Source organism: Bufo bufo, chromosome 3, assembly GCF_905171765.1.
Source record: "Bufo bufo chromosome 3, aBufBuf1.1, whole genome shotgun sequence".
Taxonomy (NCBI): Eukaryota; Metazoa; Chordata; class Amphibia; order Anura; family Bufonidae; genus Bufo; species Bufo bufo.
Window position 1 is genome coordinate 378655703 of NC_053391.1, and position 72089 is coordinate 378727791.

Consider the following 72089-nt stretch of genomic DNA (forward strand, 5'->3'; position numbering starts at 1 on the left):
GAATGGAAAGATATCTGACCTAACTGCATGGGTTCCTCTCCTAGGCCAGAATAACAAGCAATATCTCCCTGGGCAGCTGGTGGAACAAAACCACACGCGGGAGGAATCCCCTGCACAGAGGGACCCATACACCTCTCTCTGATACGTCTATCCAAAGGTATCGCCAAAGACATTGCATTTTCCAAAGTATCTGGGTATTCATGAAAAGTTAGAGCATCCTTCAACCTTTCAGATAACCCCTGACAAAACTGGCTACGTAACGAAGGGTCGTTCCACCCCGACTCAGTAGCCCACCTCCTAAACTCTGTGCAGTAAACCTCAGCAGTATGTTTACCCTGTAGTAAGTTACGTAATTTTTACTCTGCCATTGAAACTCGATCTGGGTCATCGTAAATCAATCCCAGGGCTTTAAAAAATTCCTCCACCGACCGGAGAGATAGAGAACTGGGCGGCAGGGAAAAAGCCCAGGATTGCGCGTCCCCTTTCAGCAAAGACATGACGATACCCACCCTCTGATCCTCATTACCTGATGAAAATGGGCACAATCAAAAGTACAACTTACATGATTCCTTGAAACGGAAAAAATCATCAGTACCCTCTGCAAATTTCTCCGGAAGAGCAACTTTAGGCTTCCCAACAATTTGACCTGTACCTGAAGCCAACACCCTCTGACACTGTGTGACCGTACTACGTAGATCCGCAACCTCCAGGGACAAACCCTGCATGCGGTCAACCAGTGCATCAATTGACGCCATCACATAAACACCGAGAAATGGCGGTCACAGTATGGCGGATTATAATGTCACGGCGGACGTGCACAGTTAAACAGATAACACACCAACCAGGCTCTGGACGAGAGACAGGGGAAGGGTCACCTCCTAATTTATCCCTGACCTCTTTCCCTGCAATGCTCAGCCCACAGACAAACCTTGATGGTAGATTTGCTGTGTCCACCAGCCTATACTAACAGAACCCTGAACTCCCTGAGATGGTGAAGTGGGGAGAAAGGAGCAGCCAGCTCGCACAGAACCTGGATGGGTAAGATGACATAAACAACCAAACAAGAAAAGACACTTATCTGCTGAGAGCAGGAACAAACAGCCAACCTTCCCTCCAAACTTCCCAGACAATAATGAACAGTATAATCCGCTCAGGGCACTGAGCAGAGGAGCTATTTAAACTAATAACTCCAGTGCACCTGATGAGGGGCGGATCCAGCACGACTCCAAAACAAACACTAAACTCGTGCTGCAATCCTGGCCGACCTCCGCACATCGTCAGAGTGGGGCATGACACACTCTGTCTGCACCATTAATAATAGGGGGCACTCTGTCTGCACCATTAATAATAGGGGGCACTCTGTCTGCACCATTAATAATAGGGGGCACTCTGTCTGCACCATTAATAATAGGGGGCACTCTGTCTGCACCATTAATAATAGGGGGCACTCTGTCTGCACTATTATTAATGGGGGCACTCTGCCTGCACTATTATTAATGGGGGCACTCTGCACCATTAATAATAGGGGGCACTCTGTCTGCACCATTAATAATAGGGGGCACTCTGTCTGCACCATTAATAATAGGGGGCACTCTGTCTGCACCATTAATAATAGGGGGCACTCTGTCTGCACCATTAATAATAGGGGGCACTCTGTCTGCACTATTATTAATGGGGGCACTCTGTCTGCACCATTAATAATAGGGGGCACTCTGTCTGCACCATTAATAATAGGGGGCACTCTGTCTGCACTGCTATTAATAGGGGGCACTCTGTCTGCACTGCTATTAATAGGGGGCACTCTGTCTGCATTATTCATAATAGGGGGCACTCTGTCTGCATTATTCATAATAGGGGGCACTCTGTCTGCACTGCTATTAATAGGGGCACTCTGTCTGTACTATTCATAATATGGGGCACTCTGTCTGCACTATTAATAATAGGGGGCACTCTGCACTATTAATAATAGGGGGCACGCTGCACTATTAATAATAGGGGGCACTCTGTCTGCACTATTAATAATAGGGGGCACTCTGTCTGTACTATTAATAATAGGGGGCACTCTGCACTATTAATAATAGGGGGCACTCTGCACTATTAATAATAGGGGGCACTCTGTCTGCACTATTAATAATAGGGGGCACTCTGTCTGCACTATTAATAATAGGGGGCACTCTGTCTGCACTGCTATTAATAGGGGCACTCTGTCTGTACTATTCATAATAGGGGGGAATCTGTCTGCACTATTAATAATACGGGGCACTCTGCACTATTAATAATAGGGGGCACTCTGTCTGCACTGCTATTAATAGGGGGCACTCTGTCTGCACTGCTATTAATAGGGGCACTCTGTCTGTACTATTCATAATAGGGGGCACTCTGTCTGCACTGCTATTAATAGGGGCACTCTGTCTGCACTATTAATAATAGTGGGCACTCTGTCTGCACTGCTATTAATAGGGGCACTCTGTCTATACTATTCATAATAGGGGGCACTCTGTCTGCATTCCCCTCATGTAGGGCATCACTCCAATCATGTAGGGTATCACTCCCCTCATGTAGGGCATCACTCCCTTCACCACACATCACTCCCCTCATGTAGGGTATCGCTCCCCTCATGTAGGGTATCGCTCCCCTCATGGAGGGCATCACTCCCCTCATGAAGGGTATCGCTCCCCTCATGTAGGGCATCACTCCCCTCATGTAGGGCACCACTCACTTCACCACACATCACTCTCCTCATGTAGGGCATCACTACCTTCCCCAAACATTACTCCCCTCATGTAGAGCATCACTCCCATCATCACACATCATTCCCCTCATGTAGAGCATCACTCCATTTACCACACATCTTCTCTCCCCTCATGTACGGTATCGCTCCCCTCATGTAGTGCATCACTCCCATCACCATACATCAGTCCCATCATGTAGAGCATCACTCCCTGCATGTAGGGTATCGCTCCCCTCATGTAGGGCTTCACTGCCTTCACAACACATCACTCCCCTCATGCAAAGCATCACTCCCTTCACCACACATCAGTCCCCTCATGTAGGTGATCCCTCCCCTCATGTAGTATATCACTCCCCCCATGTAGGGCATCATTCCCTTAGCAACACATCACTTCCCTCATGCAAGGCATCACTCCCTTCTCCACAGATCACTACCCTCACGTAGGGCATCACTCCCCTCATGTAGGGTATCACTCCCCTCATGTAGGGTATCGCTCCTCTCATGTAGGGCATCACTCCCCTCATGTAGGGTATCACTCCCCTCATGTAGGGTATCACTCCCCTCATGTAGGGTATCACTCTCCTAATGTAGAGCATCACTCCCCTCATGTAGGGTATCGCTCCTCTCATGTAGGGCATCACTCTCCTCATGTAGAGCATCACTCTCCTCATGTAGGGTATCACTCTCCTCATGTAGGGTATCGCTCCTCTCATGTAGGGCATCACTCCCCTCATGTAGGGTATCACTCTTCTCATGTAGGGTATCCCTCTCCTCATGTAGGGCATCACTCTCCTCATGTAGAGTATCACTCCCCTCATGTAGGGTATCACTCTCCTCATGTAGGGCATCACTCCCTTCATGTAGGGCATCACTCCCCTCATGTAGGGTATCGCTCCCCTCATGTAGGGTATCGCTCCCCTCATGAAGGGCATCGCTCCCCTCATGTAGGGCATCACTCCCCTCATGTAGGGTATCATCCTTCTCATGCAGGGCATCACTCCCTTCTCCACACATCACCCCCCTCATGTAGAGCATCACTCCCTTCACCACACATCATTCCCCTTAATGTAGAGCATCACTCCCCTCATGTAGGGTATCACTCCCCTCATGTAGGGTATCGCTCCCCTCATGTAGGGTATCGCTCCCCTCATGTAGGGTATCGCTCCCCTCATGTAGGGTATCACTGCCTTCACCACACATCAGTCCCGTCATGCAGAGCATCACTCCCTTCACCACACATCAGTCCCCTCATGCAGGGGATCACTCCCCTCATGTAGGTTATCGCTCGACTCATGTAGAGCATCACTCCCTTAACCACACATCACTCCCCTCATTTAGGGCATCACTCCCCTCACGTAGGGCATCATTCCCTTCATCACACATCACTCCCCTCATGTAGAGCATCACTCCCTTCACCACACATCAGTCCCCTCATTTAGGGCATCACTCCCTTCATCATACATCACTCCCCTCATGTAGGGCATCACTCCCTTCACCACACATCACTCGCCTCATTTAGGGCATCACTCCCCTCACGTAGGGCATCATTCCCTTCATCACACATCACTCCCCTCATGTAGGGCATCACTCCCTTCACCACACATCAGTCCCCTCATTTAGGGCATCACTCCCTTCACCACACATCAGTCCCCTCATGTAGGGCATCACTCCCTTCACCACACATCAGTCCCCTCATTTAGGGCATCACTCCCTTCATCACACATCACTCCCCTCATGTAGGGCATCACTCCCTTCACCACACATCAGTCCCATCATTTATGGCATCATTTCCTTCCCACACATCACTCCCCTCATGTACAGATAACTGTGAATAGAGTATCATATGTTGGTGGCTTATTATACATAAATCGACAAACAAATTCCAAAAATTCTTTCCCACACATTACACCTCATGAACATCACCTCTCTCCAATCCCAATACTTTGTCAGTCAGTCCTTCCCATAACCTACCTGAGCCATACTTTATACACCGTATTTCCCACACATGAGTATACTTGCCATAGGCTCAGGTTATGTCCTGTGTACAGTCACTGCTACTTTTTTACACGACCTCCTCTGCTGCAGCCTGTCAGGAATCCAGCAGGTGGCGCTGCCGCCAGCACTGATGCCTCTTGTAGTGAAGAGACTGTCTGGTATAAGTGCGGCGCCGGCGGATGACATATCCTCTCACGTGTGCCCAGTAAACACATGTCTGCTCTGTCCAGTGAGGAAAAGTTAAAGGCGGCAGGTATTTTGGGCTTGGGGCGCAGTAGTAAAGGGTGTGATTAGCAGTGTATGTGCCCGATCCTCTATTGTTCAGTGCTGTGTACTGCACGGTGTGAATAACGCCCCAGTGTAGGTACTATGTTTTTGAAAGCCGTTCAAATCGCAGTGATAGATTTCCTGGGGGATAGCATCATAGAAATCTGGGAAAGTAGATGCCAGTTTAGGGGGTGGCATCAGCTTAAAGGGATGCCCTAAGATATACATATATGTTTTTGAAACAACAGGGAACTTTCTAAATCTACTTTCTTAAACTCCTCCTGTTCCAACCCCGCTGCTCCGGCCTCCCTGTTGGCCATTTGTTTCTCTGCAGTGGTGACATGCCTGTATACCTCATCTGACCACTGCAGCCAATCATTGGCCTCAGTGGTATTGTGCATTATACCGGTGATTGGCTGCATTGGTTACATGTTACATTGTAAAGCTTGTCATCCCTGCAGCTGAAATGTTGTGTCATGGCTGGAGCGACAGTGATGGACACTCCCTTACCCCTTATCATATGGCCAGACCGGGTGCCTAAGTGGCCGGTCATCTACACACATAACTGCTACAGCCCAATCAGTGGCCTCAGCAGTGACATGCACAGACAAGTATTTTTTCTTTTTTAACTTGGGGAACTGGAATAATAAAAAAAAAAAGCCGGTATACCGGTATTTCCTTTAGTGAATCTTTTACGTTCCCCTCCATCGCTGCAGCCATGATGTAATGTTTTGGCTGTCAGACAACCCCTTTAAGTATGCCAGGTTGTAAACTTTTCCTTTGCATTGTTTTGCCCTGGAGTATATCAACATTGTAGAATACATCTTGTGTCATTATTTAGAGATAATGTGTGAAATGGAGAACCTGACTGGTAAATACTTGAATTCCCCATAAAATGACAATTCTAAAGTATTTCTTGGGTGATATAAAAAATATTGCTAAGATAACGATATTAAAGGGTTTGTCCGGCTGAACCCGAACATACACCCTTTTTCACCCAGGCAGCCGCTCTGATATGAGCATCGGAGCATTTCCTGGTCCGATGCTCTCTCTTTCCCTGGGCTGCGCAGGGCAAGGGCTATTTCATTAGATACGGCGACACACTGGGTATCTGCTAGGCAGAGGCTTCCACCTTGCAGGGAGCCTGGTGACATCACCAGCACTAATGGATGGGCTTTAGCACTGCCCTAGGCTGTAAAGCACTTAAGACCACCCATTAGTGCCGGTGACGTTACCTGCAACACTGCTAGGCGGAAGCAAACAGCCCTTGGCCTGTGCGATACAACGCAGGGCAAGGGAGAGCATCGGAGCATGAAATGATGGGCTGAGTGGGTTCAGCTCTGGACCCGGACAACGTCTCTAACTTTTAAATGATGCGCCGATGGTCACATCAGACTGGCTGCTTGGGTAAAAAAGGGTATAAACCCCTTTTAATAAATTTATCACGAAAACAATATATATTGCGATAAATACCCTTTTAGATGAAAAAAATCAGCTGGGGCCACAAAGAGACTTTATACTGTACGGGGGCCACAAGGAGATTTTATACTGTATGGGGGCCAAAGGAGACCTTCTACTATAGGGGAGCAATTGACGCCGCTGCTACAGTGATCTGTTCCCCTTGTGTCAGGTCAATTGATCATGTGACGTAAGGGAAGCAGGTCACCACCAATTGACAACAGTGGTTTCAAAGTGGATGTTTATAGACGGGCACCCGAGAGAGGCAGTTGAGGCTGGGGACCGAAGGTGCTAGGATCCAGCACTGGGGATCAGGTAAGTATACTTCCCTTTGCAGGTCTGATCAGGAGGAGGGGGTCGAGTAAATCCTGCATATAATATACAACAAGCAGGGGAGCCCAGGCAGCTATACCCAGCGGACACATGAACCGAACACATAACTGTAGGCTGTAGAGATCAGGACATGGGGCTGTGTGGTCACATGCCTGCTTACATCGCTTTCCCCTTTCCCCAACATCTTTCTGTGCAAAATACATAACAATAATATGGCTTTAATATGGCAACAATGAGTCTTTCCACTTGCAACTCTTTAGCAGTGACTTACCATCTGACTAGGTCGCCGTGTACGCGAGGTGCGACTTTCCAGTGGTCTCACTGATGCTGGGTGTTTTATTTTACGCCTAAGCCTTGTATAGGAGAGGGAGGCAGAAGCGGGCCTGACATCACTTATATACCACAGTTATTAAGAAACTATCATATTGTTAAATCACCGTTTCCTGATACTGTGGTATATCACCAATACCAGTGTATTGCCCAACACTAGGTGTTCCTATTACTCCTTCTAAAAATGTCAGAATATATAGACAGCTGAGTGTCACGCTAATGCTGTCCAATAAGTGCTGTCTGTATAGGGACACACACATTTGACAGGAGAATGGTAACACCCCGTTGTCAATTTATTCAAAGATTTCTAGGAATAATAACGGGAACAGCACACCGTTATTAGAAAACATGTTCCAGATTAGTTTTTTTCCACGTGAAATAAAAGTATTTACTAAAATAGACATTTTAGAAGTAGTCCTAATCCTATACCTGATCTAGACCCAGTGGGGGCAGCTACAATGGCCACTGAAGTCTCAATCTGTGGCTCCTTTCATAATAAGTCAATAGTGGATACTATCAGGTGTCAATTTTGACATTTCTTCTGACCAAGAACCCTGCTCTCAGTGCCACAGTCCAGATACCAGTATGCAGGCTCGGAGTGGCCCACATGGGTACAGGGGAATCCCTGTATGTGTGTGTGTGTGTGTATATATATATATATATATATATATATGTGTACAGCACCTCAACCAGCCTATGTTCATATACAAAAACTTGTTAGATTATTTATTATATTTCAATGTATCCGTACGGTGGGCCCCCAAAATACATTTTACTTGTGGGCCCTAGGTACCCCAGTCCGACACTGCCAGTATGTATTTAAATCAAAGCATTGACAGGTGTCTTGATTAGGGTCAGGGTATGGCAGAGCACACATCCTCTTTTTGTATTGGTAAGAGAGGTGATAACGTGAAAAAAGTTCCTGTTTCCCACCTGGGGTCAATGGAAAACTCTATACTTGCATCATTCCCCCTCCCTCTCCACACTTGCAGAACCAGAAGGAAAAAGCAGTGAAATGGTGAATTATCTTGTGTGCCTTTAGTGATAACTTCTTTCTTTACAGATATGAAGGAAGACGTTGGAAGAATTTTGGTTCAGTTTAAGAATGAAAGCGGAGAGCTTCTTGGCACTTCGTTCGATGTGCCTGTGGACATTACACCTGATAAGTTACAGCTGGTCTGTAATGCCCTTATACAGGAGGTAATGCCAACCACATATACCTAGGCTGAACGTGTTACTGACATGAGCAAGCTATGTCGTCAGTTTCCTCCAGTGACAGACATCTGGGGCAGCCCCCATACATATTAGCTTGTCAGCAGGTCCTGCAGAAATCGGTGAGCTAGACCACCATTTATCTTATATGGTCATACACAGTACATTGTAATCCACAAATCCACTGAATTGAATGGGACCTATTGAGAATCTAATGTCTGGCGTCTTTCGAGAGGATAAAAATTTGTCTTTAGTCATAGATACCTTTTAATGTCTAAAGGCCTCTTAAAACTGCCAGAACATCGGGCAGATTATTGCTAACTAGCGTTCATACGAATGCTTGTTACTGATAATCTGCCCTAGGATATGATAGGATCTTGGTTTGGTCACCTAAATCATTGTTTGCCAGCAACAGATCATGCTGTCTAAACAGCACTCTGCTGCCCATAAACTTTGATTCTGTATGGGGGATGATCAGTGGCATTAGCGATCACTCCTCCCCATACTGTGGAGGTGGTCTGCTTCACTGACTAGCAGGTGATTGCTGGGAAGGAACGCTTCCTTCCAGACAATCGTCTCTTCAAATGAAAAGTGTCTTAGGCTATTTTCACACTTGCGGCAGTGTGATCCGGCAAGCAGTTCCGTCGTCAGAACTGCCCGCCGATCTAGATGTGACTGAAAGCATTTGTGAGACGCATCCAGATGCAGATCCGTCTCACAAATGCATTGCAAGAACGGATCCGTCTCTCCGCTTGTCATGCAGACAGACAGATCTTTCTTGTATCTTTTTTCACATTTTTACTGGTTTGCGCATGCACAGACCGGAAGGACGGATCCAGCATTCCGGTATTTTGAATGCCGGATCCGGCACTAATACATTCCGGCAAGTATTCAGTTTTTTTTTCACCGGAGATAAAACCGTAGCATGCTGATTTGCCTGATCAGTCAAAATGACTGAACTGAAGACATACTGATGCATCCTGAACGGATTACTCTCCATTCAGAATGCATAGGGGTATACCTGATCAGTTCTTTTCCGGTATAGAACCTCTAGGAAGGAACTCTTTGCCGGAAAAGAAAAACGCTAGTGTGAAAGTACTCTTAGGCTACTTTCACACTAGCGTTTTTCTTTTCCGGTGCTGATTTCCGTCCTAGGGGCTCAAATCCGGAAAATAACTGATCAGTTTTATCCTAATGCATTCTGAATAGAGAGCAATCCGTTCAGGATGCATCAGGATGTCTTCAGTTCAGTCTTTTTGACTGATCAGGCTTTTCAGAAGACCGTAGCATGTTGTATTTTTACCTCCGGCCAAAATTCCAGAACACTTTGACTGAACGCCTTTTCCCATTGACTTGCATTAACGCCGTATCCGGCGCCGTGTGTTCCGTCAAACCGGATCCGGCTTTTGCATGTTAAACCCGAAAAATGTGAAAAAAATGTTAACGTCCATAAATGGCGGATCCGTTTTTTTCTAATGCATTTTTTCATTGTGATCAAAATCAGTTTTCACACGTTTTTCCGGATCCGGCGGGCAGTTCCGGTGACGGAATTGAACGCCGGATTCAAACAACGCTAGTGTGAAAATAGCCTTAACTGTAAAGATGATGCTGTCTTTCAAGACTAATTATGTAACACGTAATCGTGTCACATTTATTCACAAAAGCACATAGGTATAATGCATCAAATAACACACGTGAAGCAGAACCTCTCAATATACAGGTGCATCTCAATAAATAAGAATATCATTTAAAAGTTAATTCAAAAAGTTAAACTCCTATATTAAATAGATTAATTACACACCGAGTGATATATTTCAAGCGTTTATTTCTATCAGTGCAGATGATTATGGCTTACAGCTAATGAAAACCCAAAAGGCAGAAAATTAGAATATTGTGAAAAAGTTCAATATAATAGATTCATGATGTCACACTCTAATCAGCTAATCAACACAAAACACCTGCAATGGTTTCCTAAGCCTTGGTCAGTAGGCTGCACAATCATGGGGATGACTGCTGACTTGACAGTTCTCCAGAAGACAGTCATTGACACCCGCAAAAGGTAGTTGCCAAAGAAGTTGGTTAAAAGTGTGGTAGAAAAAATGCACACAAGGAACAGGGATAACCACAGCCTTGAAATGATTGTCAAGAAAAGGCCACTCAAGAATTTGGGGGGGATTCAAAAGCAGTGGACTGCGGCTGGAGCCAGTGTTTCAAGAGCCACCACACACAACTGTTGCATTCCTTGTGTCATGCTACTCGTGACTTAGAGACATCAGAAGCATCTTTCCCGGGCTAAGAACAAAAAAAAAGGACTGTTACTCAATGGTCCAAAGTCCTGTTTTTAGATGAAAGTAAATTTTGCTTTTCATTTGGAAATCCAGGTCCCATTTTTTTTGAGGAAGAGTGGAGAAGCACACAGTCCAAGTTGCTGAGGTCTAATGTGAATTTTCTACAGTCAGTGATGGTTTGGGGAGCCACGTCATCTGCTGATGTTGGTCTACTGTGTTATATCAAGTCCAAAGTCAGTCCAGCTGTCTTCAAGCACTTTAGGCCTCCCTCTGCTGAAAAGCTTTATGGAGATGCTGATTTCATTTTCCAGTAGGACTTGGAACCTGCCCACAATGCCAAAAGTACCAATACCTGGTTTATTAACTACGGTATCACTGTGCTTAATTGACCAGTAATCTCGCCTGACCTAAACCCCATAGAGAATCTATGGGGTATTGTCAAGAGGAAGGTGAGACACCAGACCCAACAATGCAGTTGAGCTGAAGGCCATTATCAAAGCAACCTGGGCTTCTATAACACCTCAGCAGTGCCACAGGCGGATCGCCTCCATGCCACATTGATGCAGTAATTCATACAAAAAGAGCCCGACCAAGTATTGAGTGCATATACTGTACATACTTCTCAGAAGGCCAACATTTCTGTATTAAGTCATTTTTTTATTGGTCTTTATATTCTAATTTTCTGAGATACTTACTTACTTTTCATTAGCCGTAAGCCATAATCGGCAACATTAAAATAAATAAACTCTTGAAATAGATCACCCCCTGTGTATAATAAATCTGTAGAATACTCGTTTCACTTTTTGAATTGAATTTCTGAAAGAAATTAACTTTTCTATATTTTCTATTACATTTCTTATTTGAGATGTTCCTGTAAGCACAGAAGTAAATAGTTGTAGCAGTAAATACTGGTTGCCGTTTTCTTTTTTAAATCCGATATCTCTTTATTATTAGTTTTCAGTCTTTACTTTTAACATCAACATGACATTTTTTGTAGACAGAAGACATGTACATTATCAGTCATATACAATATACTCAGTACAAAACACATGACTACAAAAGACATGGCATAAATCTACGTACAAACTCATGTAGCATAGACATCTTTAATGTGATCACAAAACCACCCATTAACAAATAATCCCATATCCCCACCCCCCACCCAGACCCTACAAGAGCAGGACACATTTATAACAGCCTTCCTTCATCGCCACTCCTGGGGTGTCGGCACCGCAATACTCATTAGTAAACCAACCTCCAGCATTCGTTTCCAATCACCTATATGTCCATAGAGCATCACCATCCAGCGTCCATCTTCACATACAGCCATACCTCAATTCCATGTAAATCAGTCACCTGCCGGTTTCAGTATACACACAACACACATACTACCATGGTTGCCGTTTTCTAGATAAGGAGTGTGAAAAGTTTATTGTCCTCCATGGTTATGATACCCCCACAAGTTCTGAGGGACACACACCCTAAAGGGTCGATTGATCGACCGGGTCTGATCTCTCAGGCCCATGCTTCCTTGCTTGAATAGAGCAGCGGTCACGCACACGTGCTGCCGCTCCATTTTGCTCTGTGGGATGAGCGGTGTACGTAATGCCAGCAGTTGCATAGCAAATGAATAGCACAAGTGAACGCTGGTCTAAAAGTGATAGATTTTACTTTACATTTCGATAAGCCAAACTTCTGCCTTCGTGTCATTTCTGAACTATGATTGATATTTTTATGTTAAGGAAGAGGCGGTACCACTAGCATTTTTTGTCCATGATGTGGAGATTGTGACGTCTTTAGAAAAAACCCTGGAAAAACAGACAGTCGAAACTGAAAAAGTGTTGGACATAATCTACCAGCCGCAAGCTGTCTTCAAGGTCCGAGCAGTCACGCGCTGCACCAGTTCTTTAGAGGGACATACTGAAGCTGTTATCTCGGTAGCTTTCAGCCCCACTGGAAAGTAAGTATAGCTGCAAATATATTAATGTCATTGGAACCTTCCTCCTCAGCCAGGAAAAATATTTAGTAAGAATAAACTGTGTGTAATTGTAGGCACTTGGCCAGCGGATCAGGAGATACCACTGTTCGTTTCTGGGATCTCAGCACAGAGACACCGCACTTTACATCCAAAGGTAAACTGAAGGAAAGAAATATATTCTTATGCCATATGATAGTGGGGTGGGTTCATGTGTAAGTTGTATTTAATATATCAAACAAAAATTATTTTAAGACATAACTTTTAATAGAGATAAGATTAAAAAAAAAATGCCCTGTATATACCAAGGCGGATGAAATTAAATAAACAAAGGCAAAGATATGGCCTAACTACCACTGAGCATGTGACATCCACTGGATAGTTCCAGTAATGGAATGTCTAAGTAGCTTAGATAAGGGCAATACGTAGGGCGATACCAGTGACAGAAATGAGAGGCCTGGGGCAATAATATTAGTGCAGGGAAGAAATAGAGGAAAAACTCTCCCTGTACAAGCCCTAACTATGCCACTGCCCAGGTGCAATCCCTGATGGTGGGATTTCCCTGTCCTCGTACCCGCCCCAAATGACCCTAGGGGGCCCTGAACAAAGAGTTCCCCTCAAAAGATTGTAGATAGAGAAGATAGTGACAAAATATCCCTTGATAAAAATTTGTTGATAATCATATCCCAACGCGTTTCCCCCTTACTGGGTTACTTAGGGGGTTGATCGTAGTTGAGTACATATAAATCATATCTGTAAGATACTTCATCCTGGGATAATGGCTGATAACATTCCATAAAAGATAATACAAAAAAGGCAGACCTTATGATAGAAGCTGAGTACACCAAAAGGAGCCGATTACATCACAGATTCCCCACTGTTATAGGGAAGAAATGCCACAAGTGATGTTCCCCCTTCAAGTGCTGACTGCCTCCTGCCAAGTCATCGATGTATTTAAAGGGAACCTGTCATCAGGATTTTGTATATAGAGCTGAGGACATGGGTTGCTAGATGGACGCTAGCACATCCGCAATACCCAGTCCCCATAGCTCTGTGTGCTTTTATTGCCAAGAAAACGATTTCCGGAGCCCAGCCACGCCCACTGTGAAGGAGCCCAGCACCGCCCCGCATACTCCGAATCTCCTCCTTGCTCCCCGACGTCACAAAGCTAGAGCGCTGTAATCTTGTGATGTGTGAGCTAGCGCATGCGCAGTGTTGGCTTAGTGTTCCTTAAGAGAGAATTGTGATAGCACACTCACACTTGGTTTAAATTGAAAGGTATTTATTGTTGTTGGTTAAAATATTTAATTTAATAAAAATGTAAGAGGAAAATGATGGTAGAAATCTCAAAAAATTGCAGATAATAGAGTGAGATGACAACTCGTGATGTTGTTTAGGATGAGGTCTAATTGGACTGCTTTATGTAATAAAATGGGCAATAATAAACGAGATCAGGGTATTTCTGACAAGGATGATGTTCTAATGTTCAAAAGTTTCTTTCAATATATTCTAGAGTCCGTGAAAATGTGGTCACATAAATGATGGTGCTGCGTAGATTCAATTTTGTAGAGTAGTGGTAATCTTTAAAAGATGTGCAATATCTTCTCATATAAAATCCAATGGAATAAAGATAAAAATGTCCGTGCAAAACTGTTGTGAAAAAATGCTGCTCAATTGAGTAAAGGGGTGTTGTGCACAACAAAAATATAAAATAGCAAACAAGTGCTCATTAAAAAAAAATTGAAAATATAAAACATAACATGTATGTCACATAGATAGTGTTCATGTGTTGGAACACTTTGGGGTTAACTGCTATTATAGCCGTATAAGTTATGTGTCTTATGTTTATCGGATTCTCCAGGTCATAGGATGCTCGTCTTTTTAAAGAGAGCGACTCTCCTGGTAAATTGCTGGTTCGCTCAAATTTGCATGTAGGCTTTCCGAATAATCTTAGTGGATATTGCCTATATCGTTATAAAAGTACATTCCATAAAATGCATATGAGCAATTAAGGGTGCGTTGTACTTTACCCCTCTTCGGCTTATTGCAGTGTCTTCTATTCTGCAAGGACCAGCGTGGCGTCCCACGTGATCGCTTGCCTTACCATGTGATGCTGCACGTGATGGTGATGCGGCTTGACGTCACACGGGTCCTGGTTGTTGATTGGCCAATCCTGTTTAGCTGTAGGAAGATTTGAAAATCTGTCGCGGTAGCGAATATTTTCATCAAACAATCTTCACTTTAAAGTCGGATCCTTTGAAGTCCTCACTGTTTCCTCAGACCAGACGCGTTTCGAGACACTTTCTGGTCTATTCCTCAGTGGTCAATTACTGGTATGTCCGGAGCCAGTGAGGCTTTATGTGCGGTTTTCTTTTAGGGGTGTTACCCTAGTTCTGTTGGGTTGATTCGGAATCCTGGACTGGATTTCGTTGGCAGCTGAATTGTCATTTATTGACATTGTTTATTGTCGCCATAGTGTTCCTTCCCTGTGCTGGCATCAGCCTCAGGGAACGAACTGCGCATGCGCTAGCTTGTGCATTGCGAGATTACGGTGCTATAGCTTTGTGACGTCGGGGAACAAGGAGGAGATTCGGAGGATGCAGGGGGTTGCTGGGCTCCTTCGCAGTGGGCGTGGCTGGGCTCAGAGTCAGAGAACGCTGGACTCATCGCTCAAGCATGGAGGAGACCGGACTCATCTAAGGTGTATTTACATATCTATAAAATCGTTTTTTTTAATACAATAAAAGCACAGAGCGCTATGGGGACTGGGTATTGTGGATGTGCTAATGGCAATCTAGCAGTACATGTCCTCAGGTCTATACCCAAAATCCAGATGACAGGTTCCCTTTAATATAACTTATAATAATACGTTATACATGAAGAAATTGACAATAGCTATGTATCCGAAGTACTGAGGAATATATAAATCTTACTAATATAAGTGTCTGTATATGAAGTTTTCTAATATTCAAAGAAATTCTATCCTCAACAACTAGCCACATTTCCTGCAGAGATTCACAGTTGCAAGAGTTTCTCAGAGCATTGTGACAGATGATACAGTATCAGACAAGACAGTCCAGTTACTGAAGGACAGGTTTCAAATTTTCACTAGTTAAGAGAATCACCAAATGTAAATATTTGGCTTTCGGGTGAAATTTATGGAAAACTTAAAAAGTTCACTCTACAGTGATATTATATAATGAGTAGGACATTTAAAGGGATTCTGTCACCAGATTTAACCCTATTAAGTTAGATTAAGTTAGCTGAAATCTAACTTTTATAATGATGCTAATTAGCCTCTAGGAGCAGGGAAGGGGGGGGGGGGGTTGTTCCTGCTCCTAGAGGCTCCGTTCTCCCACCTTTTGTCGCCTCCCCCCAAGTCCTGATTGATAGGGCCAGGCAGCGCTTGCATCTGTCTGTCAGCCCTGTGCTCTGGTGAAATCTCGCGCCGTTCAGTATTCGGCGCAGGCACGGTGAGGAAGCTTAATAGTGTTAAATCTGGTGACAGAAACCCTTTAAGTAGAAGCATGTAATGGTGAGCTCAATCCTCATCTCAAACAATTTATTGAAACAAAAGTCAACAACAGTGGTAGGTATAGTAGGTATACCCCACAAAAATGTCACAATAACTTGTCATGTGGCCTCGAGCATCAATTACAGCTTGACAAAGACGTCTCGTGCTGTTCACAAGTCAACTTACTGTCTGCTGAGGCATGCCATCCCACTCTTCTTAAAGGGTGGCCCTCAGGTCAATGAGGTTCTGAGGTACAGAGTTACGAGCATCTACACGGCGACTCAGCTGATCCCGTAGGTCTTCAATGGGATTCAGGTCTTGAGAAAGTGCAGGCCACTCCATTTAAGGTACCGCAGCCGTTCCCTAATGATGTGACCTCGATGAGCTGGCGCATTGTCATCCATGAAGGTAAAATTAGGCCTGTGTTGTTCATGCAGAGGCACAATGACCGGATTATGTTACTGTACCATTCACAAAGTGTAGGGCAGTTCTGTATTGACTAGACATACCTGCCCACACTGTTACACCACAACCACCACTAAAGGCTCGTCTGGTGACAACAGTGGCTGATGCGTAGCGCTCTCCTTGACGTCTCCAACATCATTGGCGGCCATCATTTCTGCTCAGCGTCCCTCGTCCAGCGTAGATGCTCCCTGCCCATGCATGACGCCTGTGGTCAGGTAGCCTTGCAGGTCATCTAGCATGCAGACCATGCTGATGTAAACGGTTTCCAATGGCCTGATGTGACACTTTGATGCCTCTCACCTCCCTTAAATGTGCCTGGAGTTGTGTGGCATTCATAATCCGATACCACAGGGCATTGTTCACGATGAAGCATTCATCAGTGTGGGACATGGCCAAAGGATGTCCACTTCTATGCCTTTCTGTGACTCTTTTATTCTCTCTGTATCTCTGTTCCATACTGCTGATGACACTCAGTGGCCACTTCCGTCTGAGAACATCCTACTTGAAGCCTCGTAGTGTTGATCAATTGTTGGGTGTCTTCTTGGTCTCATGATGTCAAAATGTGAACAGCATGATGAGGAGGACTGTTTAAATACCAATTCTAATTGAGCCAGGAAATTTGTTGGGCGATTCATGGATCAAACACCTGTTTTGAATTTTGCCATTGAACATTTGGACATGTGCATTTAAAAATTAAGAGAAGGTCACATTAAGTTCAGCTGTAAAGGTTAGAGTGCATTTTAGGTTCATTCTGAAATTTCACCCACAAGCCAAATATCCCTAACCTTCTGTGAGTAGTGTATATATTGCCTGCACAACTCATGTCCTAACCAGTTGCGGCATTGTGGCATTAACAAATGTATGTACATTATGGTGTGTTTATATATACAGGGTGTGTGTATGTATGTATATATGTGTGTGAGATATAGATAGAGATATATAGAGATATATATATATATATATATATATATAACACCTTTTTATGTAACACTGGATTTATCAGCTATATCTGCTCTTGAGTGAAGGCTGTAGCATCCATCCAGAAATCCTCTACCGCCATCACTCAAGGGCACTTAAGCGTTGGGGAACACTAAGAGGGCACTTGCCGTTTTACCACTTGTATGGTTAAAACATCTCCTTGGTGATGCAGATATTAGGAACATCCACAAAGGTATGTTTAAACAACTCTCCAAGTCTCCTTCCTAGTGCTATCAACCAGTTTCCAAGGTCAGAATTTGTAACTGAATTCCTTTAAAGATCAACTCTGGCTATGAAGTGCAATATGTTTCAGGACTTGCCATTAGCTGTCAGTTTTTATTTTCATCCTTTTTAGGAAGTACTGCTTGTTGGGGAAAAATGTTGAGCCAGACAAAAACTTTACAAAACTTCTCGTATGTAGTGTGAAGCCTGTAAAGCTTCCAGTGTATGTAACAGGAGCTATAAGGGAAACCTTCATGCTACATATGAAATCCTAGGAGATCTGCATCTGGACTGCCCAGTGCAAAAGAAACCCCAGCTAAGGGTATTTTCACACTTGCGGCAGGACGGATCCGACAGGCTGTTCACCATGTGTTGCTTGCTGTTCTTGTATTTTTTGTAATGGGGACATGTTTTGTTTGTTACAGGGCATACACACTGGGTGCTAAGCATTGCTTGGTCCCCAGATGGGAAGAAGCTGGCATCCGGCTGTAAGAATAGCCAGGTATGTTTCTTCTGTTGTATGTTGAAGTTCAATGTGTTTTAAAATGGCTTTAGACCTCAATGGCCATTTCCCTCCTGCCGTGATCCATAGTGATGTCTCGTAAACGTGCAAACAGGGAAACAAGCGAGAGCACACAGACCAATGACATGGAAACCATACAAGAACTATGAGATGAGTACCTATGCTCAGCTGTTTGAGGACAGAATGGAAACCAGATCTGAGCGCTGCAGCCTCCTTGCAGCTTTCCAAACATAGCACCATCCATTTGATTATGGCTGTGCTTGCTATTACAGCACAGCCCTTTTCACTTCAATGGGACTGAGCTGCGCCTAAGCCTTGTGACCAAATGTATATGACGTCACATGGTCTAGGAAGAAGCCTAAGCTCGTTCGGGGCACCGTGGCCTCTTCGAATCTCTGGTGGTGGTGCCTGGAGTTGGACCACCACCATTCTGATATTGATGACCTGTCCTGGGGATAGGCAATCAATATGTAAACTGGAGCAAAATTCTTGCTCCATAAGCACCCCAAACTTAGGGTTTGTGAGACACTGCAGATTTAAATTCGACACCACATGTCTATTTACATGTGAAGTCCACATGGATTTTCTTACTTAGCATGTGGGTGGGATTTGGGAAAGTCTCATCCAGTTTGCTGGTACTTTAATATGCAGTAGAATTTCTTTCCAAATCTTGCTAGAAAATCTGCAATGTATCTGCCCCCCTGTGAACAGTCTCTAAATTTTGTTATTGAACATTTTCAAAGATGTACTTGTCGGACTTGACTTGGTGCCTGTCCTCCCTCTATATGCTATAACCAGGTCTTATGAGTTACTCTTGGCTATCAGTTAAACAGAGCTATCAGTGACCACAGCTATTTTGTCTATCACATAACATGGTTATCGCAACCAGAAGCATCACTTCCAGTATCTAGCTGTGGTCACTTTTACTTGATCATTTTAATATAACTTATACCTAGTGTTGGGCGAGCATGCCCGGCCGAACACCATTTTCACTTGAGCGTCGCGATGCTCGGCACATCGTGGTGTTCAGCCGAACACCATGTGTGCTCGAGCGCGATACTCGAGTCTCCTTCCCTCACGTTTGTTGGCTGTGTTAGAGACCCAAAAGTCCTTTCGAGGACTATTGTTTTATCTGGCTGCAATATATATTAGCGCAACCTGCGCTAAATTGCGTGCAATTGTTCGGCCGCTGCTGACAGTAATACAACCTCTGCTACATCCTAAATAATTGTGACATTCATCGCAATTGTTTGGCGACATTTACCTGCGCTACATCTCCTGTATAACGTTTGCGCATCCTAAATATCAGTGACATTCAGTTTAATATATTTGCGCATACACGTACAAAACCTGCGCTAGTGTACATGTGACATACTTGCAAGCATATTTACAATTTAATATGCTCAAGGCGAGCAGTAAGGGACAGGGAAGTGGCCCTGGGAGCAGTAAACTGTGCCTGCTGCCAGAGCACAAGAAACACACTCATCCACGATACCTAGCTTTATGTCCCAGTTTGCAGGGCGGCGCAGGACACCACTCTCGAAGTCACACGCCAGTGCGACCAGGTGGTTGGTTGGATTGCAGCAGATAATGCTTCCAGTCAGTTAAGCACCACCCTGTCTTCCACAAAGTCCAGTCTCAGTAGCCAAGAGTCTGGTCAACAGAATATTCACCCTGATTCTCCTTCCTCCCACCATGGAGAGTTTTGGCAAACAAGTGATCCCACACTCGGATATTCCGAGGAGCTCTTTTCATCGCCATTCCTTGATTTGGCCCTCTCGCCAAGCCCGCTTGAAGAGGGACATGAGGAGATCTTGTGCACTGATTTCCAAACTCTTGAGCATCCACAGTCACAAGAAGATGACGGTAGGAACGGCAATTAGTGTTTCACGAGGTGGATGATGATGATGATGAGACACAGTTGCCAATAAGTCAACCGCTATTAGTGTCTCAAGAGGTTGAGGATCATGATGAGACACAGTTGTCAATAAGTGAGGTTCTTGTTAGGTCAAAAAGTCAGGAGGATGACCAGAGTGAGAAAGTGGAAGAGGAGGTGGTGGACAATGAAATCACTGACCCAACCTGGGAAGGTGGCAAGCCGAGCGAGGACAGCAGTACAGAGGGGGAGGGATCCGCAGCACCGCAACAGGCTGAAAGAGGCACTGGGGTGGAAAAAGGGTGAAGGCGGGCCACACCAAACAGGCCCACAACTGTTTCCCGGAGCACCCCCTTGCAGCAATCTCCCTTGCCAAGGGGTAGGTGTTCCGCAGTCTGGCGCTTTCTTGAGGAAAGTGCGGACGATAAAAGAATTGTCATTTGCAACCTGTGCCGTACCAAAATGAGCAGGGGTGTGAACACTAGCAACCTTGCCACCACCAGCATGATCCGCCACATGGCATCAAAGCACCCTAATAGGTGGGCTGAATGCCTGGGTCCACAATCGGTGTCTGCGGGTCACACCACTTCCTCCTCGTCCCCTGTGTTACGTGCTGGCCAGTCCCCAGTGTTACGTGCTGGCCAATCCCCTGTCCAAGACGCAGGCCGGATGCCTCCCGCCCTGCACCTGGACCTTCGCAAGCACCATCATCTATCCCATCCACTTCTCTGTCCCAGCGCAGTGTACAGATGTCCATACCCCAGGCCTTTGAACGAAAGCGCAAATACCCAGCCACCCACCCACAGGCCATAGCACTAAATGCGCATCTTTCCAAATTGCTGGCATGGAAATGTTGTCATTTAGGCTTGTGGAGACTGAGGCTTTCCGCAGCCTGATGGCGGTGGCCGTCCCTCGTTACTAAGTCCCCAGCCGCCACTATTTTTCTTGGTGTGCCGTCCCTGCCTTACACCAGCATGTGTCCAGTAACATCACCCGTGCCCTGACCAACGCAGTTATTGGGAAGGTCCACTTAACTACTGACACATGGATAAGTGCTTTTGGCCAGGGACGCTACATTTCCCTGATGGCACACTGGGTGAATGTTGTGGAGGCCGGGAGCGAGTCGTACTCTGGGATGGCACAGGTGCTACCGACGCCAAGGATTGCGGGCACTACTTCTATCAGGATTTCCGCCACCACCTACATTAGTGCTGCAACCCCCCCCCCTACCCCCCTTCCCTTCTCCTCCTCCACTTCAACCTCTGAATTCTCATCTTGCAGCACCATTCAGCCATCAGTCAGTAGCTGGAAGCAGTGTAGCACTGCAGTGGGGAAGCGGCAACAGGCCGTGCTGAAACAAATTTGCTTAGGTGACAAACAGCACACCGCCGCAGAGCTGTGGCAGGGTACAAGGAACCAGACTGAGCTGTGGCTCTCTCCACTCAACCTACAACCAGGCATGGTTGTGTCTGATAATGGCCGTATGGAGTATGGAGTGATAATGGCGGCTTTGGAGTTCGGCAAGCTCACATACATGCCATGCCTATCCCACGTGTTCAACTTAGTGGTTCAGCGGTTTCTCAAAACCTACCCCAATTTGCCTGAGCTACTGGTGAAGGTGCGCCGCGTGTGTTCCCATTTCCGAAAGTCATCTACAGCTGCCGCCAGTCTGGCAACGCTTGCAATTGCCAGCTCACCGACTAATGTGCGATGTGAGCACGCGCTGGAACTCCACGTTCTACATGTTGGCCAGGATTTGTGAGCAGCAGAGGGAAGTAGTGGAATACCAGCTGCAACATGGTCGTTGCCTTTCCAGTCAGCTTCCCCTCTTCACAAGCGACGAGTGGGCATGGATGTCTGACCTCTGTGAGGTTTAACGCAACTTTGAGGAATCAACACTGATGGTGAGCGGCAATGCCGCTATTATCAGCGTAACCATCTTACTCACTTCTGTGTTTACTCAAACGCTCGCTGCTCACAATGAAGGCGGACGCTTTGCACGTGGAAGAGGTGGAAATGGGGGAAGACATTACACAGGGTGATAGCCAGACCATCCTCCGTTCGTCTTCTCAGCGCAAATTGGATGATGAGGAGGAGCAGGAGACGGTTGCCTCCGCTACAGAGGGTAGTACCCATAGCAGGTTTATTCCATCTGTTCAGCGTGGATGGGCCGAAAAGGAGGAAGAGGATGATGAGATTGGGAGTCATCCTCCTGATGAGGACTGCGAAGTCTTGTCTGTTGGGACTCTTGCACACAAGATTGACTTTGTTATGATGCCTTTCCCGTGACCCTCGCGTTATACACATTTTGTCCAACACAGATTACTGGTTGTTCACCCTTCTCGACCTCGGCTACAAAGAGAACTTCTCATCTCTCATTCCTGTGGTGGAGAGGACTAGCAAAATGGTGCAATACAAGAAGGTCCTTATGGAAAAATTGCTCCATAAATTTCCAGCTGACAACACTGGCGGCAGAGGACGTAGTTCCTTGGGGAGACGAGGGGAACACACAGCAGTTCCAACAGAGGCAGGGCAACACTCTCCAAGGCCTAGGACAGTTTTATGACACCCTGCCAGCACCCTCACCCTGATGCGCGGCCTAGTGTCACAAGGAGGGAAAAGTTTTGGAAGATGGTGAAGGAGTACGTAGCAGACCGTGTAAGCGTCCTCAGTGATCCATCTTTGCCTTACAACTATTGGGTGTCCAAGCTGGACACGTGGCTCTACACCTTGGAGGTGCTGGCCTGCCCTGCCGCCAGCGTTTTGTCAGAGTGGGTATTTAGTGCTTCTGGGGCATAATAACTGATAAGTGCATCCGCCTGTCAATTGAAAATGCTGACAGGTTGACTCTTATAAAAATGAACAAGGCCTGGATTGCCCATGGCTTCTCTACTCCACCAGAGGTAAGCGGCTGAACATAAAGGTACTTTAAATGTGGCTATTATGGTGTATTGAATACACTGTATTCCCATGCACCCCTTCCATCACAAAAATATGGTTCAATCTTCTTTTTTTTGTCCTCCTCCTCCTCCATCATATCAACATGCTTATTAGGCTGCCCTCGCTCCGAATGTTTTAGAGGGTCAGCTCAGCAGCAGGCCCTCACCCCTAATGTTTTTGAGGGTCACCAGCAGGGCAAGGGTGTGTGTAATGCCCTCCTTTATGTGTAATAAAAGGTGTATTAGAGTGCCGGTAATTTTTGGCAGCCCTTTCACTTAGTGCATAGGCTTTATGAGTGTAGGAGTCCCACTACCTGAACAATTGTACCACAATGTGAATGAGGCCCTCCTTTATGTGATATACAGGTTGTATCGGAGTGCCTCTTCCTTGTAATTTTTGGCAGCACTTGCACTTTATATACTAGTAAATATACAGGAAAGAATGTTTCCTAACAATTTTTCCTCTAAAATCGATTTTATCTTTGGTTTGGTGCGTATTATTGTCAGTCTGTAAAAGTGCTGTACTACTCAGACAACATCGTTCCCAGCAGTGACCTGGGAGTCCAAGATGCATCCAGACATCCTCCCCATGCTGTTCCCGAACCATTTCGGTGGAGTTTCCATCATTTTCTGACCTTTTCCTATGAACCAGACACCCTCCCCTCTTCAGAGCAGGGGTGCCTGGTTTAATGCTCGGGTTCTCCCATTGACTTCCATTGTGCTCGGGTGCTCTTCCGAGCATCCCAAAGTGTTCTAATCGAGCACCTGAGCACTTTAATGCTCAATGAACACTACTTATTCCATTAGTACTAATATGTGAATATTTAATTGTTCATTTATTTATCCGTGTTAAATGTTTTAGATTTTTATCTGGGATCCAAACACAGGAAAGCAGATTGGCAAAACATTAATAGGACACTCGAAGTGGATAACCTGGTTATGTTGGGAGCCTCTTCATTTGTAAGTTTGGCATGTTTCTTTTCTTTTTTAATAACTGCAAAATTATAAATAATGCTGAAATATTCTGAAAGAAAAATCTTAACCCGTCCAGACACAGCCAGTTTTCACCTTCCTGGCGCAGCAAATCTGACATGTTATTTTATATGGTAATAACTTTGAAATGCTTTTACTTATCCAAGCCATTCAGAGATTTTTATTCGTGACACACTTTACTTCATGTTAATGGTAAATTTGGGTCAATATTTTTTCCCTTTTTATTTAAAAAAATTTGGGAAAAGTAGACATTTTCTAAATTAGAATTTCTCAGCTTTTATTCTCTCGCAATAATTAATAAACCTTCACTATAGGTCTAGTTCATGTTTGCACCATTTTGTAAATTTTATTTTATTTTTTTAGGACACAAGAAGGTTTAGAATTTTCTAAGCAATTTTTAAAATTTTTATGAAATTTTCCATAACTGACTTTAAGGACCTATTCAGTTCTGAACAGACTTTGTATGGTTTATATGAAAGAAACCACACATAAATTATCCCATTTTAGAAACTACACCCCTCAAATTATTCAAAATGTAGGTGTTCCACAAGAATTGAAGTAAAATGGAGGGGAAATTTAAAAACTTTTTATTTTTTATTTTTTTTTGGTAGATTTTCCATTTTAACCCAGTTATTTCCACAGCAAGGGCTAACAGCAAAACAAACCTCAATATTTATTATCACGATTCTGCAGTTTACGGGAATACCCCATATGTGATCATAAACCTCTGTACGGGTGCACCACAGGGCTAAAACGGACCCTATATGGTTTTTAGAGGGCAGATTTTGCTGGAATGGTTTTTGGCTCCATGTCGCATTTGAAGAGACCCTGAGGTATTCCACAGTAGCAACACCCCAGGATAAAGAATAGGCAGCAATTCTTCAATTGCTTTTTGGGTTTTGTTATTGTAGCATACACAGAGCTTTTATTTAGTTCTGGCAATGGTCTCTCGTATGAGGGCTCATTTTTTGTGGGGTGAGTTGATGTTTTCATTGGTACCTTTTGGGGTATATAAGATTTTTTTGATAACTTGATATTATGCTTCTTAAGAGGCAAGGACAACAAAAATGGCTATTCTTGCTTAGATTTTATTATTTTATTTTAATTTTTTTGGCATTCTCCTGATGGAGTAGATCATGTGATTTTTTTATAGAGCCATTTGTTACAGACACGGTGATATCAAATGTCTTTTTTTTTCAGTTTTATACAATTAAAGCATTATGAAAATCATGTTTTTGTTTTGCCATTTTCTGGGAGCCGTGTTTGTTATTTTTCTGGCAATGCTGTTGTGTGAGGGCTTGTGTTTTGCAGAATGAGGTAATGTTTTCATGGCTTCTGTTTTAGTGCACATACGACATATTGATTGATATGATTTTTGGGAGCCGAGTTGACCAAAAAAAATGGCAGTTCTGGCGTAGTTTTTAATTTTTTTTTTCTAATTTTTTTTTCTGATGTTCACCTGACTGGGCACATCATGTTATATTTCTATAGAGCCAGTCATTACGGATGCGGTGATATATGTCTATTTTATTTCTATTTTGTACAATCGTAACTGGATTGAGGGTTTGTTTTTTTTGTTTTTTAAACTTAGATTTTTATAAACACTTTTATTTATTTTTTTAGCCCCACTAGAGAACTTCAACTTTTGAGGGACCAATCGCTGGTTCAAAGCAGTACAATACATGCTGTATTGTACTGCATTGAAACTGTCAGTTTCACACAGTTGTCTATGAGACCCAACCTGGGGCCTGGGCATCAAAGACTTCTACAGCTGGCAGACCCGGAAAGCTTTGTAAGGCTGCCAGGGCAACCGCAGGCACCCTGCGATTGTATTGATGACGTTATAGAGGTAGCCTTATCTCTCAGTAGACTCCATACATGCGGTGATCAGCATTGACTGCAGTTACGGCTTAAGTGCCCACCTAATCCCGTAAATGCATTGCGGAATGCGGGAACTCACTTCTCACTGCCCATACATATAAAGCAAAGGTTGAAAAGGGATTAAAGTGTACCTGTACTTATAAAAATAACTTTTTATATCAGGTGTTGTGATCAATGGGGTCCCCCACCAATCACTGGAATGAAGAGAGAGAAGCACTCAAACAGAGCACCATCTCTCCTTACAAAAAAAAAGCCCTGCATCCAAGATATAGGGTTGTGAATTTGCATATCTGTAATGTATCCCAGTTATATACTGTATTTTTTTATTCTTAGGAACCCAGAGTGCAGGTACCTTGCCAGTGCTTCCAAAGACTGCAGCATTCGTATCTGGGACACTGTCATGGGGCAGTGCCAGAAGATCCTGACCAGTCATACACAGTCAGTGACCACTATTAAGTGGGGTGGAGATGGCTTATTGTATTCTGCTTCCCAGGATAGAACTATAAAAGCTTGGAGGGCCAGTGACGTAAGTTTCTAAGAGAGCTTATTTTCTTTATTCCAGCACTTATGCTGCCCTTCTGATTTCAACTGGGCGTCTTTTAGGTCTCAAAAGGGCGTAGTTTGAGAAACCTTTTTTTATTACTTGCAGCTGCCTTAAGACCGGCATATTCAAGAGCTGTGTGTTCCCATGCGCACCCACAGCTGTATGACTACTTTTTCCCTATGCATACGAATATGGAGAATTTTGTCAATCACCGGGCGGGGGGGGTTAGGTTGGGTGTGCAGTTCAGGAATGTGCAGAATTTGGACTCGCAGGGATAGTTTTTGCTGTCCTTTTTGACACCGTTTCTATATTGCAATCAATTCTAATTAATCACAGTTTAATGTAAAATGTTCCCTTGCAAAGAAATGGCTGTGGTAAGGTAGCCAAAAAGTCCTCCCAGTAGAGAGAGGTTCCCTGAAAACAGTGGGCCAGACAAGCCAGGCCTTCCAGAGGCAAAGTCTATCTTTGCATCCGTTCTTTGCTCTCATTCAGTGATGGCAAATGTTTTAGAGTGTCCAAACTTCAACCCAAAACCCAAACTTCAACCAACACGTCAATTTAACCTGAATACTGAAAAATACTAGTGAAGTTAAGCTGTGGGGGCGTGGCTTAACACAGGCGCCAGTAAAATGAGTGCCCCCGTTGGCGCCACCTAGTATTAATAAGGCCCTCATTAGTGGCCCCCAGTATTAATAAAAAGCCCTCATTAGTGGCCCCCAGTATTAATAAAGCCCTCATTAGTGGCCCCCAGTATTAATAAAGCCCTCATTAGTGGCTGCTCCCAGTATTAATAAAGCCCTCATTAGTGGCTGCTCCCAGTATTAATAAAGCCCTCATTAGTGGCTGCTCCCAGTATTAATAAAGCCCTCATTAGTGGCCCCCAGTATTAATAAAGCCCTCATTAGTGGCCCCCAGTATTAATAAAGCCCTCATTAGTGGCCCCCAGTATTAATAGAGCCCTCATTAGTGGGTGCTCCCAGTATTAATAAAGCCCTCATTAGTGGCTGCTCCCAGTATTAATAAAGCCCTCATTAGTGGCTGCTCCCAGTATTAATAAAGCCCTCATTAGTGGCTGCTCCCAGTATTAATAAAGCCCTCATTAGTGGCCCCCAGTATTAATAAAGCCCTCATTAGTGGCCCCCAGTATTAATAAAGCCCTCATTAGTGGCCCCCAGTATTAATAAAGCCCTCATTAGTGGCTGCTCCCAGTATTAATAAAGCCCTCATTAGTGGCTGCTCCCAGTATTAATAAAGCCCTCATTAGTGGCTGCTCCCAGTATTAATAAAGCCCTCATTAGTGGCTGCTCCCAGTATTAATAAAGCCCTCATTAAAAATGGTTATGATGCCCCAGTTGCTATATGTACTGAATAATGCTCCCGTATGGATCCCCCTGGATAGATTCAAGAAAATTCACTCTATATTTAGGGATCTTATTTGGAAGTATGGGCAGGCTAGGATCAAACTGGAGACATTACAGTATCCTAAGTCGGAAGGGGGCCTGGCTGTCCCTAACGCATGGATTTATTTTCTGGCTTCCCAATGTCAGCATTTTAAGGGATGGATTGATCTACAAGCACCGGACATGACTGGGCAGATATTGCAGCATTGGCTGGGCAGTCGGGACCTCATGGGCATTCTGGAAGGCTCAGGAATGCATGCTGGGAGGGAAAAACTCCCTCTTATTGAACTTATGAAAAGAGTTTGGGCAAAGGTGAAGCAGCTAAGAGGTGTGGGTGGAATTAGTGAACTTTCCCCTATTGGAAAGAATCACCTGTTGCCCGAATTATTTGCCATACCAGGACTTCGGAACTGGGAAACTTATGGAGTGACGAGAATTGGCCAATTAATTAAGGACAAGATATGTAAGTCATTTCAAAACCTGCAGCAGGAATTTAATATTCCAAGGGAGTGGTTCTATAAATATCTTCAAATAAGGCATGCCCTTGAGGTCACACTGCGGAAAGGATGTGTGATAGCTCAAATGGAGGTGGTTCATAAGATGGTTCTCCCGACTGGGGGGGGGGAAAGAGGGCTGATATCACAGGTGTACGCTCTTTTACTGGAAAAATTCTTAGAGGGGTTTCCGCTTTCAAGAATGAAAAAATGGGAGGCTGACGTGGGGGTTATGTCTAAAGATAAGTGGGAAGATATATTGGAAGAGGTCCCCAAGGTGTCCCGGAGCGAACAGGGCAAATTGTCCCAATTATTTATTATACATAGAGTGTACAAAACACCGGTGTTCCTAAAAAAGATTGGAGTGAGAAGTGATGACAAGAGTCCAAAGTGTATGGAAGATGGTGCGGACTTGTTGCATATGCTGTGGTCTTGTCCAGTAGTTGGTAATTATTGGGAGGATGTTACAAATATGATTAATAGCAAAATGACATTGAAAATTCAAAAAGACCCTAAGGTGTGTATTTTGGGGTATGTGTCTGAGATTGGAGGGACTGAATCTGTCAAGGTAGCTGTGGGGAGGTTGCTGTATGTGGCCAGGAAACTGATTGCTATGAGGTGGATCCAGGGAAGTCCGCCTACACTGAGTGAGTTTGAACGGAAGGTGCATGACATGCTGATACTTGAGAAAGGGGTGTATGTGATGAGAGGGTGTCCTCGGAAGTTTGATAAAATGTGGAGTGAATGGTTATCTCACACTCACGTGGTTATTTAGGCTCGTAATGGTCAAGACCAGTTGTCAGGGAGGGGGGGGGGTTAGGGCAGGGTGGGGGGGGGAGGGATGTTGGGGAGGTTAAGATATTGGTAACTCTCTGTCTCAAATATTTGTTTTAGCATGTGTACACGCAATGTATAGATACTTGATAAAACTGTGTGTTGGTATTTCTATGATTACTGTTGTACACTGATTCCACATGGTGGATAAAGCAAAGGAAAATACAACGTATTGTTTTATGTTATACTCTGTATTTATTGGTTCAATAAAAACGATTTGATTTAAAAAATAAAGCCCTCATTAGTGGGTGCTCCCAGTATTAATAAAGCCCTCATTAGTGGGTGCTCCCAGTATTAATAAAGCCCTCATTAGTGGGTGCTCCCAGTATTAATAAAGCCCTCATTAGTGGCTGCTCCCAGTATTAATAAAGCCCTCATTAGTGGCTCCCAGTATTACTAAAACCCTCATTAGTGGCTCCCAGTATTAAGGCCCCCATCCGTGACTCCCAGTGTGAATAATGCCCCATTAGTGGCCCCCAGTAAAATTAAAGGGGTTGTCTCGCCTTGTTATTTCCAGTCTCCCTTGCTGCCCTCAGGGCCTCTATTCCCTGCTTGCTGGGGCTGGAGCTGAAATAGGAGTTACAAACCACAGCAAGCAGGGCATGGATGATGCAACCCCGCTCCTTGCTTGCACGTGCTTGCTCCCTAGGCTGTCACTATAGTTGAATCAGCAGCAGCCTCTGGGATCGCAGAGCAGATCGTGCTGTGAGAAATCCGGTACCTCTATATAGCACAGCTACAGGGCTGTAGCGCATGCCCTGTAGCTGTGCTATTAATCCTGGCAGCTTGTATAGGAGCTCAGACGAGGTGGCCGGGGTTAGGAGTGAATGTTCTTGTGCAAAAGTTAGTACGCGCTATCTCCCGTGAAACCCAGTCACCGCAGCAGCCAGAGAATAGACTAGTTGTGCGCCTGCCCGGCCACTGCTCTGAACATTACCACGGTGGCCGTAACCCCTAGAAACAATTATGGCATTTGGGGAATTCAAGGAGTCACAGGCACATTTGCTGATGGATGTATATTAGAGATACCTTCATAGGACTACAAGTAAGTGATTAAAAGTTGATTGATTGAGAGGAGACAACCACTTTAATGCCCCCATTAGTGCCCCCTAGTATCATGTATTACGGACTGCCAGTATTAATAATGCTCCCATTAGAGGCCACAGTATTAATAATGCCCCCTTCCCCTCTCTTCTTGTGCAAAAAAATAAATAAAACTTGCCTAATCCATTTGATCGCGCTGCTGGGAACACTCGCTGCTCCTTGGATGCGCAGGGCAGGACAGGACCTGCGCTCCAGCGTGATGATGTTTCGCAGGTCCTGCTGCTTCCAGTCAATGCTCCAAATGTCATCACTCTAGAGCGCAGGTCCTGCGCATCCAGTTAGCAGCGAGTGTTCCCCGCAGCGCAATCAAATGGATGAGGTGAGGTGTTTTTTTTTTTTTTATACAAGCAGAAGAGGGGGGGGGGGGGGGGGGCGAAGGCTGTACTAATGAGCTCTCCACAATGGAAGCGCTCATTAGTAATAGTGCACAGGTGGCTACCCTACGCTCGGCCCACACAGAGGTGAGTGCCCGCAGAGAGGGCTCTTGGTGCCATAGAAACATAGAATGTGTCGGCAGATAAGAACCATTTGGCCCATTTAGTCCGCCCAATATACTGAATACTATGGATAGCCCCTGGCCCTATCTTATATGAAGGATGGCCTTATGCCTATCCCATGCACGCTTAAACTCCTTCACTGTATTTGCAGCTACCACTTCTGCAGGAAGGCTATTCCATGCATCCACTACTCTCTCAGTAAAGTAATACTTCCTGATATTACTATTAAACCTTTGCCCCTCTAATTTAAAACTATGTCCTCTTGTACCCACTCTGGCACGCGTGCCATAGGTTTGCCACCACTGCTCGTGTCAATAGTGTCTGCCTATGAAAAGAGGTTTTGTTTCGCAGATGCTATACATGTTCTGTACGATAAGGTCACTGTTAGTAAATGCTGCTAGAACATGTGATTTTATACTATTGCATTTAATTTGACATTTTATAAGAAGACTGTATTTAAGTTCCATGTGTTATTTTGTTGAATTCATGTTGTGATAAAAAAAACAGCGAACATTTACTGCTCTTGGTTTAATTTAATAGTGTTGTCTCATCTGAGACATTGGTGTATCGCTAGGATATGCCATTGTCAGATGGATGCAGGTCTCGCCTCTGGGACCTATTTCTGTCTCGTGAACAGAGAGAAGCCTTGCATACTTGGCCACTCCGTTCACTGCCATGGGAGTTCTGGAAATGGACAAGTGATGTTTCTGCTATTTCCGGCAGTCCCATAGTCGTGAATGGAGCAGTGTCCACACTTGCACTGTGCCCTCCATTCACTGCTATGGTACTTCTGTAGAGCGCGCTTGCTGTTTTTGGCCGTCCTATAGCCATAAATGGAGAGCACACTGTGCAGGTCCCCCATTCTGTAGACAGAGGCGGGTTACACCTCTGGAACCCACTCCTATGGCATATCCTAACAATATGCCATGAATGTGTGTGATGAGCCAACCCCTTTAAGATGCAGATATCGCCATGTTGATCATACTACAGCTCTCGTATGAACACTAATCTCTTTTAGGGAGTTCTGTGCCGTACTTTGCAAGGTCATGGACACTGGGTAAACACCATGGCACTTAGTACAGACTATGTTCTCCGAACAGGGGCTTTCAATCCAGCTGAAGCCTCCATCAATCCCCAGGACATGAAAGGCTCCTGTAAGTGCCCTATACATTTGTACTTGCATTCATTATCTTCAAAATACTCATTTCTAGCCCTGTTTTTTTTTTTGTTTTTTTTTTTGTTTTTTTTTTTATTTATTTTTTTTGCTTTTACCAGTTGTGAGAGAGGGACAGCAAAAGTCTGTACATCTTTTTCAACTAGAAACCTGTCATGTGTGTGGTAGGATTTGGGGAATGTTTTTAGTCAGCAGTTGAAATCTCAAACTTTCCAAAGTTTGATCTTTAAAAAACTGGAAAAGGACCTGGATTCAGATTGAGAGAGTACGGTCAGATCCCCAAACTCTGGTCCACCTCAGGTATTAGGACTAGGCTGCTAATTAAAGGGAACTTGGTCACATTGAACATGCAGTTTGATCTGCAGGCAGCATATTATAGAGTAGAAAGAGCTCAGCAGATTGATATATCGGTTTTTGGGAAAACCTTGTGTAACTTGTCATTTTTTCATGTAAATACTTGCTCTTTCTATGCTTATGAGTCTAGTATGCGGTTTATCAGCAACTGGCAGCCTTCCCCGTTTCTCTGTTCAGAGAGCTAGCTGTCAGTGCACACCGGACTAATACATGGCCGTATATATTGAAAAATGGGAACCAAATAAAAAGGGCCTGAAACGTTGCACTGATGTATATTTGATACCACTGGTGTTGAAAAATATCTCAAATGAACTAAATAAAAGAAGCAATAAAAAAACTCATTGGTGTGCTGTCTCCTACATAAATACACTGCTCAAAAAAATAAAGGAAACACTTAAACAACACAATGTAACTCCAAGTCAATCACACTTCTGTGAAATCAAACTGTCCACTTAGGAATCAACACTGAGTGACAATCAATTTCACATGCTGTTGTGCAAATGGGATAGGCAACAGGTGGAAATTATAGGCAATTAGCAAGACACCCCCAATAAAGGAGTGGTTCAGCAGATGGTGACCTGACCACTTCTCAGTTCCTATGCTTCCTGGCTGATGTTTTGGTCACTTTTGAATGCTGGCGGTGCTTTCACTCTGGTGGTAGCATGAGACGGAGTCTACAACCCACACAAGTGGCTCAGGTAGTGCAGCTTATCCAGGATGGCACATCAATGCGAGCTGTGGCAAGAAGGTTTGTTGTGTCTGTCAGCGTAGTGTCCAGAGCATGGAGGCGCTACCAGGAGACAGGCCAGTACATCAGGAGACGTGGAGGAGGCCGTAGGAGGGCAACAACCCAGCAGCATGTGCTTACAGCCCAACACCGTGCAGGACGTTTGGCATTTGCCAGAGAACACCAAGATTGGCAAATTCGCCACTGGCGCCCTATGCTCTTCACAGATGAAAGCAGGTTCACACTGAGCACATGTGACAGACGTGACAGAGTCTTGAGACGTCGTGGAGAACGTTCTGCTGCCTGCAACATCCTCCAGCATGACCGGTTTGGCATTGGGTCAGTAATGGTGTGGGGTGGCATTTCTTTGGAGGGCCGCACAGCCCTCCATGTGCTCGCCAGAGGTAGCCTGACTGCCATTAGGTACTGAGATGAGATCCTCAGACCCCTTGTGAGACCATTTGCTGGTGCGGTTGGCCCTGGGTTCCTCCTAATGCAAGACAATGCTAGACCTCAAGTGGCTGGAGTGCGTCAGCAGTTCCTGCAAGACGAAGGCATTGATGCTATGGACTGGCCCGCCCGTTCCCCAGACCTGAATCCAATTGAGCACATCTGGGACATCATGTCTCGCTCTATCCACCAATGTCACGTTGCACCACAGACTGTCCAGGAGTTGGCAGATGCTTTAGTCCAGGTCTGGGAGGAGATCCCTCAGGAGACCGTCCGCCACCTCATCAGGAGCATGCACAGGCGTTGTAGGGAGGTCATACAGGCACGTGGAGGCCACACACACTACTGAGCTTAATTTTGACTTGTTTTAAGGACATTACATCAAAGTTGGATCAGCCTGTAGTGTGTTTTTCCACTTTAATTTTGAGTGTGACTCCAAATCCAGACCTCCATGGGTTGAAAAATTTGATTTCCATTTTTTAATTTTTGTGTGATTTTATTGACCGCACATTCAACTATGTAAAGAACAAAGTATTTCAGAAGAATATTTAATTAATTCAGATCTAGGATGTGTTATTTTTGTGTTCCCTTTATTTTTTTTGAGCAGTGCACATAAGATCCACTTAGCAAAATGCTGGGTGAATTATATGATGTTAAAATCTGTACTAGTCAGCTCCAGTGCCAAAGTTGTTTAACCCCTTAGTGACTAATGACTTACTATGTCATGATGTGGTCTTAGTTACCGCATCATGACGTGCACAGTACGTCATGAGATGAAAGTGTCACCTTACTTGCGGTGACACCGGCCTCTAAATGGGTGCAACGGACAGCTGAGCTGTCCGTGCACCCAGCAGGGGACCAATCGCAGCAGTCCCTGCCTTTGGATCTCTGTGATGGGTCAGTCAGATTTGACTGACCCATCGCAGCGTTCAGCAGCGCAGCTACGATCTCCTCAGTAAGTGTTAAGGAGATGGGGGCTGTGCTGCTGTGTTTCACTGAGACTTATCACCTCCCCTTCAGGATGGCCGAGCGGGACCCCCATAATTATCAGGGTGCCACACCCACAATTATTCAGGATGGCGAGTGGTGGTAGATTGTCAGCTGTATGTTACAGCTGACAATCTACTGTAACGGCTGAAATCGGTGCTGGCACTGATGTCGGACATTTAACCCTTCCATGCCGCGGTCCGTAGAAAAGAGGTCTGTCTTTTCTATGCTTATAAGCTAACCCGTATTACCAGTGTCTGTATTATCATATATTGTACCTGTGAATAAAGTATTATTATGTAGATAAGCTTTCTGAGTAGATCTCAGTGTGGTGAACTACAGTGTATGTGATATTTTCATGCTAGCACACAGCTCTGCTCTCAGCCTGATGTCTAGCCCTGTCAATCAAGGGGAGGGGGAGTGCAGAGCACAGGGGGTGTTACATAGCAGTGCTCAGAATATTTAGCCCCGACTCTTAGTGCTCAAAATTTTCATTTGCATATGAATAAAAACACAGATATCTCTGCAGCTGTTTATCATGCAGACAAAAGAAAGGTATAGTTTTAATCAGCATGATGAGCCCTACCAGCCAGTATGCCTGGTTTAATAGAGGTTGATCCTGGTGACAGAGCCTCTTTAAATCTATAGTGCAATATACAAAAAGCCTCCTCTGGCAGTCCATGCGGGAGGCTGAGATCTAAAGTCATTATTTATGCCAGTTTCTGGTGTAAATAATGATGAATTTGCCAGGGCCGATTGCTACTCCCCCCTTTTTCAGAAGCCTGGTAAGCTTGGCATCCAAATGCCAATTACAATTATGAAAAGTTGCAATGGGATTTAAAGGGGTTCTGCAGTTCTTTTTAACAGATGATCAGTGGCGTACATAGAGACGTAAGGGGCCCATAGCAAGGATCAAACCAGGCCCCACACACAGGACAGAAGGGTTTCTGCCTAAACCCTTTTCAATGACCCTTGGGCCATTTTTCCACTGCCTCATTTGCTAAAAGTTGTTCCTTTTAGAGGGTAGAGTCCTGACCAAGTTTTCACCTCCAGCAAAAGAGGAGATGATCCCAACTGGGCCCCATAGCAGTCGCATGGTCTGCCGCTATGGTAGTTACACCCCTGCTGATCTATCCTCTGGATTGATCCTCAGTATCTGATCAGTGCGGGTCCGACACACAGGACCTCCAGCGATCAGCTGTTTGAGAAGGCCACAGCGCTCCTGGAGCGCCACGGCCTCCCTTGTTTCCCTCAGGCCCAGTGACATCACGAAAAGTATCACTGGCCTGGGCGGAGCTAAGCTCCCTTAACTTGAAGGGAGCTTAGCCCCGCCCGGGCAAGTGATGCTAGTCGTGACATCACTGGGCCTGCAGTAAACGTTGAAGTCTGTGGCATTACTGTAGCCCCTCTGCCTTCTCAAACAACTGATCAGCGGGGTTCCCGACTCCCGGGTGTCGGACCACCGCCAATCGGTTAAGAAGAACTGCAGAACCCCTTTAAGGTGGCGATACCTGGTTTTGCAATTTTTTTAACACCAGAAAACTGGGGTGGGGGTAATAACTAGCTCGTGAATTCCTGCTGATGGTATTTTCTGACATGTTACAGTGACCTATTAGATGATCTAAGTACACTTTTATATTTATTAAGACTGTAATTATTGTGTATTTTTCTGGCCATATCAGTGGGTCACATTGTAAGGCCTCATGCACACGGCCGTTGGGCGGCCGTGGCCATATTGCGGCCCGAAAACGGCGGGTCGGCAATCCACAGCTGCCGACCGTGTGCACCACACATCACGGATGCGGACCCATTCACTTGAATGGGTCCACAATTCCGGAGATGCGGAACGGAGTCACGGAACACCGGAAGCACTACAGAGTGCTTCCGTGGTGTTTCTTTCCGTTGTACAGCACCGCAAATAAATATGACATGTCATATTTTTTTGCGGTGCGGACAAACCATGGACCCATTCAAGTTAAATGGGTCCGGCGCGCTGCATGGATGTTGCCCGTGCATTGGAGACAGCAATTGCGGTCCCCAATGCACGGAACGGCCGTGTGCATGAGGCCTAAGGCTGCTTTCACATATCCAATTTCATTTCTGGTTTTGAGATCTGGCAGAGTATCTCAAAACCGGAGGAAAAAGCTCCAGTTTGATTTAAAACAACCAGCTGCATCGGTTACGTTCAGATGCGGTCGTATTAAATTGAAAGTTAAGAAACAGAATGCGTCCCTAACATTATTTTAAGTCAATGGGCGCCGGATCAGTTGTTTTTTTCCCCCGAAAAATACAGATCAGGAACCATTGACTTACATTGTTTTTAGTGCATTCTGATGCACTTCGTTCTGGTTTGTTCAGTTTTGTCCCCATTGACAGTGAATGGGGACATAACTGAAGTGTTTTCCGACGGTTTTGAGATCCCAATGAATGGGTGCAATTTCACTGAAGCATATACAATACCTTTTTAATTTTAATGAGCACTGAACATGAATATTTTTGTTACAATCTAGTGGAGCAGCTGAAAGAGAAGGCTCTACAGAGATACAATCAAGTCCGGGTGAGTGTTATGGGTAAAGGCTTCAAAGTTTGGAAATGTTTTGCATATTTTTTGTGTAATTTTGCTTTTGTTGATTTTTGTGGTAAAAGTATATTGGATGAAAATAAATCCTAATGAGTTCTAGGGGGGGGAAAAAAGAGTGTGACAAAAGAAACATAGTAACATAGTACATAAGGCCGAAAAAAGACATTTGTCCATCCAGTTCGGGCTGTTATCCTGCAAGTTGATCCAGAGGAAGGCAAAAAACCCTGTGAGGTAGAAGCCAATTTTCCCCACTTTAGGGGAATAAAAAATTCCTTCCCGACTCCAATCAGGCAATCAGAATAACTCCCTGGATCAATGACCCCTCTCTAGTAGCTATAGCCTGTAATATTATTAAGCTCCAGAAATACATCCAGGCCCCTCTTGAATTCCTTTATTGTACTCACCATCACCACCTCCTCAGGCAGAGAGTTCCATAGTCTCACTGCTCTTACCGTAAAGAATCCTCTTCTATGTTTGTGTACAAACCTTCTTTCCTCCAGACGCAGAGGATGTCCCCTCGTCACAGTCACAGTCCTGGGGATAAATAGCTGATGGGATAGATCTCTGTACTGACCCCTGATATATTTATACATATTAATTAGATCTCCCCTCAGTCGTCTTTTTTCTAAAGTGAATAACCCTAATTTTGATAATCTTTGAGGGTACTGTAGTTGCCCCATTCCAGTTATTACTTTAGTTGCCCTCCTCTGAACCCTCTCCAGCTCTACTATGTCTGCCTTGTTCACTGGAGCCCAGAACTGTACACAGTACTCCATGTGTGGTCTGACTAGCGATTTGTAAAGTGGTAGGACTATGTTCATATCACGGGAATCTATGCCCCTTCTGATGCAATCCATTATCTTATTGGCCTTGGCAGCAGCTGCCTGACACTGTTTTTTGCTGCTTAGTTTGCTGTTTATTAAAATTCCTAGATCCTTTTCCATGTCAGTGTTACCGAGTGTTTTACCATTTAGTATGTACGGGTGACTTGCATTTTTCCTTCCCATGTGCATAACTTTACATTTATCAGTGTTAAACCTCATCTGCCACTTATCTGCCCAAGCCTCCAATCTATCCAGATCCCTCTGTAGTAGTATACTGTCCTCATCAGTGTAAATTACTTTACACAGTTTAGTGTCATCTGCGAAAATTGATACTTTACTATGCAAGCCTTCTACAAGATCATTAATAAATATATTGAAGAGAATAGGGCCCAATACTGACCCCTGAGGTACTCCACTAGTAACAGTGACCCAATCTGAGTGTGTACCGTTAATAACCACCCTCTGTTTTCTATCATTGAGCCAGTTACTTACCCACATACAGACGTTTTCTCCCAGTCCAAGCATTCTCATTTTATATACTAACCTTTTATGTGGTACAGTGTCAAATGCTTTGGAGAAGTCCAGATATACGACATCCATTGATTCGCCGCTGTCAAGTCTAGAACTTACCTCCTCATAGAAACTGATTAAATTAGTCTGACATGACCGATCCCTCACGAAGCCATGCTGATATGGTGTTATTTGCTTATTTCCGTTGAGATGCTCTAATATAGCATCTCTCAGAAAACCTTCAAACAGTTTACCCACAACAGATGTTAAACTTACCGGTCTATAGTTTCCAGGCTCTGTTTTTGGCCCCTTTTTGAATATTGGCACCACATTTGCCATGCGCCAATCCTGTGGGACATTCCCTGTCAGTATAGAGTCTGCAAATATCAGAAATAAGGGTCTGGCTATGACATTACTTAATTCCTTTAGGATACGGGGGTGTATGTCATCCGGTCCTGGCGATTTGTCTATTTTAATCTTTTTAAGTCGCTGATGTACTTCTTCCTGGGTCAGACAGGACACTTTTAATGGGGAATTTATTTTTGCATTCTGCATGTCATCTGACAATTTATTTTCCTCAGTGAATACATTGGAGAAAAAAATATTTAACAGCTTTGCTTTCTCCTCGTCGCTCTCTGCGACTCCCCCCTCATTACTCTTTAAAGGGCCAACACCTTCAGATTTATACTTTTTAACATTTATATAATTGAAGAACATTTTTGGGTTAGTTTTACTCTCTTTGGCAATTAATCTCTCGGTCTCTAGTTTGGCCGCTTTTATTTGTTTTTTACATGTTCTATTTTTTTCCTTATAGTTTTTCAGTGCTTCCGTGCTACCCTCCTGTTTTAGTGTTTTATATGCTTTCTTTTTGTCATTTATTGCTTTCTTTACAGTTCTATTTATCCACATTGGTTTCTTTTTGTTCCTTAACCTTTTATTACCATACGGTATGTACCTCTCACAATGAGATTTTAGGATGTTTTTAAAGATATCCCATTTTGTGTCTGTATTTGTGAGGACTTTGTCCCAGTTAGTTAGGCCTATGGCCTCTCTTAGTTGGCTAAATTTAGCTTTTTTGAAGTTTGGTATTTTTGTTCCTCCCTGTAGAAACGCTCTTTTGAAAGATAATTGGAAGGTTATTACTTTATGGTCACTATTTACCAGGTGTCCCCCAACCTGCACGTCTGTTGTTCTGTCAGGTCTATTGGTTAATACTAAGTCCAGTATGGCCGTCCCTCTAGTCGGGTCCTGAACCAGTTGGGAAAGGTAATTGTCTTTGGTTATTGCCAAGAACCTGTTTCCCTTATGAGATATACAAGTTTCAGTTTCCCAGTCTATATCTGGGTAGTTGAAGTCCCCCATAATAACCACCTCATTATGATTTGCCGTCTCGTCTAGCTCGTTTAGTAGTAGATTTTCTGTGGACTCTGGTATATTAGGTGGTTTATAGTAAACTCCTATTAGTAATTTATTGTTGTTTTTAGCTCCATGTATCTCTTACCACAGTGACTCCACATGTTCATGTCCCTCACTTATATCTTCTCGGACTGTGGGCTTTAGACAGGACTTTACATAAAGGCAGACCCCTCCCCCTCTCCGGTTTTGACGATCCTTTCTAAACAGACTGTAACCTTGTAGATTAACCGCCCAGTCATAGCTATCATCCAGCCATGTCTCAGTTATTCCCACTATGTCATAGTCCTCCTCACACATCACTAATTCCAGTTCACCAGTTTTATTAGTCAGGCTTCTGGCATTAGTATACATACATTTGAGAGGTTTATGTATATTTTTTACCCTACACCTTTCCTTCTGAACTGTTCTAGTCCCTCCTTCCATTCCTCCCCCATTCTTATTACCTTGCCTCCGGTCTCTAACTGCACTATCTTCCCCTCCTATAAGGTAATTCCCCCCCCCCCCCCCCCCCCAGTCCCTAGTTTAAACACTCCTCCAACCTTCTAGCCATCTTTCTCCCCAGCACAGCTGCCCCTTCCCCATTGAGGTGCAGCCCGTCCCTACGGTAGAGCCTGTAGCCGATAAAAAAATCGGCCCAGTTCTCCAGGAACCCAAACCCCTCCATCCTACACCAGTTCTTGAGCCACTTGTTAATCTCCCTAATCTCCCGCTGCCTTTCTTGTGTGGCTCGTGGTACAGGCAGTATTTCGGAAAATACTACCTTTGAGGTCCTTGCCCTTAGCTTTTGACCTAAATCCCTGAAATCATTTTTAAGGACTCTCCACCTACCTCTAACTTTGTCATTGGTTCCGATATGGACCATGACTGCTGGATCTTCTCCAGCCCCTCCCAGTAATCTGTCAACCCGATCCGCGATGTGTCGAACTCTAGCACCAGGAAGACAGCACACTGTTCGGCGATCACTGTCTTTGTGACAGATTTCCCTATCTGTTCCCCTAATAATGGAGTCTCCCACTACCAGCACCTGTCTGGCCTGCCCTGCTCTCCTGGTTCCCTGCTTACTGGAGCTGTTATTCCCCTGACTGGCAGAGGAAGTGTCCGGCTGCGGCAGTGCCGTCCCTGGACTGACATCCCCCTCATCTGCCAAACGTGCAAACTTGTTGGGGTGTGTCAGATCAGGGCTAGCCTCCCTGGCACTCTTCCCTCTACCCCGCTTTCTAACTTTTACCCAGCTAGCTACCTCACTTTCCTCAGCCTCCTCACTGTCACCCTCCCCCTCATCTACCCCAAAGAGTGCTTGCTCGGTGAGAAGCAAACTCTTTTGCAAATTATCAATGCCTCTCAGTGTTGCAACTTGCCCATTTAGAGACTCGATCTGCGATTCCAAACGGGTAATTTGCTCACATCTAGAACAAAGATATACACCCTTGAACTCCTGTTCCAGGACTGCATACATCATGCAAGATGTGCACTGGACTGCGTTGTAAATTGTGCAACACACACTAAATGGGGATTACAACAGTAAAAAAGTAAAACAGTATAAATGATTTAGATTTAGACCCTGTCTGCTGTAGTCGAAGGACCACGTAAAATTAAGCCAACAACACACAAGTAAATTATATCCAACCTTAGTTTCCAAACTACTTTTCTTAAACTCCTTGTTTTTTAACTCCACTTAATAAGAAGCCACTTAGTAGAGCAAGCCTCAGGAAGAGCAGGCTCTATTTTTGAGTCAACGGAACAAGGGATTCCCAACCAGTCTCCCAAGCTGGTACATGCCAAGCCTTAAGCTGCTTATCTTCTGCGATCTGACGAGTGCAGGTACATTCAGCTTAGAATAACCGTAGGGCAGAGATTTACCATGTAGATATTAAATACCATATACAGTACTATTTATCATACAACCATAAGATTAGAGTGGCTGTACTTTCCCAAATTTTCATATAATAGAGAATGGTGTAACTAGCAAATTTCAGAATCTTTTCATTTTAAAAAAATGTCTGCAGCCACGTGAAAAAAGCTGCAAAGCCATGGCCACTAGGGGTCTCACTTCCACCTAAGTTGCAGCCCAAGTCTGTCCCTGGTAATAGAGAACTGCTTCTACACTACAAAGTGATCCCTCAAGATACAATGGCCTCAGGATACAATATTTTCAGCATACAATTGTCTTTTTTGACCCATCGTAAGTTAAAACTAGACTCCACATACAATGTCTCAGACCCAGATCCAACCACTCAAGGCCACTTTTTATTAGTTGCTAGTTAGCAGCTTTTCCTTACTGTTATATGTAAGGACTTGTTTTATCTCTTAGTTATCTGCTTATTTTTCTTCAATCTTCATTTTCTCTCATCTTGGATGACATTTTGGGGCTTTGGAAACGAGTACTCAACTTACAATGGTTTCAACATACAATGGTCGCCCTAGAACCAATTAATATTGTAACTTGAGGGACAGAGCCTTCTGTGTGTCCAAGTGATGTATCCCTCCTTATCTGACCTGTGAGTCTGGAGCTGAAAACTAACATAGTGAGAAGCAAGAAAAAGGATGTCGTAGCAATACAGTGCTGGCAGACTTAGGCCTCTTTCACACGGGCGAGTTTTCCGCACGGGTGCAATGCGTGAGTTGAACGCATTGCACCCGCACTGAATCTGGACCTATTCATTCCTATGGGGCTGTGCACATGAGCGGTGATTTTCACGCAACGCAGGCCTCATAGAAGTGAATGGGGCTGTGTGAAAATCGCAAGCAAGTGCGGATGCGGTGCGATTTTCATGCATGGTTGCTAGGTGACCGCGATGGGGAACCAATCTTTATTATTTTCCCTTCTAACATGGTTAGATGTATGTGAGAGGATACACACTGGGGTAGTGGGGGAGGTTATCTGCATTCTTATTGGTCTTGTCTGTCTCTGGTTAGCTGGATGTGAGAGGATACACACTGCTCTGGGGTAGAGGAGGAAGTTATCTGCATTCTGATTGGTCTTGTCTGTCTCTGGTTAGCCGGATGTGAGAGAATACACACTGCTCTGGGGTTCTGATTGGTCTGTCTCTGGTTAGCTGGATTTGAGAGGATACACGCTGCTCTGGGGTAGTCGGGGAAGTTATCTGCATTCTGATGTCTGTCTGCTAGACATGGTAAACATCATCACAGGAAGTGCAGCAGAGGCCATCTTAGGAAGATGCTGAAATAGAGGCACAGAGAAATATGGTTGCTAAGGGCTGAATACAGACATCAGAAATGTAAAAATAACTGAACTATAAAGCTTCATGAATATCTTCCCTTCAGCATCACATGAAGTGAAATGGCAGTTACACTTTAAGCGGTCTTGACTCAGACCTATCTGGGCACGGCGAATGCCCCAACCCAGGTGAACTGGATTTTCTTGCTTTATTCTATGAATATATCTATATTAGATATGAGTGAATCAATTCTATAGAATCAAAAAATTCAGATGTTATGGAATCGGAATATATATACAATGCACAGGTAGGGTGGCCAGACGTCCGGTTTTAGGCCGGACAGTCAGTTTTTGGTTTTTTTGGCTCCCTGTCCTCCGTCCGGCGCAGGGCCTGGACGGACACAGGGATGTCCACCCTTTCAGTAGCTCACGCTCAGACAGCAGCACTGCGCTGTCTGAGCGTGAGCTGCAGCAACTGACTGAGGCTTCTCTCACCCCCAGTCAGTCACTAGAGCCGCAGACATGGCTCCCTGCGGCTGACTGAGGGGGAGAGAAGCACCCGGGCTGCCCCCAGCTCACCTTCCCCACAGAAATTTCTTCCCTCTCCTTCCCCAGCCTGTGATGGGGGCGTGGCTTCACAGAGGTGGACGTGGCCGGTGAGGTCCGGCTTTCTTGGGTGAAGCCAGTGGCCACCCTATGCACAGCACTGTGCCTTGTATGCTGTGAGGAGGCAGTTCTTCTCTTCAAACAGTTGAGCTCCCAGAAAACCATTTTAAGGCGAATCAGATTTTACAGTGCATTCGAAAGTCTTCAGACCCTTTCACTTTCACATTTTCTTATGTTTCTAAAGTGAAAAAAAGAAGTTCAGAAAATAAAGTTTTACAAAACAAAATAAGTTTCAAGTAAAAAAAAAAAAAAAAAAAAAGCTTCCTTTTCCCAAAATAAAGTTAATTTTATTTTTTTTTAAAGTAGGGAAAAAAGAAAAGTATACATATTAGGTATCGCCGCGTCCGTATCGACCGGCTCTATAAAAATATCACATAACCTAACCCCTCAGGTCAACGTAAAAAAAAAAAAAAAAAAACTGCTAAAAAAAAATCTTTTTGTCACCTTACATCACAAAGTGCAACACCAAGCGATCAAAAAGGCGTATGCCCCCCAAAATAGTACAAATCTAAACGTCACCTCATCCCGCAAAAAATGAGCCCCTACCTATGACAATCCCCCCAAAAAACTATGGCTCTCAGACTATGGATAAACCAAAACTAGAGGAAGGACAGCACCACTTACTACAAATTCTTTGTGAGTCCAAATTTAAGCGGCGGTGCTCGCGATGTCAGGCCCCAGTCTGAAGGGCCCCTTAAATGCCAGGAAAGACTTCAGAAAAATCTCAGCACTCCAAATCTTGAATCAAATCCTTCTCTTTATTAGCACCGAAAAAAGCGACGTTTCGACACAGCAGGTCTTTTTCAAGCTACGGGCCTGTATCTTGAAAAAGACCTGCTGTGTCGAAGCGTCGCTTTTTTTGGTGCTAATAAACAGAAGGATTTGATTCAAGATTGGGAGTGCTGTGATTTTTCTGAAGTCTTTTCTCTCAGACTATGGAGACACTAAAACATGATTTTTTTTTTTTTTGTTTCAAAAATATTATTGTTTAAAACTTACATTTAAAAAAAAGTATACATATTAGGTATTTCCACATCTGTAAGAACCTGCTGTATAAAAATATCAGATGACCTAACCCCCTCAGGTGAACAATAAAAATGGCAATTTGCGGACCGCAAAACCACAACGGCCTTGTGCAGGAGCCCTTATTGTGTGTTCACTGTTGCTCTAGAAATCTAAGTGTGCACTTTTTTTCTAGAAATCAAAATTATTTGATAATCTGATCTTTTTTTTATTTTGGTGCATTTCTTTATTTAGAATTGTATAATGACTTATGTTTTGTTTAGGTTTAATTCCTTGTCAACCAAGTGTGGAGTAGGATCTCACCTGAGACTTGCTTGCAAAGAGTATATTTTCTTTTCTTTTTTTACATTAACTTGTCTCTAACAGGGAAAAGATCCTGAGAGGCTTGTGTCAGGCTCTGATGACTTCACATTGTTCCTCTGGGCTCCAGCTGAAGATAAGAAACCTTTACAGAGGATGACAGGTCACCAGGCTCTCATCAATGAAGTTCTGTTCTCTCCTGACACCAGAATCATTGCCAGTGCCTCCTTTGACAAATCCATTAAGTTATGGGATGGAAAAACTGGAAAGTAGGTGATTTTTATCTTTTTTCCCAGAGAGAGTGTGCTACTCTCGTTTGTGGGTTGTGTCTGCTGTTGCAGCTCTTAAATTGGCTGGAAGTTGACTGCTTTACCGGATACAGCTCCAGGACAGGAATAGTGCTGTATTTGGGGAAAAAAACTACTTTTTTAAAAATCTCCTACAACCCTTTTGTATCTGTAGTAGTAATCAGACAATAATTGCTGCCAGTGAGTTACAGTGAGTATTGAGCTACAGGTGCCTATGGGCATTAGACAAGAAATATGGTAAGAACGATTTGTCAACCTAAAGAAAAACTCCCAACATCAGTGGTGGATTTTAGATATGTTCTCTGGTTAATTTCCGGAAGCTGAGGTGCTAATGGTGGGCCATCAACATGTGCTGTTGGTAAACTGCAGTTTGCAGGGCATTTACACATGTCAGTGTTGTTGCCTGTTTCCTGGATCTCCTGTTAAATTTATTTTGAATTCATCATATCTTGCCATATTTTCATAGTCATTTTCTCCCAGACTACGCCCTTCATTAAAATTAATATAAAGGCTAGGAGCAGAGCATGCCAACATGTTGCATTTTATATTTCCTCCATGCAAAATTGCCTTTTGTGCATTATCCAATAAGGTTCTGAAGCCATGTCTATGGGAGTTACATAATAGTCATGAGAATGGGATATATTCATTCCCTGCAAAGAAAATAATGGACATGAAAATGCTAGTAGTTTTGCCCATTGAAGTATAGGTTTCTGTATGTTGTCATAATGAAATGTATTTTCTTTTTCCTGCAATGCAGGTATTTATCTTCCTTACGTGGTCACGTCTCTGCTGTGTATCAGATTGCTTGGTCTGCGGATAGTCGGCTTTTAGTTAGCGGAAGCAGTGACAGCACACTTAAAGTCTGGGACGCTAAGACCATGAAGTTGTTTGTGGACCTTCCAGGACATGCAGATGAGGTATTTTATACTCTTAAGTGTGTAGGAAGATTTATCAAAACTGGCATAAAGAAAAACTGGCTTAGGGCTCTTTCACACTTGCGTTCTTGTCTTCCGGCATAGAGTTCCGTCGTCGGGGCTCTATGCCGGAAGAATCCTGATCAGGATTATCCTAATGCATTCTGAATGGAGAGAAATCCGTTCAGGATGCATCAGGATGTCTTCAGTTCCGGAACGGAACGTTTTTTGGCCGGAGAAAATACCGCAGCATGCTGCGCTTTTTGCTCCGGCCAAAAATCCGGAACACTTGCCGCAAGGCCGGATCCGGAATTAATGCCCATTGAAAGGCATTGATCCGGATCCGGCCTTAAGCTAAACGTCGTTTCGGCGCATTGCCGGAGCCGACATTTAGCTTTTTCAGAGTGGTTACCATGGCTGCCAAGACGCTAAAGTCCTGGCAGCCATGGTAAAGTGTAGCGGGGAGCGGGGGAGCAGTGTACTTACCGTTCGTGCGGCTCCCCGGGCGCTCCAGAGTGACGTCAGGGCGCCCCAAGCGCATGGATCATGTGATCACATGGATCACGTCATCCATGCGCATGGGGCGCTCTGACGTCACTCTGGAGCGCCCCGGGAGCCGCACAGACTGTAAGTATACTGCTCCACCGCTCCCCGCTCCTACTATGGCAACCAGGACTTTAATAGGGGTGCCATAGTAACACTGAACGCATTTGGAAGACGGTTCCGTCTTCAAATGCTTTCAGTACACTTGCGTTTTTCCGGATCCGGCGTGTAATTCCGGCAAGTGGAGTACACGCCGGATCCGGACAACGCAAGTGTGAAAGAGGCCTTAATTTCTGATATTAACAAGACAGATTCCTTTCATTTTTCAAATCTCCTTTGGATAATTAAAGGATTAATTTAATTGGTTGCCATGGGCATTTAAGCCAGTTTTCCTTTACACTAGTGTTGATAAATCTTCCCATGTCTTTTTTATAATTACATTGTTTTAATGGCCAATAATCTGCCCATGTAAATGGGCCTTTACCCAGTCGGCCTTCTATTTCTTGTTAGCCTACAGACATTAAAGGGGTTATCACACTATTTGTAAACTGGATGACCTGTCCTCTGATCAGTGGGGATCTGACACCCGGGACCCCAGCTTATCAGCTTCTTGAGAAGGCCCGGTGCTCCTGTGAGCTGATTAGTGGGGGTCCCGGTTGTCGGATCCCCACTGATTAGATGCTGATGACTTGTCTGGCGGATAGGTCATCAGTTACACATAGTTGGAAAACCCTTTAAGCATGTAATGGATGACTGCAGGATTGGGCAAAAAAGTTACAGTACTGGTGAAAACTGTACTTTTGCACCCAGATCCATAGTGTTTAGTGACAGTGCACTACATTCCTTCCGATAAACAGAATCCATGAAGACTAGAGTGGCAAACTAACTTAACATCCTGTTTTTGTCTACCAATAACACAAAACTCACCTCTCCAATTAATGATCAAAGAGCTGGTCGTCTAAATGACATTGTAATTTTCCTTCCTATGCTAACTCTTCATCACTTTCCTTGGAGTACATTTCAGATGTTCCGCTCCCCTAATTCATCAATTATAGGCTTGTGGCTGTTTTTCTTGTGTGCGCCTCTACTGCATTCCTCTACTTAAACAGGTTTTCCAGTACTTATTGATGGCCTATCATCAGGATAGATCATCAGTGTCAGATTGGTGGGAGTCCGACGTCCCACACCCCCATGACAAGGTCCTGTCCACTGTGTAGCGTCTATGCCAGGAGTGAATGGGAGCTGAGCTGCAATATGCTGGTGTCCTAAACTACATGGTGGATGGAGTTCACTTTACAGTTTCTGGTGGCTGGCTGGAACAGCTGATGGGTGGGTGTGCACAGGGTGTCAGACGGTCTTCACCAATCTGATATTGATGACCTCTCATAAGCATAGGCTATCAGCATCAATGTCCCGGGGAAACCCCTTTAATGTTTTCCCCACACAAAATTAAGGAATTATTGTATTAAAATCACAGAAGCACGCAGAGGTACCTAGGAGCAGGGTCTGCTCTCCTGAATGTACAGTGGATATAAAAAGTCTACACACCCCTGTTAAAATGTCAGGTTTCTGTGCTGTAAAAAATATGAGTCAAAGATAAATAATTTCAGAACTGTTTCCACCTTTGATGTGACCTATAAACTGTACCACTCAATTGAAAAACAAACTGAAATCTTTTAGGTGGAGGGAAGAAAACAAAAAAAACTAAAATAATGTGGTTGCATAAGTGTGCACACTTATAACTGGGGATGTAGCTGTGTTCAGAATTAAGCAATCACATTCAAAATCATGTTAAATAGGAGTCAGCATATACCTGCCATCATTTAAAGTGCCTCTGACTAAGGCCTCATGCACACGACCGTTGTGTGCATCCGTGGCCGTTGTGCCGTTTTCCGTTTTTTTTCGCAGACCCATTGACTTTCAATGGGTCCGTGGAAAAATCGGAAAATGCACCGTTTTGCAGCCGCATCCGTGATCCGTGTTTCCTGTCCGTCCAAAAAATAGGACCTGTGCTATTTTTTTAACGGACAACGGTTCACGGACTCATTCAAGTCAATGGGTCCGTGAAAGAACACGGATGCACACAAGATTGGCATCCGCATCCGTGGCCGTAGGTTACTTTCATACAGACGGATCCGAAGATCCGTCTGCATAAAAGCTTTTTCAGAGATGAGTTTTCACTTTGTGAAAACTCGTATCCGACAGTATATTCTAACACAGAGGGGTTAATTGTGCATATCATAGCCCCCTATAAGAGATCAGGGGCTGCCAGGCAGCAGGGGGCAGACCCCCCTCCCTCCCCAGTTTGAATATCATTGGTGGCCAGTGTGCGGCCCCCCCCTATTGTAATATCATTGGTGGCCAGTGTGCGGCTAACCCCCCCCCCCCCCCTCTATTGTAATATCATTGGTGGCCAGTGTACGCCCCCCCCCCTTGCCCCCCCCTATTGTAATATCATTGGTGGCCAGTGTGCGGCCTCCCGCCACCCCCCCCCTTCATTGGTGGCAGCGGAGATTCCGATCGGAGTCACAGTTTAATCGCTCTGGGGCTCCGATCGGTAACCATGGCAACCAGGACGCTACTGCAGGCCTGGTTGCCATGGTTACTTAGCAATATTACAATATTAAAAGCATCATACTTACCTGCTGGCTGCTGCGCTGTCTGTGTCCGGCCCGGAGCTCCTCCTACTGGTAAGTGACAGGTCTGTGCGGCGCATTGCTTAATGATCTGTCACTTACCAGTAGGAGGAGCTCCCGGCCGGACACAGACAGCGCAGCAGCCAGCAGGTAAGTATGATGCTTCTAATATTGTAATATTGCTAAGTAACCATGGCAACCAGGCCTGCAGTAGCGTCCTGGTTGCCATGGTTACCGATCGGAGCCCCAGAGCGATTAAACTGGGACTCCGATCGGAATCTCCGCTGCCACCAATGATCGGGCAGGGGGGGGGAGAGGGGAGGCCGCACACTGGCCACCAATGAAATTACAATAGAGGGGCCGCACACTGGCCACCAATGATATTACAATAGAGGGGGGGCTGCACACTGGCCACCAATGATATTCAAACTGGGGAGGGAGGGGGGTCTGCCCCCTGCTGCCTGGCAGCCCCTGATCTCTTACAGGGGGCTGTGATCAGCACAATTAACCCCTTCAGGTGCGGCACCTGAAGGGTTAATTGTGCTGATCACAGCCCCCTGTAAAAGTTCGGGTGCTGCCAGGCAGCAGGGGGCAGTCATGTACACAGTTCGTAGTATATTCTAACTAGAAGCGTCCCCATCACTATGGGAACACCTCTGTGTTAGAATATACTGTCGGATCTGAGTTTCACAATGTAACTCAAATTCGATGGTATATTCTAACATAGAGGCGTTCCCATGGTGATGGGGACGCTTCAAGTTAAAATATACCATCTTTTACTGTGGTATATGTCAGTCATTTGGAGGGCAAAGGGGGGGGGGGGGGAAGGGAAAAAACAAAGGGGGTAAAATGGAGGAAAAGTACTTGTATTCTCTTATCTTTATGACAAGCTTCTTTTTTCCCATGCTGTAATTGATATGTCTGATGTAGTTGCTATTCTGAACTGTTTTGTGTACAGTGTACTTGTACTTTTCTTTGAATAAAAATTATTAAAAAAAAATATATATACCATCGGATTGGAGAAAACTCCGATCCTATGGTATATTAATTCCTGACTTTACATTGAAAGTCAATGGGGGACGGATCCGTTTGAAATTGCACCATATTGTGTCAACGTCAAACGGATCCGTCCCCATTGACTTGCATTGTAATTCAGGACGGATCCGTTTGGCTCCGCACGGCCAGGCGGACACCAAAACGACTTTTTTTTCATGTCCGTGGAACCTCCAAAAATCAAGGAAGACCCACGGGCGAAAAAACGATCACGGAAAAACGGAACCCGTTTTTGCGGACCGCAAAAAAACGGTCGTGTGCATGAGGCCTAACCCCAAATAAAGTTCAGCTGCTCTAGTTGGTCTTTCCTGAAATTTTCTTAGTCGCATCCTACAGCAAAAGCCATGCTCCACATAGAGCTTCCAAAGCATCAGAGGGATCTCATTGTTAAAATGTATCAGTCAGGAGAAGGGTACAAAAGAATTTCCAAGGCATTAGATATACCATGGAATACAGTGAAGACAGTCATCATCAAGTGGAGAAAATATGGCACAACAGTGACATTACAAAGAACTGGATGTCCCTCCAAAATTGATGAGAAGTCGAGAAGAAAACTGGTCTGGGAGGCTACCAAGAGGCCTACAGCAACATTAAAGGAGCTGCAGGAATATCTGGCAAGTACTGGCTGTGTGGTACATGTGACAACAATCTCCCGTATTCTTCATATGTCTGCTATCACCTAGTGACTCCAATTAGGATAATGGAATCAACACCTTTGACCCCATGCTGGGTATAATGACCTCTGACCCCATGCTGGGTATAATTACCAGATGTTGATTCAGTTGCATATTTATTCCCAGAGAATTCTTGTACAGTCACTCAGAATTGAGAAAGCTCGTTCATTTTCAAGAAATCTACAGTAAGTCCAGTTGCCTTGATTTATTCTTTACAGATATACCATGACCTGGATAAATGAGAACCTTCAGACATATTCGTATGTCTGGGCTATGGGGTAGACAGGGCCGTCTTTAATATTGATTGGACCCTGGGCAAAAATTTACTTGAGCCCCCTGGATCCCGCCTTCCCACACCTTAGCAGGCAATCACGCCCTCCACCACAACACACACACAAAAAATCCACACATCTGGTAGAGTACAGTGAATGACTGTAAATACTTCCAGTTCTGAAGACTCCAACGGCTCAGGATCAGTGCTCTGGGCAGCTGGGCTCAGGCTGGAAGTGGGCACCGCTGTGCAGGATGGAGACCAGGGCTCGGCTCACCCTAGTGTTACAGTGCACCCCAGCACTCCACAGTATGCAGTATAGCACCCTATAGTATACAGCAACCCACAGTATTCAGTATAGCACCCTATAGTATACAGCAACCCACAGTATTCAGTATAGCACCCTATAGTATACAGCACCACACAGTATGCAGTATAGCACCCCACACTATACAGTACCCCACAGTATATAGTAGAGCAGTACAGTAGCCCACAGTATACAACACCTCACAGTATACAGTAGAGCAGTATAGCACCTCACCGTATAAAGCACCCCAAACGATACATGAAACAGCCCCCCACAATATACAGCCCCCCACAGTATACAGCACCCAACACTATACAGCCCCCCACACTATACAGTACAGCAGTATAGCACTCCACAATATACAGCACCCACAGTATACAGCCCCCGACAGTATACAGTACAGCAGTATAGCACTCCACAATATACAGCACCCACAGTATACAGCCACCCACACTATACAGTACAGCAGTATAGCACCCCACACTATACAGCACCCCACACTATACAGCCCCCCACGCTATACAGTACAGCAGTATAGCACTCCACAATATACAGACCCCCACACTATACAGTACAGCAGTATAGCACCCCACACTATACAGGCCCCCACACTATACAGGCCCCCACAGTATACAGTAGTTTACAGTATATTAGCAGAACAGCCCCTGTCACCTTTTTCTGATGTAATCTTCACAAATAAAGCTCCACAGTTAAGGCAAACTTCTACAGCAACACTGGTAGGACCTTGATGACCTCATAGCCATTTGACCAGTAATATTGCTAGGTTACTGGTCACATGTGATGATGTCATCTAAGGTCCTAGAGAATCACAGCTCTGACAGTACGCTGCATGGTGTGCCGGCAGGCAGGCATGGCAGCACCCCCTGTGTAGCTGACAGCCTGACACCCGGGGCAGTGGCTAGCAGGGTTCAAGAGGCAGCTGCCTTGGGCCCCCTAGGAGCAACTGGGCCCGGGGTAGCTGCCCCTTTTGCCCCTTGTTAAAGACGGCCCTGGGAGTAGAGTGGCAAGACGAAAGCCTTTTCTTACGAAGAAAAACATCCAGGCCAGGCTACATTTTGAAAAAACACATCTGAAGTCTCCCAAAAGCATGTGGGAAAAGGTGTTATGGTCTGATGAAACCAAGGTTGAACTTTTTGGCCATAATTCCAAAAGATATGTTTGGTGCAAAAACAACACTGCACATCACCAAAAGAACACCATACCCACAGTGCAGCATGGTGGTGGCAGCATCATGCTTTGAGGCTGTTTTTCTCCAGCTGGAACTGGGGCCTTAGTTAAGCTAGAGGGAATTATGAACAGTTCCAAATACCAGTCAATATTGGCACAAAACCTTCAGGCTTCTGCTAAAAAGCTGAACATGAAGAGGAACTTCATCTTTCAGCATGACAACGACCCAAAGCATACATCCAAATCAACAAAGGAATGGCTTCACCAGAAGATTAAAGTTTTGGAATGGCCCAGCCAGAGCCCAGACCTGAATCCGATTGAAAATCTGTGGGGTGATCTGAAGAGGACTGTGCACAGGAGATGCCCTCACAATCTAACAGATTTGGAGTGTTTTTGCAAAGAAGAGTGGGCAAAATGTGCAATGCTGAAAGAGGCCTAAGGGTGTGCACACTTATGCAACCATATTATTTTTTTATATATTTTATTTTTCCTTCTACCTAAAAGATTTTAGTTTGTTTTTCAATTGAGTTGTACAGTTTATAGGTCACATTAAAGGTGGAAAAAGTTCTGAAATGATTTATGTTTGTCATTTCTTTTTACATCACAGAAATCTGACATTTATTTTTAACAGACTTTTTATATCCACTGTAGATGCCCAACAGCATAGGTAGGTTTATAGTAGGACCTGCTTGACTAAGACCACCTTGGCGCGGGTAGGCGGGCACAGATGTGTTTTAATCAAAATATATTGGCTGAGAGTCTCAGATTTTATTATTAGTGAGGGATTAGTCCATATATATTGTTTGCATCTATTGTTTTTGCATTATTTTCTGTGATTTTAGAATTATTGTATTAAAAAGATTCTTAGACTTTTTTGGTAGGGAGAAAATTCTGTGCGACCCCATCAATATTGTGTTAAAGTTTGATCCCACATATACCCACATAGGGTGCTCATAAGATTGCTTGTATACATTGCTGTCTACCAGCAGGCTGAATATTTCATCTACAGAGCAGTGTGCATGGATGGGAACACCTGTGCTCTGCACATTCCCCCCTCCCATTGATTGACAGAGCAAGACATCAGGCTGAGGGCAAAGCTGTGTGCTAGCAAGTAAATATATATTCCATACACTATAGCTTCACCACACTGAGATGTGCTCAAAAAGTGAATCTACATATTACTGCTTTATTCACAGGCAGGATATATAATTACAGTAGAAAGACACCAGTTGTATGTGATTGCTTATAAGCAGAGAAAAAAAAAATATCTCTGTGGTGATGCTATAGCTTAGTGGTATTGTGGTTTACCATGCATGTACCCTAGATGTTCAAATCCCAGAAGATATACACATTTTTTCATAATTTTTTTTTTTTTCTTATTCAAAACCATATTAAAGGCTATACTATAATAAATAATATATATAATCAAATAATAATCAAAAGGCCTTACTATATTGAGAATGGTGTTTTTTTTTTTCTCTAATCCTGTTACCTATTTATTCAGACACAATATATGATTATAAAAAAAACTGTAATATTTATTAGCTTTCTAAAAAAACAAAAACATTATTCTCAATATAATAAGGACATAGACTTTTCTTATGGGATAAGGGTCCATTCACACATCCGCATGAATGGGTCCGCATCCGCTCCCCAATTTTGTGGAACGGGTGCGGACCCATTCATTTTCAATGGGGCCGGAAAAGATGCGGACAGCACACAGTGTGCTGTCTGCATCTGCACTTCCGTTCCGTAAAGAAAAGGCATTTCTATTAAAGTGCCTGGCATGTGCGGTCCGCCGGTGTCCGTGTTTTGCGGACCGCAAAACACTTGCGGAAGTGTGAATGGACCCTAAATGTGGAAGAAATAAAATATCTAAAGAGAAAATTTAGATTTTTCTCAAACCAGGGATCTTTACATGCAAAACCAACTACTACAGCACTAAGCTGTAGCATTACCACATAGAGAAAAGTGTTTTTTCTATGCTTATAAGCTGACACATATTACTGATGTCTTTATAATCGTATATGTTGCTTGTTAATAAAGCAGTAATATGTAGATAAGCTTTCTGAGCAGATCTCGATGTGGTGAAGCTACCGTATAGTGCAGGGGTCAGCAACCTTCTGCACTCCAGCTGCTGTGAAACTACAATCCCCAGCATGCAACATTAATTTCTATGGGAGTTTAGAGGAGACAAGAGTAAGTAGGCATGCTGGGAGTTATAGTGCCAGAGGTTGCCTACCTCTGCTATAGTGTATGGAATATATGATATTGCTAGCACACAGCTCTTGGACAGGGCTCTGCTCTCAGCCTCATGTCTAGCCCTGTTAATCAATGGGAGAGGGGCGGGTGCAGAGCACAGGGGGTGTTTATATAGCAGTTTTCAGATGATTCAGTCTCACCTCTGAGTGCTCAAATTGCTCATTTGCATATGAGTAAAAACACAGATTTCTCTGCAGCTTTTTATTAGGGATCGACCGATATTGATTTTTTTAGGGCAGATACCGATAATCTATGAACTTTCAGGCCGATAGCCGATAATTTATACCGATATTCTGCGAATTTTCATTTTTGAAAAAAAATAAAATTTCCTACACAAATCTGCTGAAAATTTATGTTTATTGTTAACGTGTAGGTTTTTTTCTTGTAAATCTTTCTTTTTCATTTATAATTAATATTTTGGTGTGTTTTTTTTTTTTTTTTTTTTAACTATTAGCCCCCTTAGGGACTAGAACCCTTGTCCTATTCACCCTGATAGAGCTCTATTAGGGTGAATAGGACTTCACACTCTCCCTGCTGCCCTGTGCTTTGTGCACACAGCAGCAGGGAGCTGACCATGGCAGCCAGGGCTTCAGTAGCGTCCTGGCTGCCCTGGTAACCGATCAGAAGCTGCCACTGCACCACCAATGAGAAGGGGAGAGGGGACCCTGTGGCCACTGCCACCAATGATTAATACTGGGGGGCTTGGGTGGGGGGCGCACTGTGCCACCAATGTTTTAATACTGGGGTTTGGGGGGGGGCGCACTGCGCCACCAATGAGAAGGGGAGAGGGGATCCTGTGGCCACTGCCACCAATGATTAATACTGGGGGGCTTGGGTGGGGGGCGCACTGTGCCACCAATGTTTTAATACCTGGGTTTGGTGGGGGGGGCGCACTGCGCCACTAATAAAGATACCTCTCTCATTCATTCATATACAGGAGGCGGGAGCTGGCTGCAGAATCACATAGCTGGCTCTCGACCTCTATGAGCGTTAGCTGTGATCTGCGGCACCTGAGGGGTTAACTACCGCAGATCACGGCTACCGCTCATAGAGGTCGGGAGCCGGCTATGTGATTCTGCAGCCAGCTCCCGCCTCCTGTATATGAATTAATGAGACTTATCTTCATTGGTGGCGCAGTGGCCACAGCCCCTCCCCTCCTCTTGTCCTCCCTCCTCTCATTGGCGGCAGCGGCACAGGGGGGAGGGAGACACTACTTCCTTCTCCCCTGTGCTGCTGAGGGAACACAGAGAGCGCTGTCAGCAGCGTGATCCTTGTTCCCAATACGTTATCGGTATATCAGCAAAATAGATGCCGATACCGATAACGTTCAAAATCCTGAATATAGGCCGATAATATCTGTAAAACCGATAATCGGTCGATCCCTACTTTTTATCATACAGACAAAAGAAAGTTATTGTGTTAATCAGCATGATGAGCCCTACCAGCCAGTATGCCTGGTTTAATAGGGTTAATACTGGGGACAGAGCCGCTTTAAATTCATTTGGCTGCTGTGCTGCCCAGCATGCTTTTTCTTTAGAGTTTTTAACTAGATATAAATGATTTCTTAAGTAAGCAGTGTGTTTTCTAATGTGTGTTTCTTGCCTTAGGTCTATGCTGTTGACTGGAGCCCTGATGGGCAAAGCGTAGCCAGTGGAGGGAAGGACAAGTGCTTAAGAATGTAAGTGCCACAATTTGTCTGTTACAGTTTGAAATGCTCCTGCCCAGCATTTTCAGAAGTAAAAAATATCAAACAGAATGAGAAATCGACACCATTATCATTTTTATGCATAGTAAATGTCTGCAGCTTGTGGATGCAATATGTAACATCTCACTTACTTGCCTAGTATTGTACTTTGGGGTGGATTCTACCCGCACAAGTCTGCAGGTAAAATTCTCAGCCATTTTAATCCTTGTTAATTCTTCCTAATGAAACAAATTGTCAAAAGTTGTTTATATTGTGGATATTTAGTTTCTATTAGCTCATTATTTTTCCCTAGATAGAACAGGACCACCAGATCCCCCACATCATACAGTCCATCACTATGTAACTTTCTATTACAGATGGAGACGATGAGTCCAGCAATGTACTGACATGGCTTGGAGAAATAGATCCGATCTTTCATTATGAAGATGGCCATTCATGCGCGTGGTCTGTAACAGCTTGACCAAAATACAGTGTAATCTGAAAGAAGACTTCTAAACCTATCACATTGGGATGGCATGTGTAACGTGCATATAAACCCTGCTATCTGTGAAAATGTGAGATTTACACCAGCGCTACAAATGTGATTAACACTGATATGTTCTCAAAAAGACTGAAGATGTAAATACACAGAGAAATGGAATATGTTGTTCTCTGCCTATATGGGCAGCAGTACAGTAATTTGCCATATTAAAACTTATTGAATGCCTTATGATTATGTGCATAATGAGAATTTAAAAGAATCAAATTGTCCTTCACTCAAGCACAGGCAGATTCCCTCACCAACTACCCAGCAGCTGCCAAGTATCCTTCACCATGAGACACATTTCTCATCATCAGAGGTTTTGATTAGAAGTGAAGGGGCATTTGAGTGCCAGGACCCTCTGGGTCATCTCTTGAGTGCTGCTGAACTTTATATTGCATATTATGATGCATAGGCAGCTTTTTTTTTTTTTTTTTTTTTTTTTTTAAACATGTTTTTATTTAAAGTTTTCCTCATAACATCAGTCATTTTACATTAGACAGATATGAAAACGCTTTACAGAAGAAAATCCCGCTTCCCTCCCAACCCTTTGCAATCTTATTTTTTTTTTTTAGCATAGCTTTAAGGGGCCCTTTCATGCCAAATGTGGACAGAATTCAAAAACTATTGAATAAGCATATACAGGTGCAAGTAAGTGAACCCTTTGGAATTACATGGATTTCTGCTTTGATTACTATGCAAATAGTCGGATTGTCAAAATTGACTAACTCGGTTTAACTAAACTAATATTACGCAAACAGTTTGGTCTAAGACGTGAACGCTACACTTCACATATATCATTCAGTTGTACTCTGCCAACAGTTTTAGGCACAACTGATATGTGCACTGTGTGTCAATGCACAGATCTGACGTCTATACACTGATATTGGTGAACAGAAAAACTGAACATGCAGCATTTCTTTGTCCAGTGCTATTTGACATCCAGCATGCAACAGATGTATGAGAAGAATCCCATAGAAAACTGTGCTTGATCCTGGCTTCAGTTCTCCCTCCAGTGTTTTGTGCTTCACGGCAAAGGGGAAGTGAAATCGCCAAACATATGTAAATGAGCCCTATTATCAAGCATATTGAGTAAACCTCCTATAGTGCACCATTGAGTTTAAGAACCTTTAGATACCCTTTAGCGGCAATCGCCTCCACTAAATGTTTACTGTAGTTGCAAATACGATTTGCATAACATTGATGAAGACTTTTTGCATCATTCCTTCCTGCAAGTGTGTTTCTGTTCACTATTTCTGGGATGCCACGTATGCACAGACCTCTTCTGGTCATGCCATATCTCAATAAAGTTGTGGTTAGAATTAAAACGTACCTAAACAAGATGCGGCCATAGAGTGATTTACAGTATTTCATCCCATTGCTGGATCGTCCAGCTCTGGGGAGAGATACATCACCCAGTAGTAGCTGCATCTGTGTCTGGTTACCTTGCCTCTGCAGCTCATGTTTCCCCCTTCCTTCCCTGTACACTACAGTGGGTTGTGTATGGCTTCTGTGTACAGATTTGGAACCGAAACCAAGTTCGGTAAAAGGTTTTTAACAGTAGAAATTAATTTCTGAAGTTATTAAACCGAAGTCTCGCAAAGTATTAACTTTGGCTCATCTGAGCCAATACATTCTAATTCTGTACGGTGCGCTTGCTCTAACGAAGTTTTATGCGAATCGACTTCGGATGTTTCATCCGAAGTCGATTTGCTCATCCCCAATTGTCACCTATACTATTTAGTTATGGTAGACTTTAAGGTCAGAACTTTAACATTCTAAAACACATCATTATCTTTTTCACCCATTCTATAGTTGATTTACTTGTTTGCTTTGAATCATTGCCTTGTTGCATCAACCAGTGTCTCTTCAGCTTTAAGTCATGACTGCAGTCCTTACATCCTCATGTAAATTGTTTTCATACACCTTAGAAATTATTATTCCGTTACAAATCACAAGGCATCCAGGTCCTGTGGCAGTAAAGCAGCTGCAAACCATGAGGTTCCCTCCACCATGCTTCACGGTTGGGATCAGGTTCTGAATGTGATATGAACAAAGCCTTAGTGCCTCCCCCAACTTTTGACCTATTCTCTCTGTTATAGCATAAAATTGTTAAGCAATTCAATTTAAAGTTACAAACCGCAATGTAAAATCCACCCAAAAAAGCTACTTATGTCATTTAGTGATTATGATGGACAGTGCATTCAGTCTGCAGTCTGTGACTGACTTCACTTGCCACTTGGAGGTTCTCCAGGAATTCAGAAATGAAATTACTTAAAGGGAACCTGTCACCAGGATTTCTCGCCCATTTCCTTGGGGGACACAGGAAACCTTGGGTATAGCTCAACTCCCTAGGAGGCGTGACACTAAGTGAAAACTGTTAAGCCCCTACTCCAGCAGCTATACCCTCAGCCTGGAGAGAGAGACCGAGACTACCAGTTTTTGCTTAGTGTCCAAGGAGGCAAGACACTTCCTGCTTTGCAGGGCTGTTTTTCTAAAAAAAAAAATTTCACAGGGACAACAGAGACGCCTGGACCTCTCTGTTTCTCCCGGGGTCGAGCTGCGCCAGTGCCGGTCATCCGCACTGCTGCCTCCCCCACAGAAGACAAGGAGGACCAGGGCAGCCCATCTCCCCTGCATCCCGCCAGCGTAAGGGTCGCCCACACATCAAGCCCCTCTCCAGCTTCCTGCCACTGCGGTGCCAGCAGCTGAAGGGGCGACCCTGCTGGAATGGACAGAGGGTGAAGACTTCAGGATGGTGAGAGTAGCTGTTCCAGCCCCCCCCCCCCCTTCTTGCTCTCTGCTCACCCCCCAAGGCCTCCTCACCTATAGTATGCTGTGGATGTCACTTGGGCCCCAATTCACCGCAAGAGTGGACCCTGATACTACAGGCTAAGTTTCTTCTTCAGCCGCAACAGGACAGGCTCTCCCTTAGGGCCGGCATCGCGAACGTCTGCACACAGGAATCGTGGCGATTGCTTTTTCTGCAGGGGTGGACAGACTCTCCCTTACCGTGCTCTGTGGGACTAATGGAGGTAAACTCGGGCCATATGGAGTCGCAGTCTCTCATTACAGGCCGCAGACAGCCCCTCCCCCCCCCTCCCTCTTCCCTTCTCTATATTTAAATCGCGTGCGCGAACGGAGCATCGGTGGGGGGCGGCGCTTCGCTTCCCGCTCCTGTCTCATTCCCGTCTCTGATTCACCTCAAGAGTCTGGCCACCGCTGCTGTCGCTTTCTCCTCTGCTGCCGTGACGTGTCGGATCTCTTCTGCCACTGCTGCCTGCTCCTTCTGCTGTCGCATTGCCAGAGGTCTTCGGTCTGGTAGGACTGTTAACCCCTTCCTAGCGCCAGCAGCCCCTAGCCTGGACAGCCTCCCCCTTTTTTTTCTGCCAACATGTCTGACCCCTCAGGGGCCTCTAGGCCCTGGTATCACGCCTGCACCGCCTGTGAAGCACCCTTTCCACGAGGGCAATTAGACCCACATTTCTCTGCATGCCAGGCCCCAATACAGGGTCCGCCACTTGCCGCGCCGCCCCCTGTTTCCTTGGATCCACCTAATTGGGCAAGATCCCTGTCCCAGGCCGTGGAAAGCCTCACTCATGTCGTGGGCCGCCTTGTAGACACACAGCCTGCCATGCAGCCTGCTACACCCCCTGTCGTACCCTCCGGGTCTGCTACTTCTGCCGACCTCGCTCCCAGTGATGCCTCCAGGGCCCGGCACCTCCAGAAGCGCCCTAGGGCGGAGTGTGCATCTTCCTCGGATGCGCCCCTGTCCCCTCCAAGGGTGCGGTCTCAGTCGGGCCCCTCCTCCTCACAGGACATGCCCTCTGAGGGAGAATTGGTGGATTCGGATTGGGACATGGACTCGGCATTACCGTCCAAGCTAGCCTCTGCTGTGGTTCATCTCATTACCAATATTCGTGACACCTTTAAAATTCACGACGACCCTCCCAGCACTGAAAAGGCCGGTGTGTCCTTTTTCCGCCCCAAACAGACGTCCACGGTTTTCCCCCTCCACGCTGACTTCTCGTCGGTGATCTCTAAGGCTTGGTCTCGCCCTGATGCCTGTTTTACCCCCTCTAAGAAGTTGGATATCTGCTATCCCTTCCCAGCGGATTGCGTCTCCACCAAAAGTCGACCCTCCCGTGGCCCGCCTGTCTAAAAGCACGGCCATTCCTGTGGCGGACGGCTCCTCTCTTCAGTCCACTCAAGACCGTCACATGGAATCCCTTGCAAAAGACGTATTTGCCGCCTCCGGTTCAGCCCTCAGACCAGTCTTTGCTTCCGCCTGGGCCGGGAAGGCTGTCTCGGAATGGGCTTCCCAGCTGGACCAGGAACTTGATTCGGACGTCGACATTCAGGACCTCCGTTCTTTAGCCCAGCTCGTTGTTCAGGCAGGGAAATTCATTTGTGAGGCCTCCCTTGATGCGGGTGCCCTCATTGCCCTGTCTCAGCCAGGAGAGAACTTTGGCTAAAAGTTTGGACGGCGGATGCCGCTTCAAAACGGTCTCTTGCTGGCCTTCCCTTCGCGGGTTCCCGTATATTCGGGACCCGCTTGGACGAGAGAATTTCTGAAGCCACGGGGGAAGAAGAGCACCCATCTTCCCCAGCCTAGGACCAAGAGCACCACTCGAGGCCATCCTGGTTTCTCTCGTTTTAGGTCCTCCCGCAGGTCCTCCGGCCCTCGAGCCAAGACCGGTCCGTCCTCTAATTCCTCCCAGGATAGCTGTAAAAAGCCCTTTTTTCGGACTCAACCCTCCTGGCGTAAGTCCCAACCTGCTCGCGCCTCCTCGGCCAAGCAGACCCCCGCCTGAAGGTGCGCCCCCCCACCCACCTGGGTGGGGCGCCGCCTCCTCCTTTTCAGGGACATCTGGCAGGCACACGTCTCCGATTGTCATCCGGATACAAAATCGAATTTGCGTCCCTTCCTCCGAATCGCTTCTTGTGTCCCGAGGGACCCCCAGTGTGCGGCCGCCTTCTCCAAAGCCATTCGCACCCTTCTGGACAAGGGAGTGATTACTCCCGTTCCTCCAAGGGACAGATTCAAGGGGTTGTACTCAAACCTTTTTGTGGTCCCCAAAAAGGAAGGCTCGGTGAGACCGATATTGGACCTCAAACGGTTAAACCAGTTTCTCCGTCTTCGCCGATTCAGGATGGAGTCCCTCCGTGGTGGCTTCTCTGGAAAAAGGGGAGTTTCTGTCGTCTATCGACATCCAGAATGCTTACCTCCACGTCCCGATCGCTCAGTGTCAACCAGCGTTTCCTTTGCAGTGGGGAACTACCACTATCAATTTGTCGCCCTCCCCTTCGGCCTGGCGACGGCTCCTCGGGTGTTCACCAAGATCCTAGCCCCTGTCCTTGCCCCGCTCCAGGGGTGTTTTTCTACTTCCTTACTTGGACGATCTGCTCATAATTTTCCCAAACGTCCACAAGCGTGGACCTCACGCTGCAAACCCTGGAGCGGTTCGGTTGGATTATCAACCTTCCCAAGTCTTCGCTTACCCCTTCCAGACAACTCGTCTTCCTGGGGATGCTGCTGGATACAGAAGCGGCGGAGGTTCGTCTCCCACCAGAAAAGCGTCTGACCCTTCACCGTTCGGTTCAGACCCTTCTTCTCCACCGCCGTACGTCCTTCTGGTCCAGCATGCGGGTATTGGGACAGATGGTGTCCTGCTTCGAAGCGATTCCGTTCGCGCAATATCACTCCCGCATCTTCCAGACGGCGATCCTGTCTGCCTGGGACAAGTCCCCGGAGAGTCTGGACCGGCCCTTCCTCCTACCCCCCCCCCCCCCCCCCCCCCATGTTCGGACCTCCCTTCTCTGGTGGTTACGGATTCCCCTCCAGGGAAAATCCTTTCTGCCGATGACACCAGTCTGCAGGGTTGGGGGGGGGGGGGGTTTCCTCCCCGGTCCGTCCAGGGCACTTGGTCTCCATCGGAGTCCAAGCTGCCGATAAACATTCTGGAACTGAGGGCAATTCTCCCATCGCTCCGGCACTGGACTCCCCTGCTTCGGGGCCATCCCATCCGTGTCCAGTCCGACAACGCCACGGCGTACATAAATCATTAGGGGGGCACTCACAGCGCAGCTGCTATGCGGGAAGTGTCTCACATCCCCCGCGGGGCGAAAAAAGAATGTTCCGGCCCTGTCAGCAATTTACATCCCGGGGGTGGACAACTGGGCGGCGGACTTCCTCAGCCGGACCACGATCGACCCGGGCGAGTGGTCTCTGCATCCCGACGTGTTCAAGTCCATTTGCCTCCGTTGGGGTCGTCCGGATGTGTATCTCATGGCCTCCAGGTTCAACCACAAGCTCCCCGCCTTCCTGTCCAAGGTCCCAAGGGCGTACGGCGCCGACGCTCTCGTTCTTCCGTGGATGGACTTTTTTCCCTCCTGTACGTGTTTCCGCCCCTCCCCCTTCTGCCGCAGGTTCTCCGAAAATCGCGACAGAGGGCATGCCTACGATCCTGATAGCCCCGGATTGGCCTCGCCGGCCTTGGTACGCCGACCTAATGCTGCTCCTGGGAGACGCGCCTTGGCCGCTGCCTCTAAGAGAAGACCTTCTCTCTCAAGGGCCGATCTTCCACCAGCATTTAGGGTCGCTACGTTTAACGGCATGGCTATTGAGACCGCAGTTTTAACGCTACGGCCGATGTGGTTCGTACCATGATCCGCGCACGGAAGCCGGCCTCGTCCAGGATTTACTACCGGACTTAACGGTCTTACCTAGGTTTTTGCGAAAATCTGGATGTTCATCCTCTTAGTTTTTCCCTTCCCACGATCCTGTCCTTCTTACAGTCTGGCCTGGACCTGGGTCTGGGTCTCAGCTCATTAAAGGGTCAGGTCTCGGCGCTTTCCATCCTCTTCCAGCGTCCTTTGGCCCCTCTCGGACCTGTCAAAACCTTTATCCAGGGAGTCGCTCACTCTGTTCCCCCGTATCTCTCTCCCATTCCACCCTGGGACCTTAATGTTGTGCTCTCGGCGCTTCAGTCCTCCCCCTTCGAGCCGTTACGGAGGGTCTCTCTTCGCCTTTTGTCCTGCAAGGTCATTTTCCTTGTGGCCATCACGTCCCTACGACGGGTGTCTGAATTGGCGGCACTTTCTTGTACTGAGCCCCTTTTGGTCTTCCACCAGGATAAGGCTGTTCTCTGTCCGGTTCCTTCCTTCCTCCCGAAGGTGGTCTCCGCGTTTCACCTCATTGAGGACATCGTCCTCCCTTCCCTTTGTCCGTCTCCTTCTCACCTCGAGAACGGGAGCTTCACCGCCTGGATGTTGTTAGGGCCCTGAAGATTTACCTGGAGGTCACCGGACCTTTTCGGCGCACAGACTCTCTTTTTGTGGTTCCGGAAGGTCCGCGCAAGGGGTTGGCAGCATCCAGGTTGTCTATTGCCCGCTTCATCAAGATGGCTATTGCCGAGGCTTACCGCGCCAAGGGCAAGGAGACGCCTTTTGGTGTTACCGCTCATTCTACCAGAGCGGTCGGTGCCTCTTGGGCTCAGAGGCATCGGGCTTCGGCTGAACAACTGTGTAAGGCGGCCACCTGGTCTTCCTTGCACACCTTCACCAAGTTCTACAGGGTGAACACCTATGCATCGGGGATGCTGCTTTGGGCCGCCTGGTCTTGCAGGCGGCGGTTTCTTGATACCTTCGGTGGTTTCGCCTTGGGCTGTAGTCCCTCCCCTCTTGGACTGCTCTCGAAGGTCCCAAAGTTTCCTGTGTCCCCCCAAGGAAATGGGCGAGAAAACGAGATTTTTGTATAACTTACCAGTAAAATCTCTTTCTCGCTCTTCCTTGGGGGACACAGCACCCACCCATTGTTCTGGTTTACCGTTACGGTTTAGTTGCCCCTGTCGTGTAGTTGACTTGTTTTGGTTTCACATGGTTGGTCATTGCCTTTTTTTCACTACTTGGACACGCAACTGGTAGTCTCTCTCTCCAGGCTGAGGGTATAGCTGCTGGAGGAGGGGCTTAACAGTTTTCACTTAGTGTCACGCCTCCTAGGGAGTTGAGCTATACCCAAGGTTTCCTGTGTCCCCCAAGGAAGACCGAGAAAGAGATTTTACTGGTAAGTTATACAAAAATCTCGTTTTTGTGTATAGAGCTTAGGACATGGGTTGCTAGATGGCCGCTAGCACATTGGCAATACCTAGTCCCCATAGCTCTGTGTGCTGTTATTGTGTAAAAAAAAAAAACGATTTGATACATATGCAAAATACCCTGAGGTGAGTACTGTCCCTGAGAGAGTAACATACAGGACTCATCTCAGGTTAATTTGCATTTGTAGAAAATCGTTTTTTTTACACAATAAAAGTACACAGAGCTATGGGGACTGGGTATTGTGGATGTGCTAGCAGCCATCTAGCAACCTATGTCTTCAACTCTAAGTGGTAGGCGGTGCTGGGCTCCAGGAGATCGTGGGACAACCCTTTTGGGCTCCTGACCTGAGGTGATTTACATATGAATAAGATCGCTTTTTATAAGAATATAAGGCACACAGAGCATAAACAGAGGGATCATTGTAAACACTGCATGAAGACTAATGGGCACATATAAATATCTACATATCGTTAATCCTGGTGACAGAATCCCTTTTAAGTATTTTCATTTTCTTAATTACTGGAGAAACCCTTTAAAGCAGTGGTGGCGAACCTATGGCACGGGTGCCAGAGGCGGCACTCAGAGGCGTCTCTGTGGGCACCTGCACCCTGGAAAAAGTTTATGGTGCACCAATATGCCTTAGACTTTTTCTGCAATACATCAGCGCAGGACACACTATGGACAGCACAGGCAGCACACTGAATGCAGGCAGGCTATTATAGCTAATGATAAAGTACATGGAAGATATACTAGATTGGACTGTAGTATTCAGGTTACATTTCCGTGTTGGCACTTTGCAATAAATAAGTGGGTTTTGGGTTGCAGTTTGGGCACTCGGTCTCTATAAGGTTCACCATCACTGCTTTAAAGAAAGTGAAGCCAACAAAAGGGTAAGGCAGCCCACTACATTTTAACTATCCGTTGATGCTCACAGACCCCAACAAATAATGTCTTCTGACATGTATCAATCGTATGTTGCATAAAATGTAACGATAACTATACCTTTTAAGGTATTGCAACTAATTTCTTATGGTTCCCCAACTGGAACTTCATGTGACCATTTATTGGATGCAGTTGTATCCACTAGCGTTTATATCAAATCTTAGTGATGCTCTATTGCAGTGGTCAGAAACCTTCGGCACTCCAGATGAGGTGAAACTACAACTCCCAGCATGCTCCATTCACTTATATGGGAGTTCTGAAAACAGCTAAGTAAGTGTGCATTGCTGGGAGTCATCTTTTCACCACAGCTGGGGTGCCGAAGGTTGCTGATCCCTGCTCTATATATGGAGAGATACCAATTGCTACTGGTGTGGAGATTTCCTATATTTGCATTTAAAATGTGCAATTGCCACTAGATGGCGCTAAACCACTTAATGTTAAAATTCAGAAAAATAAGGTATTTGCTTTCAGAAAATGCTGTATTACTATCAGATAGCTATTATTATAGTGCCATTCATTCCATAGCACTGTACATATAAAAAGGGGTATACATACATAATACAGACAATTGCACTAAGCATGAACAAGACGAGTTACAGACTGGTACAGAAGGAGAGAGGGCCTACAATCTACATGGTATGGAAGAAGGACCCAGTAGGAGAGGGTAGCAATGAAGGGGATTCATGTTTGCCAGTACTTCAATAAACAGTTTTTCTTTTTTCTGAGAGATGCTGGATATACGTACTGCAGAATCCTCCTCATTATGTTTAATACTAGCAAATACAGAATATTACTAACAGTAACCTATTTAGGCAGTGCCATATGTATGCTAGAATGTATGAAATCGGTACTTTCCATGGTTGGTAGCAATTCGGGTTTAAGGTAAGGTATCTTGTTGAATCATATACAGTATGCTATTACATTTAATAATTGTCTTGTTTTCGTGTTTTGATGATTAGAGCAAGAGCATAGCAGCACTGATCGGTCTTAGCAATCATCAGCCTTGCTAGTGTAAAATGCCACCCAGGGGCTGTTTTCCCTCATATTCCAAGAAAGAAAGAGAAAAAAAAAAAAATCAGGGCCGTTAAATTACCATATGTAATGTATCGATTGTAAATGTGGTATAAACATAGCCTATTAAAAGCATTGTCTAAGATTGTGTGTTTTTCCCCAAAAAATGCACCGTCTTGTTCACTTCCTGTGTATGGTGTTACAGCTCAGTCACATTAGTTTGAATAGGGCAGAGCTGCGATAACCGACACAGCCCATGGTTTTACAGCTTTCTCGCTGTTTCTATAGAAAAAGCAGACCCTTATTTTCTATTCTTGAAGAAGACCTTTATATCTGTAGATGTATACAGCAGCATATTCATGTTACAGTACCTTTACAGCAAACAGATGAATAATAGGTGTCACATTTTCTCTGTCTTGCTGCTTGGTGTTGTCCAACCCTTTTAAGTGATGGTGTATCCGTAGGATAGGCCATCTGATTGGTCTTAATAAATGACCCCCAAAGTTCTTTCTATAGTTGGTCCAAGATCACAAATTGCAGCATGGTGATCTCATACAATGTCTATGACATGTAATAAGGTCACATTTAGGGAGATTTCACTGTAAGAGCTTGGAATCCTGTTGACCTATTGCTGAGGTTGCCTTATACCCTTACATAAGGTTTCTTTAACTGTGACCTTAGGCCAGTGATTATGTAACTGGATATTGACCAAATTCACACATGCATTTAAAGGGGTTGTCTCATCTGAGATATTGGTGGAATATCACTAAGATATGCCACCAATGTCAGGTGCGTGGTCCCACTTCTGGGACTCCCACCTATCTCTAGAATGGGGCCCCCGAAATGAACGAGAGCTGCATGCGCGGCTTCTCTCCATTTACCTCTATGGGCGTTCCAAAAATATGGAGTTGTCCCACAAAATATATTCTATGTTTTTCAAACCACTTAAATTTGGATACTTTTTGAATGTAATTAAAAGTTCAATATAGCCATTGAATTATTCAATAAAATGTAGCTGTATAGCGCCACACGCCACCTGTTTGTTCTCTTCTTTATTTCTCTGTCTACCTCAGTAGCATCGCAAATCCAGTTGGAAGCTGTGACCGTTACAGGGAGAGTACTGCTGCAGAATGTGCACCCCTCCTGAGAGGACATGGCTCCTGAGCTACCAGCTTGAAATCTAGCAGAGCAATTGACGCGATGATTGGGGGTAGCTCTGGATCCATGTGAGGTACAGGGCTGGTTGTAGCTGTGAAAGATATTGTCATGTACTATATGATGTCTGATTTTCATTGACCATGAAGATAACCCCTTTCAATTAACAAATAATCATTGTAACGCAAGTCTAATATTATTTAGCTTTTGAATTATATGGCTACGGAGAAATGTGTGCTGTGGATCCTAATTTACTAATTTGGTTTAAAATAGGAGGTAGTTTCACAGGTCTTTCTACAAATAGGGAAACCTGGTTATATGGTTACTGCAGATACCTTGTGGTTGTGAAACTAGATTCAATTAAACCAAACTACTACTAAAGGAAAACTGCTAGTGAAGCTAGTATAGCAGTATATGATCAAACAAGGAGACAGACATGTTGGCCATAGGGGTATTGAGTTCCTCTGTCACCAGAAATAAAAAAATGGACATAATGAAGGTGCCTCAGGTGAAGTTCTTCTGACATGTCAGGCCATGTGGATATCATCTTTATAATTTAAGAATGCTAGACTTTATTGAAAAAAAACATGTAAAAAATATTAATGTATCACATCATGTGGGTACTGTGTGGAATTATTTTTAGGCCCTATGCACACAACAATATCCGTTTTGCAGTCTTCAAATTGTGGATCCTCGAGACACAGATACCAGATACACAGTACCTCGGAACCGAAGCAGAGTTCGGTTTCAAGTTTTAAAGTGGTTTTCCACTTTAAAAATCAACTACCGAAGTTATTCAACGAAGTCACACGCAACTTCGCGAATAACTAACTTCGGCTTATCAGAGCCCATACATTCTAATACTGTACAGAGACGGATCTCCGTACAGTATTATTACAAAATTTTGAACAAAGGGACTTTGGATGAAGCATCTGAAGCACGCTTCGCTCAACACTAGTGACTTTTTCATTGCATAGCCTTGTAAATCAAAGTGGAGAGGTTGCAGCAGTTTCAGAGAGCAGATCCTCTAAGTGTAACAGCAACGCCTCCATTGCTCCCAGAGGCTCATTTGCCTATATGAGACATAATTTTTCTCAGCAATGTGAGCACATATGAACATGGGACCAACCCAGATGTCTTCAGGTGCCAAGTGCACATGCAACAGGTCAGCCAGTTTCATAAGTACAAATCTGAAAATGTTCCCTTTAAAAGGTCATTTACAGAGTTTTATTTTTATTTTTTCCTTGTATAATTTGGCACAGATTCTACACCAAAAACTGTAGGCCAGACAAGTGGTAACCACCTCCCATTGTTTTCAGTGGGAGGCCGCACTGCTGTTCATGAGTCAACGCCTTATCTTCCATGACTGCCAAAAAGACTTGTCCTTTCTTGGTGCAATGTCTGCATATGCACAATGCAGGAAACCATGGCGGGTGTCCACTCAACATATTACTCCATTCAATGAGGCTAAAGTGCAAGCAGGTCCACTGCATTGAAATTGAAGAAGCATGGCATAAACCAAAGGCAAAAGCAACCTTGTGAACTAGCCCTAACACTTTTTAGACTGGGGTGTCGCAGCCAGGATAGCTGAGTTACGATGATCCCATAGAAATGCATAAGATCCCCGCGGCAGTCACAAGAAATCTAACACAGCTGGATTTCTTCCAACTGCCGTGGCGATCCCACTCATTTCTATGGGATCAGTGCTACCCAGCCATCCTGGCCAGCAGGTGTCGCCTTATGGCTTTGTGATACATTAGAGGACATCTACTGACAGTGTTTGATTGAGGCCGGGGAGAGAGGAGATTTTTTCGGGGGTAGTGTGAATAATAACTTTTATTCTAACAGGCAAGTGCATGGGAGGCGGAGCTGCACTGTAAAGTGCCCTCTGCAGTGAGCAGCCCCTCTCTGCTGCTTTCAGTAACAGCTGTAGAGGTCTAACAGCTGTCACAGAGCAGAGGGAAGGGACCGTGAAGCATCTTAATGCACAAAGCACATCACATTAAAGCCCCACCTCCAGTGCACTTGCAGGAGCAGAACCTGGCAGACTAAAGGTTCATATTCACACTACTGTAATAAAAGCTCCCTTTAAATATTACTGCTCAAAATTAAAAGTGCATCACTAAGGCCTCTTTCACACGGGGGAGCTTTCCGTGTGGTTGCAATGCGTGAGGTGAACGTATTGCACCCGCACTGAATCCGGACCCATTCATTTCTATGGGGCTGTGCACATGAGCTGTGATTTTCACGCATCACTTGTGTGTTGCGGGAAAATCGCAGCATGCTCTATATTGTGCGTTTTTCACACAACGCAGGCCCCATATTAGTGAATGAGGTTGCGTAAAAAAAAACCGCAAGCAAGTGCGTATGCGGTGTGATTTTCACACATGGTTTCTAGGTGACTATCGGGATGGGGACCCGATCATTTTTATTTTCCCTTATAACATGGTTAGGGTACTTTCACACTAGCAGCAGGACGGATCCGACGGGCTGTTCACCCTGTCGGATCCGCCGTGCCGCCAGACTGCCGCTCTGTCCCCATTGACTATAATGGGGACGGGGCGGAGCTACGGCGCAGCATGGCAGTGCACGGTGAAAGGCCGCCAGACTAAAAAGTCGGACATGCAGTACTTTTAGTCCAGTGGCCTCTCGCCGTGCTCCGCCCCCCCGTCCCCATTATAGTCAATGGGGACAGAGCGGCAGTCCAGCGGCACGGCAAAATAGCGGCAGGACGCTAGTGTGAAAGTAGTCTTATAAGGGAAAATAATATCATTCTTAATACAGACAAGTAAATTAGGGATGGAGGGGTTAAAAAAAAATTTATAATAATTAAACTCACTTTATCCACTTTTTCGCGCTTCCCGGCTCGTCTTCTTTCTTCTTTTTTGATGACCTGGGAGGAAAAGGACCTTTGGTGACGTCACTACGCTCATCACAGGGTCCATCACCATGGTGATGGACCATGTACCATGTGACGGACCATGTGATGAGCGCAGTGACGTCACCAAAGGTCCTTTTCTCCCAGGTCCTCAAAGAAGAAGAAAGAAGACAAGCCGGGCTGCGCGAGCAAGTGGATGAGGTGAGTTCAATTTTAATTTTTTCCTCTCCCCACGACAGCACCTTAGAGAGATGGCTCCGCCCCCAGGACAGGAAACCTGCGTCATAAAAAGGTGGAGCCACTCTCCCACTCAGTGAGGTTTCCTGTCCTGGTGCGGGAGCCTGCAGTTCGGTTTGTCCTGACCTGGAAGCCCCGGTAATTACTGGAGGGTCAGTGACAACAGTTTTTTCTTACCTGCCTTAAAGATTCCTCCCCCATAGGCGTGGGGCTGAAGGAATAAGCGAAAGCGGCGATGGTCGGGAGTCCGCAGCAGGCAGAAGGTGTCGGTCCCTCAGGTGAGGAGGACCGCACCACCGTGGAGAGTGTGGCCAGAAGGCCCCAGCAGAAGCGCAGACCAGCCAG

General features: G+C 45.2%; 1 protein-coding gene across 1 annotated transcript; it reads left to right on the top strand.

The window, feature by feature from the left end:
• The first annotated feature begins 4848 nt into the window (after positions 1–4848).
• Positions 4849–57617, top strand: NLE1 (notchless homolog 1). Its single transcript, XM_040424693.1, has 13 exons — positions 4849–4979; positions 8178–8314; positions 12357–12574; positions 12667–12746; positions 18194–18270; positions 23969–24066; positions 26314–26506; positions 31872–32007; positions 37056–37102; positions 45110–45312; positions 46109–46268; positions 56807–56877; positions 57261–57617. Exons 1-13 carry the CDS (start codon positions 4940–4942, stop codon positions 57271–57273), a joined length of 1473 nt encoding a protein of 490 aa, XP_040280627.1. The 5' UTR covers positions 4849–4939; the 3' UTR covers positions 57274–57617.
• Positions 57618–72089: the final 14472 nt, after the last annotated feature.

Coding starts and splice junctions, on each gene's coding strand:
- NLE1 (XM_040424693.1), top strand. CDS start 4,940: ATGTCTGCTCTGTCCAGTGAGGAAAAGTTAAAGGCGGCAG. Junction 8,315..12,356: donor GTAATGCCCTTATACAGGAG/GTAATGCCAACC, acceptor TTTTATGTTAAG/GAAGAGGCGGTACCACTAGC. Junction 37,103..45,109: donor AGAGATACAATCAAGTCCGG/GTGAGTGTTATG, acceptor TGTCTCTAACAG/GGAAAAGATCCTGAGAGGCT.